Below are 71,005 nucleotides of genomic sequence, written 5' to 3' on the forward strand. Positions count from 1 at the left end.
TGATATGACATTCATCTATTGGATGTTATGAAACATATCAAAATTGTTACATCCAATAAATAAGTGTTGTCTCATCTACCGTGCACACCTATGTGATCATGGATGAGGTGTCCCTCACCCATTGGATGTGATGAAATATAGAAAAATTATGTATCCAATAGGTGAGCGACACCTCATCGGTGCTCACATAAGTATGCACGGTAGGTGTGCAGNATACAATAAAAAAATTCCATTTGTATAGTTTAATAAAGAAAACCAACCGTTGACGGATCTTTCGTTTTCATGGCCGAAAGACGGAGCATAATCATGTAAATTGCACGTACCTTTTTCTTTAATTTTGTCCATGATTTTTGCAAGCATCAAGAAAAGTATTTGTTTTCTCACGTACACTTCGATATCTTTTTTTTTTTTTTTTTTTTTTTTTTTTACCTTTTCCAATTAACGGTCGTCACATGCATAGTACATCTGAATTAAATATTTAATAAAAAATTGGAATATTTAAATATTACAGGTTTATTATTGCACAAGATCGAATATTTTTTAGAAAATAAATTATATTCAGAATATTTTCATGGATAACATATATTCATATCAATTATCCATTTCTTGTGCAATACCAAAACAGTATGTTGAGATGCCATAAATGTCTATGTTAGATAGAGTGATCGAACCATGACGTTTCAGCTACTGTGTGATTTAAAAAATTTTAGTTATACCATTACCATCAGCTATAAGTTTTGGTAATTAAAGCAAGAAATACTCTATCATACAAAGTAGAGATTAAATATGGACCAACACCTAATACGCAAATGAAGGAAATTTTGATTTGCAAAGTTTTTGATATAAGCAAACCAAATAATTCAAATTTGACTTTAACTAATTAACCATAATTTAACTATTTAATTCGAGAACACCATCATGCAGTAATGCAAGGTGCCATTATATATATATATATATACCACTAAATCATGCATCGACCTACTATTTATATAATATAAATAAAAGGTAGTCCAATATAATAATTGCTCAAAAATCAGCCCATTTATCAAAATCTTGACCTTTTGACTTTAAGATAAAGTAATTAGAGCATTACCATATACCAATAATGTCGGCTCATTTATAAAAATCTTGATCTTTTGACTTTAAGATAAAGTAATTAGAGCATTACAACATACAAATCCTAAGAAAATATATTATAGAAAGGGGAAAAAGAAAGAAACGCTTACACATACACACTAACTTGCTCTTGTGTTAACAGAAGAACTCTTACAAAACGGTCTTATTAATTAATTTTGTGAGATGGTTTTCAACCTGACTCAACTAATGAAAAAATATTATTTTTATGTTCAAAGTATTATTTTTTATTACAATTATGGATCAAATAAACTCGTCTAACAGATATAGATCTATGAGTCTTACATGATACATATTATGTTAACAGTATTCAAGAGTGAATCGAACCAAATTCAAAGATAATCAATGATTAAACACAAAAACACCCGTGAGACAGTCTCACATATCAATTTTATAAAACTCGGCCCGATTCATTGAAAAATATAATTTTTCATGCTAAAAATATTATCTTTAATTTTAAGTATGAATCGAGTTGACCCGTTTCACGGAATAGATCAATGATTATTTCACAATATTAAATAGCTAAATGCCACCTATTCCAATAATAAATAAATAAATACTTTTTTTTTTTTAAAAAAAATGTAAATTATTTCGTGTTGCCAAAATGAAAATATTATTCAACCGGGTTCCTGATAATGAATGATTTTCAAGAAATGGGCCACAAGTTTTGCACTATTTGTTTGGTATTAACGATTTCTAAGACAGATGGGCCTTAATTAAATTATTATTATCTAAAAAATCGACCTTTTGTTACCCGAAAACTTCGATATCGACTCATTATATCACGTTCTAAGATTCTTGCTTCTACGGATTTGTTGCAAAAGAACTACTTTTTTGATGGCCCTAACCATTAATAATTTTTTTCATTGATTTTTTTATTTTTATTTTTATCTTTTAGCTTAATTCCTCCAGCAAAATCTTGAATTCAAGCATTACGTATTGGTTCGATTGATGTATTTGATCTAATATGTTTACTGGACTCATGGTTTAATTTAATTTGAAGAGATTTATTCGTAATGAATCAAGATAATAGTTACATTGAAGTCCATACCCAAAGACTTGATTATGGATTTTGATTTATTTATTATTGATTGAATGCAAGAAAAGGGCAAACAAACACGAGCTTGCTTAGCATCTGATGCCCCTAAGAGCCAGGGTCATCATCGGATTCGGGCAGATTAAGAGATTGGGAGTCTCAGGGGTTACCGAGCCGGGAGGAAAAATCAGCCCAAGTAAAAAAATTGCTCTTATATAAACCATCATTGGGTATACAACAATTAGAGAAACTGAATAGTTAAGCACATAATCATAGAAGGTTGGGCTCGCAGTCTAGCCCAGACTGTGTAGGAGGTTATGATAATCAATCAAAGACCCTGTCGATCATGAATACTGTCTGAGCATCTCGAGACATGCATGGACTTTGGGCCAACAAGTATGGATTGTCATGTCTCAAAATCATTAGTATATCAATCAACGCACAAGAGAGCGATGTGACAAGACTAAAAATAGCATGAATTGTTAGTTGATAGTGTTAGAGGACAATTGTCTGATCAAGAGGATTAGCCGACACTAAAAACAAAGTCATCATTACTAAATACGCAGGTTTACTATATCACTTGGGACATTCACTTAATTTATCCAGATTCCACGTTTACACTGCTTTCCAGAATTTTCAAGAAATAGACAACGAAACAAGAAAAAAAAAATCACAGGATTAAATCCCCCAAAGTATTCGTAAATCCATACAAGTTCTCACATATACACAATCGAGCTCTCCTATTTTTTTTAAAAAAACTGTCAAACTAATAAAAAACTCAACATTAATTAACATTATACCTAACACAAGTCAAGCACACGCAACTCGCAAGCCAAAAACATGTATTTTTTTAGACAAAACCCAAACTCAAATATTCTTTTTTTTAAAAAAAATTCCCACTAATTAGTTCCAAAAAAGAAAATATAGGAAAAAACCATTATCAGGACAAGCAATGCATGATCAGATTCAGAAGTAAAGATTGACAGAGAATATGGAAGGAAGATAGAGTGCTTACCTGAATTGACAAATGAAATGACCACTCGAACAGGTGATGACTCATCCCAAACAGGGAATATTGTTACCCTTTAATTTCCTGTGCTAAAAGGACGATGCATACAAACGTGAATAGGGTTTTCATTTCTTCACAACTTTAAGGTACCATTTAATTTCTTTGTACCTTTGGAAATTCAACCATTCTTCGATCTTAACCAACTTATATATTTGCTTCTATCCCTCGACAAATCTATTGACCACTCTATCAAGATTTATTCGACTCTACCATAGATTTATTCAATGACCATAAAAGAGCTAGCACGTCTGTTTTTTTTTTTTACATGAATTAACGTACTGCATCATATTTAAAAATGACGATCATCGGATCAAGATTCATAATTTCTTCATTTCATTTTCGATTCGTAAAAATTAAAAAAAAAATCCAGAACAAAGCTGTAATATAATATTCAATCTTGAGGTTTTGTAGTACTTACAGATAACTTGATTTATATGGTTATACTATTTAATTATGTAAATGAAATTTGACCCCTATACTTATTCATATTTCAATAATTTTTTTAAAAATATTCTTAATATATATTTTGTAGTATCAATTATTAACTTTGGTTTGTTTGATTATTTCAATTCAGCATACATAAGAGCATGTATGTGATCGTAAATTATCTTAAAAATTGAAATTGTATATTTCAGCATAAAAAGGTTCTATATTTATACAGTGTGCCAAAGATATATTCCTTTTCTTTTTTTCTTTTTCTTTTTAAATAATGTTTCAAAATTTGTCTTCCAATTTTCCCTTTTTAACTTAAAGGGATGTGAAATAGAAATCTCCTGAGCTCCCAAATTTCTGTAAAATATTCTATTGTTTCATGTGGCGCATGCAGTAGAACCAGCCAAAAACTTAGCTGCTCCATGTTGACTAGGCTGTTGCCTACTCGTCCAAATGAGACATATAAAATTAATTGTGTTGACCGCTGGCTGACGCAGAAAACAGTTGCTTAGGTTTCACAAAACCATCAAGAATTTGACCAAACTTTATTTTTAGCCAATGCAAAGATTAAAATATATATTCAGTACGTAGAAACANTAAAATCGATAAAATTATATTTTTGATACGGTAACTTAACCGTTCTCTTAGTTTTAATCATGTTATCAAAAAATTGATAAGAGTTTAATTCAGACTCTTAGGTTGGATGAAAAATTTTGATTTGGAGAGAAAGATTTGATTTGGAAATATATTTAAAGGGTGATTTGAAATGACACCCATCACCATTGCATTCACATAATTTAAGAGAGAGGTGGATTTGAAATATATATTCAAATATAAATTCATCTAAGTAGTCAAATAAATATTAAAATTATGAATTTGAAATTCATATATTCAAATATCCTTCCATACAAGAACAACTTAGTCTATTAACTTGCATTTTTTTTCCTTTATGGTTCTTTTTTACCGGAGTGTTATCTCGCATATATAGATCTGGCCATAGGCCAGGTCTAGATTGGACCCACCGTTTTCCCGACCCTTAATAGTAATCATCTAGAACAGCTAATGTCCGAGTTGTGAACCCGGCGTTCGGGTTCGAGCATAGGCTCGGTTAACCACCGTGTCCAAGTTCGATTCAGTCCTTTAATTTTTTTACAAAAAATTATTATTTGTTAATAAACATTTAATGAATAACAAAAAATATAAAAATAAAATAAAAAGAGCTCGCACTTATATAATTATAACTATATACAATAACTATATAAGTTGCATGTGTACCATATTTTGATGTAGAGAAATCAAAACATGTTGTTCTCTTACCTTTACATATTTACTTTTTTTAAAAATTATTTGCTTATAAAAGTTGAGCATTAGTAAGTTTTGAAATGATATTATTAGTGACATTAGATTGTGCTTCATGTAGAACAATTTGTCCACCATATTTGATGTTATATTAATTATTAATATCATACAAATGAGTTCTAATATTAAACAAAATCAATAAAATAGATGAAACTGATTTCGTAATATGATCTAAAGAATCATAGTATAATATTAGTATTTTTTTTATAAATCATTTAATTTAAATCTAAGATCTAAAACAAATATACATAAAAAAATATTTCAAGAATTTCAAAAAAAATATTTTTCTAATTTTGTTTTCATCACATTGAGCTAAAACATCGTCACTAAATCTGTTGATCGTGGCCATACATTAAAAAAATATTGCAAACCCCTCGGGTTCGACCCATTCCTTGGCCAAGTTTATACATACGTCAACAATATGTGACCGCATCATCAATATTTCGAAGTTATGTCAATACTCCGATGAGAAAAGACTAAATTAAAACCGAAAAAATATAAGTTAGTGGATTAAGATAGTAAATTGACCGACAATATGACTAAAAGTAAAAAAAAACATGTCTACAAATTAAAGTTCGATACAAAAAAAGAAATTCTCCCGGTTAAACTGAAATGATTTCAAAGAAGAAAAGCTTTTTACTGAGTCTTCTACCATTTATAAATCATGAACGAACCCTCTTCATGTCTCTGGAAATTAAAGAAATTTGCTTAATTATGAATTATAATTATTATGTCTTTTACTACTCAACAAAAACAAAGAAACTAAATCAAAAATATCGTACTTGCACTCTTGCACTTGCAAAGACCCTTCACGTGAACTAGGGTTTAGACCAATGAATAATCAGTTCCCAACCCCACCATTGTGGGTATCAACCTCCGTACTAATTATGGAATACTATGATTTCAGGCTAAACATCATAGAACTTTATCTCTTTATGGTGAGCCTTACAGCTGTTTGATTGGATGGATAATAAGCCGAGCGTACGAAGTTTTTAAGACCTGTCCAATTCTTTTTCAGAGGTGAAAGAAATCTTCAATACTCCTTCAACAGATATGAAATAAGTACTATATATGAACGTATCTTTCACAGTATTTCGATGTCTCTGCAGTCTGTTCTAAATCCATCTCCCAGCCCACTTTAGATTTTCATGTCTCCTGATATATATTTTTTAAATTCTCTTCACGACCCATTTATAAATCCACCACATTCATCCTTGTTCTTCATTCACTCCTCTAGCTACTTCAACCTCATAGAAAAAGGCTTTGTTTGTTGAATCCCACAAGGGTTTCTTTTCTTGTTGTTTTTATCTGAATGAAGTGTACATATTTTTTTAGGGTTTGTGGAAGAATTAAGGAGCTTCCTTCAGTCCAGTCTGAGGCAATTTAGAGCTGAAAACTCAGCTGCTGACTCGTTGGTTCACGAACTCATCAGAATAATTAAGCGAGATCGGGTGTGTTCTTGATCCAACGATACGGGAGCTGTGTTCGGTTTTTGTTGTCGTAGCTTGGACTGAAGGGAGCTCCCTGTCAGTCCAATATTCCTTATAAGTTTTATCCATGTAGCTAATACTTTCGAAACCCTTTTTCTTGATTAGTTAGCAGGTTACTAGTATGTTTCAAAATTTGATTATTATGTATGTTTTATGTAAGAAGATTAGAATTTAACATCTGATAGAACAATTAATCTTACATATTAAACCCTTCCCAGTGATTCTCTAACAAAATTTATTTTGTTTTGAGTAGCTGCCGCAGGTTGTGGCTAGCTGGCCGATGATTTCAAAGAGAAATCCCATTGCACGGACCCTAGAAAAAGGACCCAACGAAGTACAACTAAATACGTGTAGTGAATATTTAATTTAAAGTTACATGTTAATCCAGTTGCTTCGTTGATTAAATCTTTTGCAGACTTGAAAAGAAATTTATCAGACGACTACATAAGCTTCCAGTTGTGTACATATATGGTTCGGTTCTTAGATTCTTCCGACAAATCGAATTAATTGTATCTTAAAATTCTTGTAAGAACTAATTAAGAACCCTTCCACGTTACTTGCAATAATTTAATTAGGAATCATTTTTACCCCGTTTATATTTTTTGCATTGTATTTTTTGCCAATCAACTTTGAAATTTATGAGTGTACATATTTTTAATCATATTTACATGAGATTTGATAAAAACGTTTCATAAAAGTATTTTTAAAATTTTTTATATAAAATATTTTAATAGTTGTTTTGAGTATAAATTTGTGTTTGAATAATTATTTTATAGTTAAAAATGTGTTTGGATAACTAATTTATAGAAAAATAATTTTAAGTTTTTTTTTTCATTTTTTCTTGTTTGTGATTGAAAAGTTTTTTATTATTTTTTTCTTTTTTTTTATGTTTGTGATTGATTTTATTTTTCTTACTTATTGCACAATTAAATTAATATAATTTAAAACATACAATTATCATTTAAAACGTTGAAACAAAAAAAAGCATAATTTATAAGTGCATTAAAATGTACAAAATTTAAAGTATAAAAATCTTATTTCAAATGTTGAAAGCGAAAGAACATAATTTGTAATGATAATTTCTTAACGACTTGATTGTGATGCATTCCGTATTTGTTTTGACGATGCATTGATATATAATGTCTCTATGTATGTCAAAAAGGCGTCTAAAGGTGTCCAAATTTTTCCGAAATTCGAGCATAATGCTCTATTCATACAACCATGTATCAACGTCAATATCCAAATTTAAATAAAAGTCGACGAAATAGAAGCAATATAACATATATGTCCAAATTTAAATAAAAAACCTACAAAGACTAACATCTTAAATTTACATGTCTCACAACACAAACAAGATAGTAACATCATGAGCTACAATAAAATCTAAAGACTCGAAATCCAAACTAATTTATGTCTTCGAGCCATCTTCATAAAAAGGAGTCGTCATGTTGGGTCAAGGAATGGCTTAATTAGTTGCACAATAAGGGCAAAACCAGGGTCCTTTAGCCAACGCAACAAGAAAAGGTCTGAGACAGAAGATATGAAATCCACGTAGCTGAACTGAACCTTGAAACGAACTATGAGATCAGATCCCCTAGCTTTGCAAGCTGCAACATATATAAAAAAAATTTATCATAAGCACCCAAAAACAAAATGTTGAGCCTGCTATTGTTCAAGTTACAGGAAATGTATCGTCAAAGCAGTCTTGTAATCATAATATGTGTACAAAAAAATTGTTATCTATGACAAATATTATCAAGACAAAATTGTAATTTTAGTATTGTGAGTTGGCTTAATTTTTGGTTTAGTATTTTAACTTGTCAAATTTTGGTTTTCATTCAGTAACTTGGATTTTTTTTGTTTTTGTCTGTTTTTGTCAGAATCACTAAATCCACCGGATATTACTTATTTAACATTGATACTCTCTTATGTGGTTAATTTGACAAGAATAGAGCTTATATTACATACATTAAATATACATAAACAAAAAATGGGAAACTATGAACTTTTTTCTATTTATTTTGAAGTATTTAAGTCGTTTTGCTTTATTTTTCTTTTCTCTTTTGAGGGATGAATTTTAATTTGAGTGAATTCTCGTAACATGTGTGTTAAGATTGGAACTTGAACCTAACTCAACCCCAAAAACTAGCTCAAGGAGGAAGATTGTCCAAGCCCATATATGCAACTCCCAGATATTTTATCCAACCGATGTGAAACAACTAACACATCCCCCTCACAACTAACAATGTGTTACGTAGAGAAAATCAATGTGATCAAATAAATTATATTCTATATATGTAGTGGTAAAGTTATTGTATAATAACCAAACTTTGATAAGTTACATTATTAAAACTCAAAATATACCAAATTACTAGACTAATATTATAATTTTTACTTGAATATTGGAATTTAAAATATCTAAACAGTCAAAATAATTATCTATTCATGACAAAATGTTGATACTCAGAATATTATATTTAAAATATGGTCACACACAATTATCAAAATCTGCATGATGTCAGCTTGAAAGGATTAATTAACTCAACTGACTTAGATTAAAACATAAGAGTATATATGAAATATACAACTAATTTAAAAGATCAACCCCGAGAGTGAAATCAAGAACAACCTCAAATATTTTATTTTATTTTTTTTTAAAAAAGGGAGGGCCATATTTTCTTCGTACTTAGCTCAGATGAACAGCAGACAAAACTCCTCAACTAAGTTCCATAAAATTCAACACTAGTTGAAAATGGCACACTCAATGCTATTAGTCCAATCACGCCTAACGCAAAGCTTGGCTTCGTCTCCATCAAATACGATTGCAAGAATCTCATCGCATCGCATATGATCATGTCATAGCTCGGGTAAATATCTTTCTGCCACCCCATCCATCCCATAGGAGCCTCATATCGTCCCTCTCGATCATCTCCATCTCGCGAATTCTCTTTCGGAGACCGATAATATTTTCGTCCACGATATTATTCCTTCCTCCGACCTTCTCTTCGCCAATGTTGTCGTGAGATTAGCATGTTTCCTTCTTCGATTCACTTCGACCATTCAGGGCAGAAGTTGATGCCATTTCGAATAATCTTGGGAAGTTTTAGATTTGAAGTATGGTAATACGATTAGAATGAAACTAAGGAAATATAATGTTGAAAGGGAATGTGGTGGTCACCTGAGGGGCATTGACTTTTTTTTTTGGGTAAATAAATGATTCCTGTTTATTTCCGACAGCGGAGTACTAATTAATAACTTAATAATATTATTTTTTGTTTCCGTGTAACTCACGAATACACGAATATATTCGAATATTTCCAACAAAAAAATATTAAAATTTTCAAATTTTGAACCGAATTCGAACTTGAATATATCTAATTCAAATCTTAAAATTTTCTTTTATGCGATTCGATTAAGTTCGTTTATACCCGACACATGAATCTTAATTATGATCAATTTTATAAATAAAAACTTAACTGATTATTAAGATTAGGAATAGGCCTAAATTGAGAATATGGTATGATTATTTCAATATTCCAATCGAATGAGTGCTTAATTTTTTTGAAAATACACATGGAAGAAATCTGAATACGCTGAAACTGCTACAAAACGCCGGCAAACACATTTCTCGGGGTAACGCAAAAATCAAACTACAGGGAAAACGTACATATAAACCACTATATATTTTAAAAAAACGAGAAAAAAGGGGAACACAACACAAAGTTCAAAAATTCAAAATAAAATGTCGACAAATTATATAAGAACAATAAGTTAAATAGAAGAAACTCGATCTAACTTTTACTTATTTACACCATAATTATATTAATAAATTTTAAATGACTTCAATATTAAGGACTTGAAATCTATTGTAATTTGTATAATTATAGTATGAACAAGTAGAGAGTTGAATTTGAATTTATTTTGTGAAAAATCATCAAAACAATAAAAAAAAAAATTAAAATCCATTGATTTCAAATCTTTCTATACGTACACAACCAAAACGACACCACTACTAGACCAAAATTGAGATTGGGATAGTTGAAGATTAGGAGAGTAGAACCATTTAGGTAATTATAAGACACCGATTCTTTGCATCTTGTCTACTTTAAAATTCAATTATAAGATAATTATTTAGTTCGTACTCGTGTTAAACAAATAACACATTTCAAATTAAAGTAATACACATGGCCTAGATAGAAATAACCAAACATTTACATTTTTCAAACATGCTGCAGACAAGTGCTACAAGAAAAATACCTTCAGTGTAGCTTTGTGTTTGAACTTGAAGGCAAGCAGGGGTGCAGTGTCTCACTAGTCAGACATAATTATATGCAAGAAAGTGAGATGCACATAGGCCAGATGACGCATAATCTAATCTGCCTGATGCTAATCAGACACAATTATATGCAAGAAAGTGAGATCCACATAGACCAGACGACGCATAATCTAATCTGCCTAATACCAGAATTCCTAAAACAATCGGAGTAAGGCGTATAAGTGGTGTCTGTTAAGTAAATAATATCTCAAACAGCTCCAGTAACAGGTTTTCTGGGAAACAAAAGCTGAAAAAAAAAACACTACGCAATGTACTGGGTGGTTTTAATGCTTCAAGTTCATGGCAAGCCATCCAAGATGGAAGATTTTTCAGAGTACAAAATCATCAGTGCCATCATTTTCAATATCATCAAGTTCTCTAATAATAGTTCATTAGCTCTGTAAAATGGAAGATGCCTCCTTTATTGCACAGGCATCTCCTTCATGTTGGGACCTGTATGAGATCAATAATAGCAAGTGGCACGTCTCGTATTAAGATCATCATCTTCCCAAGTAATTACCAACCGTCTAGCTCAAACATATTAAGTGGTTCAGAGGGAAGAGATTCAAGTGGCTGGTTCGATTTACCTTGGCCAAAAACAGGAGATTGGGGTGGCTGGGATGAATCCTCGGAGTCACTTTCTCGATGCTTGAGTTTTGTTGGTCGTTGGATTTGATCGAGAGTTGGAGGCTCAAGTCGCTGGTACTTAGGCTTGTTTTTCTCCAGGAGGAGGTAAGTTGTGTAGTACCAAAATAATAGTATTCTACTTTGAGCTATCACTGTGTCTTTGATCCGACTGCCTCCAAAGGAGAGCCGTTCAAGTGCCTGCAAACGTAACAGTGGAAACATCAAATATTGACTAAGCTAGGAACATATATTGATAGAGATAACAGTACAGAAAACTTTATAAGAAATGCTTAATGGTTATTCAATTGCTTGTGTTGAAAACACCAGAAGGCATATCTTATCAGGTTTACATGAGCTGATAGCAGAATAGGATTTATCAAGATATCATATTACATTACACATTTAAAATGAATAAAAAATGGAAGTTACAAGCTAGAACATCCCTTTGCATCAAGTGGTTTAAATGTTGAATTTTGGGTTACAATATATGGGTTTGACCATTTGAGGGCAATTCTCATATTCAGTGGGTTGTTGGCTCGAGGAATGGTGGACAATACAAATGCCCTTGATCGTGGACCGCGGTCTGAACTTTCGTCCAACCATAAGGTGGTTGTAGAAGCTTGAATATAAGAACGATATAGACTAACTGTGATAGACACAATTTCCACACCAAGCTCTTTAAAGTGCTTATCTAACATCCGACTACGCTATTGGTGGAGTACGTAAGTCGACAGCTCCATGTATATGTTCTATGGAGCTAAAACCAATCAATAGAAGGACTCTTATTGTAGTGTATGCCTTGAAAATACCCGAAGTTGAGCAATCTAAGTCACCCAGCAGATAAAGTACATTACATAGTCCAGGGATTGGCCTCACCCATTTAGTGACTTTGGCACTGGACGAAGAATGATATAGACCAACTGTGATAGACTACCAGTAGAAAGGATAAGCAAACAAATGAATGTGAAGCACCACAAGGAAATCAGGTCCACTCAGCACGCTATTGTTACACGTGCCAATGAAAGTACCAGCTCAAGAATGAGTGGAAATATTGATGGATGCACGAACAGTATAGATTGTAATCAAATCGATGGTGGAAATTAACAATTTCTAAGAGATTAATATCTAGCATTGTTCACCGAATTAAAACAAGACTAAAATTTTCATAATCTAACTCACTTGTTCACCAGACTGAATGTCAATCGAGTGCTGATGATCAAACTGGAGACCGCTAAATTCATTAATGCAAAGCCCTTGAAATGCCCTGGATGTGTAAACAAGCACAATAACCACCGTGGGGTTCAGTTTGGGGGAAACTTCCCTCATAAGCTAAAAATAAAATGAAAAACTAAATAACAAAAATAGGTACCATCTGATGAGAGAAACGCGAGGAATCCAGCGAAAGATGATTGGTGTGTTTTCTGCATTGACATAATAGCCTCCAAAAACGATGAAAACTGTCATAGCCGATGGTCCTAAGGCCAAAGCAGCTTCAGTGGTTGGAACCATCGCACCAACAGTTAGCCCCATGGCAGATGCAGCAAAAGACTCAATGGTGACCACACCACAGAACTTCCCAAATCTAGAAAGAAATACTTCTTAGGTCATAAAAATCCTACTTTTCTTATCTGGCGAATTAAGTCCACAATCATGCCTACAAGGTAACTGAATTATCAAGTAAAATCCTCTCTTTTAAAAATGTTAACCTAGAAAGATACCACAGCGGAGCTTAGGTTGTGTAAAAATTAATCTAATGCAAAACAACATTGTTTGTGTTCTAGCAACACTGACATCTTTGACCAGTGCCTACACAAGAATCGCACATAGAAAAAAGAATGATCAACCTTTCTGCAGTGAACTCCCATTCTAATGTCATGAAAATAAAAAGTAACAGGATAATTACACAATGTTCATGAAGAAGAATTAATGATAGCCTATTATTTTCATATATCAGCTGATAAAATCATAATATATAAGGTGATGCACTTGCTTGATTACCTGCAATGCTAGGCAATGCGCTCGTAAATAAATCCCATGAAACTAGATGACAGGTAAAATTTGACTCTTCTTACTTAAAATTAACAATATAATGGTGCTTTTTTTTGTGAATGTCAACTACATAAACAACTATAACTGCAATCTCATTGTTTATCTCCTTCGATGATCAAGAAACCAAGCGGATGTATCAGGTGAGCTAACACATTGAGTTTCAAACAGATTGGGCTTCTTTTCTTCCAATCAATAAAATCAGATTAAAAAGCTTTAAGAGGTGTCGGATCTTTACCAGCATATTACTAATATGCTCACTAATTTTCAACCATTCATTACCTAAATGTGTGGTCATCTTATATTAGGATAGAGATATGATATTAAATAGACTTCATGCCTCAATTTGGTAGCCAAATGAACTAATGCGCTGTTTTTACAATTACCAAAAACCCACCTTGACATTGCAGGATGAAGGCGAGTCATGGGGTACAAAATGGTACCAAAAAGTAAGGGGAATGCAGCTCCAACAGGAATCTCAGCCAACAATTTTGAGAGTAAATATGGACCAAGTAAATAGGACCCTTTGGCTCTCTCTCTGTCAACTATTGCACGTTCCTTAGGAAAGACACCCACAGTCTTTGTGAGTGCAGCCATTGCAGTGTTTATAGCAGTAACCTGAACAAGACAGTGACGGAGAAAAGGCAAAACATGAGAGACACATCAAACAAATCAAGCATTCTTTATCATGGCATACTTGTATGGCTTCTATTTTAACAATCTATTCTATAAAAAAAAATACAACACAACAATGCAAGTACAATCAAAATAGTAAAGAAGAGATTTAGTAAGAGCGTACCGATAGCAAGATTTACGAAAATATAGTTAATATTTTATGAAAGATTTTACGCTCGAGCATAACCATAAAGACCAAGGTATCAATAGGTAGACTTATTTCTCTAATGACGGTGAAACTTATTTCTCTAATGATGGTGAAAACGTATTCAAATAAAATGTTAATCGTCGCAACATTTCTGAAAAGAAAGACGACTGGATCTCCAACAAGTCAAAGTAGCTGCAAACCTGAAGCAATCCCATTCTATCTTGTATTGATGTCTGCGACCTTCCCATCCTCCAGAAGACAGAACCAAATATAATAGCAGAAGCAATGGACATCCTTGCACGAATTTTGTTTGTTGGGCCATCACGACAAGCCTGTTTGTCCATTGACGGTAGTAATCAATTGGTCAAAGAGAAAAATCATCTCAAGTACATAACAAGTTATTGAATATGCTAAATCTGTAAATCATCAATTGAGAATAAACTCCAAGGCTCGGAAGATGAGCAACTTTGATCATTTCGAAAAAATTTATTTGCAAGCGAGGGAAATTTGAAGACCATAACTCAACAACCATCTCATTCAAGAAAAATATTAAGGGGAAAAACCAACTATCACACACAAGCTAGGTGGAGTGTGCAACAAAGAAATGGAGTGGAGCGTACAAGTTCATGGATTGCAACACCCAACCTCTGAAGTAATGAATTTTCAATACAAGTTCATTGGAAATTAATCTCTTGTTCACCCCACAGCCGATCAGTTGTACAAAACATAACACCACAGTTTATCAAATGGACTCTAAAAATACATGATTATTTTAAACTGCAATTTTAAGCAGCAAGGCAATACCATATACCTGCAGCCATGCCCGTTTAAGGAGCAACCGAAACTGCCTCCACCAACCACCTTTACTTTTATTGGTAACAATTTTTCCCCTCAGCTTTAAGTTCTTAGGATCTGGCCAGGTAAGAGGAGTTGCATAGAGAGTTGATGATGTCAGTTCCGCAAATGACTCGACTAGACCATCTATTCTTTTCTGAGAAGCATACACACTCTCAACAGAGCTATAGTCCACTGAAATTAGATCAGCCAAAAATTCTGCCGGGTTCACATGATCTGGACAAACATACCTGAATTTTATTTACCAATTCACTGATCAATAAATTAACGGCATGCAGTATCACTTAAATCATAAAGCAAACAGCATACTTGATAACATACAGATCATCCACAAACCACCCTGTTGTTGATGAAAGGATGGTGTTTTGGTATGGTGAAACATATCAATATTTTGTCTTCAGAAATAATTGTTTAGCAGGTGCTTCGGTTGTCGACATCTTGCGATAAATTCTAGAGCAGGATTGTATCCATGCATGAAAAAATATGACAATTCTAAAAAATAATCGCTTTCCAAAACATGTAGATGCATATAACGAGACTTCTTGAAGATCCAGACATAACATTTTAGCATATGGTAAGAAATCATTCTGTCTTCTCATGTCATCCTGTACTATGAGCCAAATGAATGCTTAAATTCACAATTTATTGGTTCTACAGTGAGAATGAGGTTAAAACATAAGCATTTAATGCGCAACAAGCATCAGTTCATCAGCAAATTTCGATGATAATAGACAAAAATTAAACTGCAAACATTCTTCCATATCTGGTTAAAAAAAGAAATTGAGAATCCCATAGGAGAAATGTTGTCTTCACGTGATACATATAATTTAAACAATTCCTACATTATGAATCCAGTAGGCCATCTTAAAAGTTCACATAAAAATTTAATATGACAGGAAATCCCAATAGCAAGAGAGCCAAAAGAGAGTCAAAAGTTTGCGTAAAAATATAATCACAAGAGTCATAAAAACATCCTTTTGACATCATGTTGGATCAACACACAAAGATAGGCTGCCGAATGTCTTGCATGCAGACACTAACAATTTCAAAGTCAAACAGTTGGAAGGTATCGGATGGCATACCCAAATTTTGAGAAATAACTGAGTGATTCATCCTGTGCAGGACCAGCATAAACAAGTGAACCTTCAGTTAATAACACAATGTCGTCAAATTTTGCATATACTGAACCTCTAGGCTGGTGAATGGAGCAAATGACAGTATGCCCATCCTGCGCAAGTTTTCGGAGTGTTTCCATAACTTTCTCAGCCTGGAAGGCATCAAGTCCTGAAGGTGACATTTCAAGCAGTTAACACCGAAACAGAATTATGCTCTATACCTCAACAATGATCACTGCAGAATAAGGTAAAAGACTAAATGAAAAGGCTGGGCAAGAAAGTAGGAAACAGATGCAACATGGTGGAACAGTTACAAGTTGAATATCTTATCCAGATGTTTAAATTCATGAAGTTTTATCTTAATTTTTATCCTGTAAGTTTTGTGCATATTTTGTATTTCTTGAACATTTGCAGTACAAATTTCCCATCACTCCTCCAAAAGAAAGAGAAAAGGCACTTAAAATTTGAGGTACATTCTTGATACGAAAACTATTTCAAGTTTATATTCATGTTTGGATGTTGCCCAATATTCTGTTAGCCGTTTCCTAAGAGTTTCATTTATTGATCTCCAGCCACAAAAAGAGCATTTATTCTACTATAATTTGTTACATGGTACATCTCAAGGGTTCTAAATAATTATTTTAGCAGAAAGCCCTTTTGGTCATTGGTAGACCCGTCTCTACAGTGGAACAATTAGTCTCATCAATCAGAAAAGTTTTTCAGCAATTCGTGCTTCCATAGTGGAGCTGATTTAAATTTGAAAGAAAGATCTTTGGCTGCTTTGGTACTAGAACCTAAACTAACCAGTCAGTTGCATGGATGACCAGGGTTACGAAGAACAAAATGATTTCATCGGAATAGTTATTATCAGCACCAAGCTATTTTTTGTTGGGTGAAAAGGATCGATAGAGAAAAAACCAACTCAAGCAACACTCTATTGCTTTGCTAAGCCGCGTGGATAAAGAGTAGAAAGGCCGAAAGATGCTTCATACTCAAGCCTTTAAGTCGACACTCATTTATCAACATAACTATCTTCGTCACCAAGTGGTACCACTTGATTCGTTCGTCATACCCGCTGAAGACAACACTACACCACTATTGTCAATTTTAGACACGGCACTAAAAGAAAATTATAAGAAAATGAAAACTATGCTCTGATATCTCCAAAACTAAATAGGCCTAAACATGGCTGGAGAGTCATGTTGAGCAGATAAACCTTATTACAGAGAAGCAACAGGGATCAGACTTCTTCCTGCCAAATTTTTCATCTGATCTTTACCTCCTTCAAGCCGAAACATTAAGAAAGATAACTAATGGACAGGGTCTCCTAAAAGTTCAAATAATACAGAGCCCTCGGGAAACAAGGACAACTTGATACATAGAAAATTCTTCCACTCCGCTATCAGATAAACATTTATTTTGCCTACTTTTCCCTCTCCTGACCAGCTGGAATCCCTCTATTTCTTAAATTGCTAATTCAAATTCTGGGTACTATTAAAAGATTGACAGAGAATTAGCCATCTTCTTCTAGATATCAAGGAAATTAGCAAAAATAGTTATCCAACAGAACTCCTAAATTATCAAAACAAATTGAAAGCGGATATGATCGTGCCTGTAGTTGGCTCGTCAGCAAAAATGACAGATGGACTGGCAATTAGCTCACATGCCAGTGACAATCTTTTCTTCTCACCACCACTAATTCCACGCACTTTTGCATCCCCGACACGTGAATCAGCACAATTGACCTTTTTAGAAACAGCATAAAATGCACCACAGGGATATGAAATTAGATTTTAACATACATCAGCAATATTATAATTGAACTGAACTAAAATTAATTCAACTTGCACATATAATCATTGCCATAATATGTAAAGTTATAAATTTAAATAATAAGCAAGCATTTAAGTATGTATACATTTATCACTGTAAAGACAAGGTTAATCAACCAGTGTGTAGAAAAGTTGCTGGTTAGAACAATAAACTGAAGAAAAAAAAGAGCATGTTAAACCACAAATAATGGTCATGTCAAGTCTATTAAATTCCTAAATTTAAACTCAAGTATCCCACATAGAAACATTTGACGTAAAAAAGTAGCATTAGAAACATTTGAACATAAAAAAGATAGTCTTACCAGGCCAAGTTTGAACAGGAGGCCATCCACATATTCATCTCTCTCTTGTACAGAAGATATATCCTGCAGCTGGAGTTCAGCAGCAAGAGAGAGTGTTTCTCGAACAGTCAACTGTGAGAAAAAAAGATCCTCCTGCCTAACAAAGGCAAACCTGCAACATCACGAAATACATCAATTAACTAACTGAAATTATTTTATACATGAACAAACACAAATTCTGGTATGAAAGGGCCAAATGTACTTGTATGCTTTATTGGAAAATGGCCGTCCATTAACCTCCAAAAGGCCAGACAAGTGTAATCTGGGTGATGCTACTATCTGACCAGCCAAAACATTGAGCAGAGTAGTCTTCCCTGATCCAGATGGACCCATTATTGCGAGCAATCTACCAGGTTTTGCCTCTCCACTAACATTTTTTAGCAAAAATCTCACCTAAAAAGATAATGGCAAGTCTTTCAGTCGGCTCCTTAAAACAGTCACTTATATTGATATTAAAAATAGAACAGTCACTTATATTGATATTAAAAATAGAACTAACTTTCATGACAAAAACAAATTGCTAGCTAAACAGGCATTTATATAGCAGCATTCTTCTGAATTCAGATGTCGAAGTTATAAATTGATGGAGAATACTTAGATAAATTGTATTTACAATCTTATGGTATAGTCCTATTTGAGAAAATTTGATCCAAAGTGCATTCAGCTCAACCATTTACTATATATTTTTATAAATCAGTAGTCAGTAACGGCATATGTCACCAAATAATCAACTTAGAGCATGTTTGTTTAAATTCTAAGCTGTTTAAAGCTTCTTATAAAATGTTCTGGAACTTGGCAAAACTTTTTAAAAAAAACTTATGATATCAAAATGAACTACTTCAATTACATATAAAAAACAAAAATAAAATTAAAGTAATAAGATAGATTAGCTTTGTTCAAAATAACCTTAATACGCAATATACCTCAAATTATTCTCACATCCTTTTTTTTTCTCTTCCACTCACGTAATTTGTTTTTTCCCATGTCTATCGTTTCTACAGTAACTTATTTATCTAAGCGCCTATAACATACTAAAACAAGTTATGAAGCTTTAGAAGGTTACAAAATATTTAAAGTAAGCTTAATCAAACAGACTTCTAACTATTCATAGTCTGGTAGCATACAGTTCTTACAACTGCTTAAATTTTCAATATAGCTTCCTATTTCTCTCGAACAAATCAGCTATCCACAAATTCTGATTCCATAAATATGACGAGTTTTGCACTTTAACCAGAACAATTGTGATATCCAAAAGACACGATAAATCCATACTACCCCGATAGCAATACTTGATGCTAAACAAATGCTTCACGCAGCAGCGCATTTACTTGGTATAAAGTGCATCAACTCACCGATTTAGAGGATTTATCAGAGAGAGAGCAGTTGATGTGGCTCCACTTGATAGTGACCGGCGTAACTTCCCCTTTCGCAGGGGCTTCTCCTTCCTTCTCTTCATCCGTCTCCTCCGGCTCCAGGAGCGCTGGTCCCGGGGAGGAAACCAGGCGGAGTAGCAGCGCCGCCGCAACCGCTGCCAGGAGTTGGCCTAGTCCTCCACCACCGCCTTTCCCGCCAATTCTGAGCATTTTTTCTCCGGTGTTTTCTTCTATCCTATCTTGGGTTCATTTCACTCCCACACTGAGGAAATGTCATAGGACTCGCATTTGTAGACCATTTGTTCCTACTTGTACGACACCGTTTTATCGATTACGGAAAACGACGTAGTTTTCATAACAATGTGGAGAATTCTGATCGTTTTTCATAAATCCGCCCTGTGTGAGTGACACGTGTCCCAACAGAAAGATAAGACGTTGAATTGGATATATTTATAATAATTATAATAAAAATAAATAACAATTACAAGTCCGGGTCTAGTCTTCGGAGCCATCCACTTGCGACTTTTGAAGCTAAAAATTATTTACTTGCGACTTTTGAAGCTACAAATTATTTATTTATATTTTTAATTTTGTGAGTTTGAACTTTGAATGAGGTTTTGTCTCCATTTGATTTGAATGTATTTATTTATTTATTTGAGTTTCATGTAAGCCTTGACCGCCTCATCCATGACGTTATTACTCAACATTTTACATAAAATTTTGGCGTCCAACATCTAATGTAAGCAATTATTTTGTACGAATAACAAGATTTAACTTTTTTTCAAGGCAAAAACTTGTGGGAGACGGTCTCGCGGGTCGTATTTTATGAAACGGATCTCTTATTTAGGTCATTCATGAAAAGTATTACTTTTTATTTTGAATATCGGTATGATTAACATGTTTCACAAATTAAAGATTCGTAAAACCGTCCCACAAGAGACCTACTATTTTTTCAATATCAATTTATGTTTTGTTCCAGTTTTATAATAAGAGTAGTATCTTGTAGACGGTCTCACGAATCTATCGAAATTCACGATAAAAAGTAACACTCTTAGCATAAAAAAAAATTTTTTATGGATGACCCAAATAAGATATCTTTCTCACAAAATACGACATGTGAGACCGTCTCATACAAGTTTTTTTCTTATAATAATTTTAATCAAAACTAGTTGCACTATTTTTATCTTTTAATTTATATCTCTTGACAAATGATTCAATTTATATTTTGTTCGATTTTTATAATAATTCGAGTCAAAACTAGTTGTATTATTTTTATCTTTTAATTTATATCTCATGACAAATGATTCTATATATAAAAATGAGTTTTTTGTTTTATCTTCCTTATATATTATGTATTATCTTTATTTTCAACAAAGGGAAAGCAAGATAAGGTATTTTGATTTTTAAAAATTATTTAAAATTTGAACTTTATCTATATATCATGCATAAATGGTCCTATGATGCTATTAATTTAAACTTTGATAAATATTTTTATTATTATTTATGTATGTTAAGATCTTTAAAATTTAAAATATATTGTTTATTATAATATATATAATATAACGTTTTTTCGGTCCAAATGTCTAGTTGAACAATCTGATCGATTGAATCGTTTTTATAAAATATATCGGTTCAATCATTGGTACGATTATGAAAACAATGCTTTCATCGCATTATTTCCAGGGTTTTTCCCTCTATTTTTAATTTGGAAATTAAAACTCGATGGCACTTTATTAGTATGTATATCATACTTATTAGGCAAAAACTTGTGTGAGACGGTCTCACGGGTCGTATTTTGTGAGACAGGTCTCTTGNATTGGAACTTGAACCTAACTCAACCCCAAAAACTAGCTCAAGGAGGAAGATTGTCCAAGCCCATATATGCAACTCCCAGATATTTTATCCAACCGATGTGAAACAACTAACACATCCCCCTCACAACTAACAATGTGTTACGTAGAGAAAATCAATGTGATCAAATAAATTATATTCTATATATGTAGTGGTAAAGTTATTGTATAATAACCAAACTTTGATAAGTTACATTATTAAAACTCAAAATATACCAAATTACTAGACTAATATTATAATTTTTACTTGAATATTGGAATTTAAAATATCTAAACAGTCAAAATAATTATCTATTCATGACAAAATGTTGATACTCAGAATATTATATTTAAAATATGGTCACACACAATTATCAAAATCTGCATGATGTCAGCTTGAAAGGATTAATTAACTCAACTGACTTAGATTAAAACATAAGAGTATATATGAAATATACAACTAATTTAAAAGATCAACCCCGAGAGTGAAATCAAGAACAACCTCAAATATTTTATTTTATTTTTTTTTAAAAAAGGGAGGGCCATATTTTCTTCGTACTTAGCTCAGATGAACAGCAGACAAAACTCCTCAACTAAGTTCCATAAAATTCAACACTAGTTGAAAATGGCACACTCAATGCTATTAGTCCAATCACGCCTAACGCAAAGCTTGGCTTCGTCTCCATCAAATACGATTGCAAGAATCTCATCGCATCGCATATGATCATGTCATAGCTCGGGTAAATATCTTTCTGCCACCCCATCCATCCCATAGGAGCCTCATATCGTCCCTCTCGATCATCTCCATCTCGCGAATTCTCTTTCGGAGACCGATAATATTTTCGTCCACGATATTATTCCTTCCTCCGACCTTCTCTTCGCCAATGTTGTCGTGAGATTAGCATGTTTCCTTCTTCGATTCACTTCGACCATTCAGGGCAGAAGTTGATGCCATTTCGAATAATCTTGGGAAGTTTTAGATTTGAAGTATGGTAATACGATTAGAATGAAACTAAGGAAATATAATGTTGAAAGGGAATGTGGTGGTCACCTGAGGGGCATTGACTTTTTTTTTTGGGTAAATAAATGATTCCTGTTTATTTCCGACAGCGGAGTACTAATTAATAACTTAATAATATTATTTTTTGTTTCCGTGTAACTCACGAATACACGAATATATTCGAATATTTCCAACAAAAAAATATTAAAATTTTCAAATTTTGAACCGAATTCGAACTTGAATATATCTAATTCAAATCTTAAAATTTTCTTTTATGCGATTCGATTAAGTTCGTTTATACCCGACACATGAATCTTAATTATGATCAATTTTATAAATAAAAACTTAACTGATTATTAAGATTAGGAATAGGCCTAAATTGAGAATATGGTATGATTATTTCAATATTCCAATCGAATGAGTGCTTAATTTTTTTGAAAATACACATGGAAGAAATCTGAATACGCTGAAACTGCTACAAAACGCCGGCAAACACATTTCTCGGGGTAACGCAAAAATCAAACTACAGGGAAAACGTACATATAAACCACTATATATTTTAAAAAAACGAGAAAAAAGGGGAACACAACACAAAGTTCAAAAATTCAAAATAAAATGTCGACAAATTATATAAGAACAATAAGTTAAATAGAAGAAACTCGATCTAACTTTTACTTATTTACACCATAATTATATTAATAAATTTTAAATGACTTCAATATTAAGGACTTGAAATCTATTGTAATTTGTATAATTATAGTATGAACAAGTAGAGAGTTGAATTTGAATTTATTTTGTGAAAAATCATCAAAACAATAAAAAAAAAAATTAAAATCCATTGATTTCAAATCTTTCTATACGTACACAACCAAAACGACACCACTACTAGACCAAAATTGAGATTGGGATAGTTGAAGATTAGGAGAGTAGAACCATTTAGGTAATTATAAGACACCGATTCTTTGCATCTTGTCTACTTTAAAATTCAATTATAAGATAATTATTTAGTTCGTACTCGTGTTAAACAAATAACACATTTCAAATTAAAGTAATACACATGGCCTAGATAGAAATAACCAAACATTTACATTTTTCAAACATGCTGCAGACAAGTGCTACAAGAAAAATACCTTCAGTGTAGCTTTGTGTTTGAACTTGAAGGCAAGCAGGGGTGCAGTGTCTCACTAGTCAGACATAATTATATGCAAGAAAGTGAGATGCACATAGGCCAGATGACGCATAATCTAATCTGCCTGATGCTAATCAGACACAATTATATGCAAGAAAGTGAGATCCACATAGACCAGACGACGCATAATCTAATCTGCCTAATACCAGAATTCCTAAAACAATCGGAGTAAGGCGTATAAGTGGTGTCTGTTAAGTAAATAATATCTCAAACAGCTCCAGTAACAGGTTTTCTGGGAAACAAAAGCTGAAAAAAAAAACACTACGCAATGTACTGGGTGGTTTTAATGCTTCAAGTTCATGGCAAGCCATCCAAGATGGAAGATTTTTCAGAGTACAAAATCATCAGTGCCATCATTTTCAATATCATCAAGTTCTCTAATAATAGTTCATTAGCTCTGTAAAATGGAAGATGCCTCCTTTATTGCACAGGCATCTCCTTCATGTTGGGACCTGTATGAGATCAATAATAGCAAGTGGCACGTCTCGTATTAAGATCATCATCTTCCCAAGTAATTACCAACCGTCTAGCTCAAACATATTAAGTGGTTCAGAGGGAAGAGATTCAAGTGGCTGGTTCGATTTACCTTGGCCAAAAACAGGAGATTGGGGTGGCTGGGATGAATCCTCGGAGTCACTTTCTCGATGCTTGAGTTTTGTTGGTCGTTGGATTTGATCGAGAGTTGGAGGCTCAAGTCGCTGGTACTTAGGCTTGTTTTTCTCCAGGAGGAGGTAAGTTGTGTAGTACCAAAATAATAGTATTCTACTTTGAGCTATCACTGTGTCTTTGATCCGACTGCCTCCAAAGGAGAGCCGTTCAAGTGCCTGCAAACGTAACAGTGGAAACATCAAATATTGACTAAGCTAGGAACATATATTGATAGAGATAACAGTACAGAAAACTTTATAAGAAATGCTTAATGGTTATTCAATTGCTTGTGTTGAAAACACCAGAAGGCATATCTTATCAGGTTTACATGAGCTGATAGCAGAATAGGATTTATCAAGATATCATATTACATTACACATTTAAAATGAATAAAAAATGGAAGTTACAAGCTAGAACATCCCTTTGCATCAAGTGGTTTAAATGTTGAATTTTGGGTTACAATATATGGGTTTGACCATTTGAGGGCAATTCTCATATTCAGTGGGTTGTTGGCTCGAGGAATGGTGGACAATACAAATGCCCTTGATCGTGGACCGCGGTCTGAACTTTCGTCCAACCATAAGGTGGTTGTAGAAGCTTGAATATAAGAACGATATAGACTAACTGTGATAGACACAATTTCCACACCAAGCTCTTTAAAGTGCTTATCTAACATCCGACTACGCTATTGGTGGAGTACGTAAGTCGACAGCTCCATGTATATGTTCTATGGAGCTAAAACCAATCAATAGAAGGACTCTTATTGTAGTGTATGCCTTGAAAATACCCGAAGTTGAGCAATCTAAGTCACCCAGCAGATAAAGTACATTACATAGTCCAGGGATTGGCCTCACCCATTTAGTGACTTTGGCACTGGACGAAGAATGATATAGACCAACTGTGATAGACTACCAGTAGAAAGGATAAGCAAACAAATGAATGTGAAGCACCACAAGGAAATCAGGTCCACTCAGCACGCTATTGTTACACGTGCCAATGAAAGTACCAGCTCAAGAATGAGTGGAAATATTGATGGATGCACGAACAGTATAGATTGTAATCAAATCGATGGTGGAAATTAACAATTTCTAAGAGATTAATATCTAGCATTGTTCACCGAATTAAAACAAGACTAAAATTTTCATAATCTAACTCACTTGTTCACCAGACTGAATGTCAATCGAGTGCTGATGATCAAACTGGAGACCGCTAAATTCATTAATGCAAAGCCCTTGAAATGCCCTGGATGTGTAAACAAGCACAATAACCACCGTGGGGTTCAGTTTGGGGGAAACTTCCCTCATAAGCTAAAAATAAAATGAAAAACTAAATAACAAAAATAGGTACCATCTGATGAGAGAAACGCGAGGAATCCAGCGAAAGATGATTGGTGTGTTTTCTGCATTGACATAATAGCCTCCAAAAACGATGAAAACTGTCATAGCCGATGGTCCTAAGGCCAAAGCAGCTTCAGTGGTTGGAACCATCGCACCAACAGTTAGCCCCATGGCAGATGCAGCAAAAGACTCAATGGTGACCACACCACAGAACTTCCCAAATCTAGAAAGAAATACTTCTTAGGTCATAAAAATCCTACTTTTCTTATCTGGCGAATTAAGTCCACAATCATGCCTACAAGGTAACTGAATTATCAAGTAAAATCCTCTCTTTTAAAAATGTTAACCTAGAAAGATACCACAGCGGAGCTTAGGTTGTGTAAAAATTAATCTAATGCAAAACAACATTGTTTGTGTTCTAGCAACACTGACATCTTTGACCAGTGCCTACACAAGAATCGCACATAGAAAAAAGAATGATCAACCTTTCTGCAGTGAACTCCCATTCTAATGTCATGAAAATAAAAAGTAACAGGATAATTACACAATGTTCATGAAGAAGAATTAATGATAGCCTATTATTTTCATATATCAGCTGATAAAATCATAATATATAAGGTGATGCACTTGCTTGATTACCTGCAATGCTAGGCAATGCGCTCGTAAATAAATCCCATGAAACTAGATGACAGGTAAAATTTGACTCTTCTTACTTAAAATTAACAATATAATGGTGCTTTTTTTTGTGAATGTCAACTACATAAACAACTATAACTGCAATCTCATTGTTTATCTCCTTCGATGATCAAGAAACCAAGCGGATGTATCAGGTGAGCTAACACATTGAGTTTCAAACAGATTGGGCTTCTTTTCTTCCAATCAATAAAATCAGATTAAAAAGCTTTAAGAGGTGTCGGATCTTTACCAGCATATTACTAATATGCTCACTAATTTTCAACCATTCATTACCTAAATGTGTGGTCATCTTATATTAGGATAGAGATATGATATTAAATAGACTTCATGCCTCAATTTGGTAGCCAAATGAACTAATGCGCTGTTTTTACAATTACCAAAAACCCACCTTGACATTGCAGGATGAAGGCGAGTCATGGGGTACAAAATGGTACCAAAAAGTAAGGGGAATGCAGCTCCAACAGGAATCTCAGCCAACAATTTTGAGAGTAAATATGGACCAAGTAAATAGGACCCTTTGGCTCTCTCTCTGTCAACTATTGCACGTTCCTTAGGAAAGACACCCACAGTCTTTGTGAGTGCAGCCATTGCAGTGTTTATAGCAGTAACCTGAACAAGACAGTGACGGAGAAAAGGCAAAACATGAGAGACACATCAAACAAATCAAGCATTCTTTATCATGGCATACTTGTATGGCTTCTATTTTAACAATCTATTCTATAAAAAAAAATACAACACAACAATGCAAGTACAATCAAAATAGTAAAGAAGAGATTTAGTAAGAGCGTACCGATAGCAAGATTTACGAAAATATAGTTAATATTTTATGAAAGATTTTACGCTCGAGCATAACCATAAAGACCAAGGTATCAATAGGTAGACTTATTTCTCTAATGACGGTGAAACTTATTTCTCTAATGATGGTGAAAACGTATTCAAATAAAATGTTAATCGTCGCAACATTTCTGAAAAGAAAGACGACTGGATCTCCAACAAGTCAAAGTAGCTGCAAACCTGAAGCAATCCCATTCTATCTTGTATTGATGTCTGCGACCTTCCCATCCTCCAGAAGACAGAACCAAATATAATAGCAGAAGCAATGGACATCCTTGCACGAATTTTGTTTGTTGGGCCATCACGACAAGCCTGTTTGTCCATTGACGGTAGTAATCAATTGGTCAAAGAGAAAAATCATCTCAAGTACATAACAAGTTATTGAATATGCTAAATCTGTAAATCATCAATTGAGAATAAACTCCAAGGCTCGGAAGATGAGCAACTTTGATCATTTCGAAAAAATTTATTTGCAAGCGAGGGAAATTTGAAGACCATAACTCAACAACCATCTCATTCAAGAAAAATATTAAGGGGAAAAACCAACTATCACACACAAGCTAGGTGGAGTGTGCAACAAAGAAATGGAGTGGAGCGTACAAGTTCATGGATTGCAACACCCAACCTCTGAAGTAATGAATTTTCAATACAAGTTCATTGGAAATTAATCTCTTGTTCACCCCACAGCCGATCAGTTGTACAAAACATAACACCACAGTTTATCAAATGGACTCTAAAAATACATGATTATTTTAAACTGCAATTTTAAGCAGCAAGGCAATACCATATACCTGCAGCCATGCCCGTTTAAGGAGCAACCGAAACTGCCTCCACCAACCACCTTTACTTTTATTGGTAACAATTTTTCCCCTCAGCTTTAAGTTCTTAGGATCTGGCCAGGTAAGAGGAGTTGCATAGAGAGTTGATGATGTCAGTTCCGCAAATGACTCGACTAGACCATCTATTCTTTTCTGAGAAGCATACACACTCTCAACAGAGCTATAGTCCACTGAAATTAGATCAGCCAAAAATTCTGCCGGGTTCACATGATCTGGACAAACATACCTGAATTTTATTTACCAATTCACTGATCAATAAATTAACGGCATGCAGTATCACTTAAATCATAAAGCAAACAGCATACTTGATAACATACAGATCATCCACAAACCACCCTGTTGTTGATGAAAGGATGGTGTTTTGGTATGGTGAAACATATCAATATTTTGTCTTCAGAAATAATTGTTTAGCAGGTGCTTCGGTTGTCGACATCTTGCGATAAATTCTAGAGCAGGATTGTATCCATGCATGAAAAAATATGACAATTCTAAAAAATAATCGCTTTCCAAAACATGTAGATGCATATAACGAGACTTCTTGAAGATCCAGACATAACATTTTAGCATATGGTAAGAAATCATTCTGTCTTCTCATGTCATCCTGTACTATGAGCCAAATGAATGCTTAAATTCACAATTTATTGGTTCTACAGTGAGAATGAGGTTAAAACATAAGCATTTAATGCGCAACAAGCATCAGTTCATCAGCAAATTTCGATGATAATAGACAAAAATTAAACTGCAAACATTCTTCCATATCTGGTTAAAAAAAGAAATTGAGAATCCCATAGGAGAAATGTTGTCTTCACGTGATACATATAATTTAAACAATTCCTACATTATGAATCCAGTAGGCCATCTTAAAAGTTCACATAAAAATTTAATATGACAGGAAATCCCAATAGCAAGAGAGCCAAAAGAGAGTCAAAAGTTTGCGTAAAAATATAATCACAAGAGTCATAAAAACATCCTTTTGACATCATGTTGGATCAACACACAAAGATAGGCTGCCGAATGTCTTGCATGCAGACACTAACAATTTCAAAGTCAAACAGTTGGAAGGTATCGGATGGCATACCCAAATTTTGAGAAATAACTGAGTGATTCATCCTGTGCAGGACCAGCATAAACAAGTGAACCTTCAGTTAATAACACAATGTCGTCAAATTTTGCATATACTGAACCTCTAGGCTGGTGAATGGAGCAAATGACAGTATGCCCATCCTGCGCAAGTTTTCGGAGTGTTTCCATAACTTTCTCAGCCTGGAAGGCATCAAGTCCTGAAGGTGACATTTCAAGCAGTTAACACCGAAACAGAATTATGCTCTATACCTCAACAATGATCACTGCAGAATAAGGTAAAAGACTAAATGAAAAGGCTGGGCAAGAAAGTAGGAAACAGATGCAACATGGTGGAACAGTTACAAGTTGAATATCTTATCCAGATGTTTAAATTCATGAAGTTTTATCTTAATTTTTATCCTGTAAGTTTTGTGCATATTTTGTATTTCTTGAACATTTGCAGTACAAATTTCCCATCACTCCTCCAAAAGAAAGAGAAAAGGCACTTAAAATTTGAGGTACATTCTTGATACGAAAACTATTTCAAGTTTATATTCATGTTTGGATGTTGCCCAATATTCTGTTAGCCGTTTCCTAAGAGTTTCATTTATTGATCTCCAGCCACAAAAAGAGCATTTATTCTACTATAATTTGTTACATGGTACATCTCAAGGGTTCTAAATAATTATTTTAGCAGAAAGCCCTTTTGGTCATTGGTAGACCCGTCTCTACAGTGGAACAATTAGTCTCATCAATCAGAAAAGTTTTTCAGCAATTCGTGCTTCCATAGTGGAGCTGATTTAAATTTGAAAGAAAGATCTTTGGCTGCTTTGGTACTAGAACCTAAACTAACCAGTCAGTTGCATGGATGACCAGGGTTACGAAGAACAAAATGATTTCATCGGAATAGTTATTATCAGCACCAAGCTATTTTTTGTTGGGTGAAAAGGATCGATAGAGAAAAAACCAACTCAAGCAACACTCTATTGCTTTGCTAAGCCGCGTGGATAAAGAGTAGAAAGGCCGAAAGATGCTTCATACTCAAGCCTTTAAGTCGACACTCATTTATCAACATAACTATCTTCGTCACCAAGTGGTACCACTTGATTCGTTCGTCATACCCGCTGAAGACAACACTACACCACTATTGTCAATTTTAGACACGGCACTAAAAGAAAATTATAAGAAAATGAAAACTATGCTCTGATATCTCCAAAACTAAATAGGCCTAAACATGGCTGGAGAGTCATGTTGAGCAGATAAACCTTATTACAGAGAAGCAACAGGGATCAGACTTCTTCCTGCCAAATTTTTCATCTGATCTTTACCTCCTTCAAGCCGAAACATTAAGAAAGATAACTAATGGACAGGGTCTCCTAAAAGTTCAAATAATACAGAGCCCTCGGGAAACAAGGACAACTTGATACATAGAAAATTCTTCCACTCCGCTATCAGATAAACATTTATTTTGCCTACTTTTCCCTCTCCTGACCAGCTGGAATCCCTCTATTTCTTAAATTGCTAATTCAAATTCTGGGTACTATTAAAAGATTGACAGAGAATTAGCCATCTTCTTCTAGATATCAAGGAAATTAGCAAAAATAGTTATCCAACAGAACTCCTAAATTATCAAAACAAATTGAAAGCGGATATGATCGTGCCTGTAGTTGGCTCGTCAGCAAAAATGACAGATGGACTGGCAATTAGCTCACATGCCAGTGACAATCTTTTCTTCTCACCACCACTAATTCCACGCACTTTTGCATCCCCGACACGTGAATCAGCACAATTGACCTTTTTAGAAACAGCATAAAATGCACCACAGGGATATGAAATTAGATTTTAACATACATCAGCAATATTATAATTGAACTGAACTAAAATTAATTCAACTTGCACATATAATCATTGCCATAATATGTAAAGTTATAAATTTAAATAATAAGCAAGCATTTAAGTATGTATACATTTATCACTGTAAAGACAAGGTTAATCAACCAGTGTGTAGAAAAGTTGCTGGTTAGAACAATAAACTGAAGAAAAAAAAGAGCATGTTAAACCACAAATAATGGTCATGTCAAGTCTATTAAATTCCTAAATTTAAACTCAAGTATCCCACATAGAAACATTTGACGTAAAAAAGTAGCATTAGAAACATTTGAACATAAAAAAGATAGTCTTACCAGGCCAAGTTTGAACAGGAGGCCATCCACATATTCATCTCTCTCTTGTACAGAAGATATATCCTGCAGCTGGAGTTCAGCAGCAAGAGAGAGTGTTTCTCGAACAGTCAACTGTGAGAAAAAAAGATCCTCCTGCCTAACAAAGGCAAACCTGCAACATCACGAAATACATCAATTAACTAACTGAAATTATTTTATACATGAACAAACACAAATTCTGGTATGAAAGGGCCAAATGTACTTGTATGCTTTATTGGAAAATGGCCGTCCATTAACCTCCAAAAGGCCAGACAAGTGTAATCTGGGTGATGCTACTATCTGACCAGCCAAAACATTGAGCAGAGTAGTCTTCCCTGATCCAGATGGACCCATTATTGCGAGCAATCTACCAGGTTTTGCCTCTCCACTAACATTTTTTAGCAAAAATCTCACCTAAAAAGATAATGGCAAGTCTTTCAGTCGGCTCCTTAAAACAGTCACTTATATTGATATTAAAAATAGAACAGTCACTTATATTGATATTAAAAATAGAACTAACTTTCATGACAAAAACAAATTGCTAGCTAAACAGGCATTTATATAGCAGCATTCTTCTGAATTCAGATGTCGAAGTTATAAATTGATGGAGAATACTTAGATAAATTGTATTTACAATCTTATGGTATAGTCCTATTTGAGAAAATTTGATCCAAAGTGCATTCAGCTCAACCATTTACTATATATTTTTATAAATCAGTAGTCAGTAACGGCATATGTCACCAAATAATCAACTTAGAGCATGTTTGTTTAAATTCTAAGCTGTTTAAAGCTTCTTATAAAATGTTCTGGAACTTGGCAAAACTTTTTAAAAAAAACTTATGATATCAAAATGAACTACTTCAATTACATATAAAAAACAAAAATAAAATTAAAGTAATAAGATAGATTAGCTTTGTTCAAAATAACCTTAATACGCAATATACCTCAAATTATTCTCACATCCTTTTTTTTTCTCTTCCACTCACGTAATTTGTTTTTTCCCATGTCTATCGTTTCTACAGTAACTTATTTATCTAAGCGCCTATAACATACTAAAACAAGTTATGAAGCTTTAGAAGGTTACAAAATATTTAAAGTAAGCTTAATCAAACAGACTTCTAACTATTCATAGTCTGGTAGCATACAGTTCTTACAACTGCTTAAATTTTCAATATAGCTTCCTATTTCTCTCGAACAAATCAGCTATCCACAAATTCTGATTCCATAAATATGACGAGTTTTGCACTTTAACCAGAACAATTGTGATATCCAAAAGACACGATAAATCCATACTACCCCGATAGCAATACTTGATGCTAAACAAATGCTTCACGCAGCAGCGCATTTACTTGGTATAAAGTGCATCAACTCACCGATTTAGAGGATTTATCAGAGAGAGAGCAGTTGATGTGGCTCCACTTGATAGTGACCGGCGTAACTTCCCCTTTCGCAGGGGCTTCTCCTTCCTTCTCTTCATCCGTCTCCTCCGGCTCCAGGAGCGCTGGTCCCGGGGAGGAAACCAGGCGGAGTAGCAGCGCCGCCGCAACCGCTGCCAGGAGTTGGCCTAGTCCTCCACCACCGCCTTTCCCGCCAATTCTGAGCATTTTTTCTCCGGTGTTTTCTTCTATCCTATCTTGGGTTCATTTCACTCCCACACTGAGGAAATGTCATAGGACTCGCATTTGTAGACCATTTGTTCCTACTTGTACGACACCGTTTTATCGATTACGGAAAACGACGTAGTTTTCATAACAATGTGGAGAATTCTGATCGTTTTTCATAAATCCGCCCTGTGTGAGTGACACGTGTCCCAACAGAAAGATAAGACGTTGAATTGGATATATTTATAATAATTATAATAAAAATAAATAACAATTACAAGTCCGGGTCTAGTCTTCGGAGCCATCCACTTGCGACTTTTGAAGCTAAAAATTATTTACTTGCGACTTTTGAAGCTACAAATTATTTATTTATATTTTTAATTTTGTGAGTTTGAACTTTGAATGAGGTTTTGTCTCCATTTGATTTGAATGTATTTATTTATTTATTTGAGTTTCATGTAAGCCTTGACCGCCTCATCCATGACGTTATTACTCAACATTTTACATAAAATTTTGGCGTCCAACATCTAATGTAAGCAATTATTTTGTACGAATAACAAGATTTAACTTTTTTTCAAGGCAAAAACTTGTGGGAGACGGTCTCGCGGGTCGTATTTTATGAAACGGATCTCTTATTTAGGTCATTCATGAAAAGTATTACTTTTTATTTTGAATATCGGTATGATTAACATGTTTCACAAATTAAAGATTCGTAAAACCGTCCCACAAGAGACCTACTATTTTTTCAATATCAATTTATGTTTTGTTCCAGTTTTATAATAAGAGTAGTATCTTGTAGACGGTCTCACGAATCTATCGAAATTCACGATAAAAAGTAACACTCTTAGCATAAAAAAAAATTTTTTATGGATGACCCAAATAAGATATCTTTCTCACAAAATACGACATGTGAGACCGTCTCATACAAGTTTTTTTCTTATAATAATTTTAATCAAAACTAGTTGCACTATTTTTATCTTTTAATTTATATCTCTTGACAAATGATTCAATTTATATTTTGTTCGATTTTTATAATAATTCGAGTCAAAACTAGTTGTATTATTTTTATCTTTTAATTTATATCTCATGACAAATGATTCTATATATAAAAATGAGTTTTTTGTTTTATCTTCCTTATATATTATGTATTATCTTTATTTTCAACAAAGGGAAAGCAAGATAAGGTATTTTGATTTTTAAAAATTATTTAAAATTTGAACTTTATCTATATATCATGCATAAATGGTCCTATGATGCTATTAATTTAAACTTTGATAAATATTTTTATTATTATTTATGTATGTTAAGATCTTTAAAATTTAAAATATATTGTTTATTATAATATATATAATATAACGTTTTTTCGGTCCAAATGTCTAGTTGAACAATCTGATCGATTGAATCGTTTTTATAAAATATATCGGTTCAATCATTGGTACGATTATGAAAACAATGCTTTCATCGCATTATTTCCAGGGTTTTTCCCTCTATTTTTAATTTGGAAATTAAAACTCGATGGCACTTTATTAGTATGTATATCATACTTATTAGGCAAAAACTTGTGTGAGACGGTCTCACGGGTCGTATTTTGTGAGACAGGTCTCTTGTTTGGGTCATCCATGAAAAATTATTACTTTTATGCTAAGAGTATTACTTTTTATTGTGAATATCGGTAGGGTTGACCCGTCTCACATATAAAGATTCGTGAGACCGTCTCACAAGAGACATACTCTACTTATTATATAATTGAGATCTTTATGTTGACTAATTTTTAATTGAATCGGTGAAGTCGTATTTAAAATGATAATTTACTTTTGTTATATAATTTTATTGATGAATTTTTTTTCATTCGCTCAAAATACTATTTTTTTTAAAATATCTTTAGTCCTATTTTTAATAATGTTTTTTAATCCAATCTTATTTTTATCTATCAGGGACAAAGTTTCAGTGGGCCAAATGTGGATTTTTAAAGCCCAAAATAAGCAGGCCCGTAGGCCATGAGAAAATGCACTTAATGAAACAGTGCGACTGAGGAAAAAAGAAACCTCCGTCCGACTGCCTTTGCATTCGCCGACGTCCGGCGACGCCTGCACCTTCGTGCCTTAGTTTGAGGTATGTGGATTTTATATGGTAATTGACTAATGTATCTCATTATTTTTTAAATATTTTTCTTATCTTTATTTTTTGTTTATTTCATTAGAAAATCAATATATCTATAATGCACATTTTTTTATAAAAAAAATTAGAACAAAAAGAACGAAACATTGTAGATGCGGAGATATTAGAGTTATATTTAATATTTTTTTGTTCTATTAATTATAATATATCATTGTCTACACTGAACTAAAATCATACCTATAAATACTTTTAAAAAAATTTAATATTATACGAGTGAAAATTTTAAATTACGTGTTTGGAGAAGATTTTTGTAAAAATTATTTGAAAATGTTTTTAAAAAATAAGTTATCCAAACTTTTAAAATATTTTAACTATAAAAAACATTTTTACATAGCAGTTGTCCAAACACATATTTATTCTCAAAACAACTTTGCAAAAATTTTATAATTATTGCAAAAAAATACTTTTATAAGTACTTATTCAAACGGAACTTATTTGACAATACCTTCTCTAGACGATTTATCCAACTATTTTAAGGTAAAAAAATCAAAATATTTTATAGTTTGAGGAATTAACTAATTAAATAAACTACAGGTCGAAGATCTCTCTCACATAATTAATTTTTCAAACGGTTTCATGTAAAATTAAAGGCCTTGGATTGAGCAAAATTGCAGTTGACCTATAATTCAACAAAAAAATAACATATTTGGTATTTTATATTATATATCCCATTTCATAAAATATTGCCAATTGGATATGCCAAGATTGAATTGAATGTTGGATTATTAAATCATAATTTGATAGAATAATAATAAATTGAATAATATAATATCAAGGGACAAAAATCCTTTGGTCACACAACCCCAAATTAAAATTAAATGGGATTCTATGTCAGCACATGCAATCAACATCAAATCCACTCATATTTAATTCTTAACAATTAATCATAAAATGAGGCTATTTCATAAATATTCCTTTTAGTCTAGAGTCTCTAAAATTAGCTCATCGCAAAAGATAAGCGGTCTAACACATATTTATTCATGAGATGTGTCAATCCTACGTATATTTACAATAAAAATTAATATTTTTTTACGTGTGACTCAAATAAAATATTCGTCTAACAAAATTGATTTGTGATATCGTCTTACATGAATTTTTGTATAAATAACAAAGGTTAACATTAGTGTGATATCTACATTGCATTTAAATCGATGGATTTAGATTTAATATTTTTAAATCCATAATAACAAATAATCATTGTTTGATTGTGTCTTGAAATCTATGGATTTTAAATTGATTTTTGTAATTTAAATTGTATTTATATTTCAATTTATTATCAATATGTTATATAATATTTGTTATTCAATATCAGGAGACTGAACTGTGAGAAAAAATATATATAAAAATTATAGAAATGAATATATGATCATTAGAGTTCCCACCCCCGCTTCATGTTTTTCTATTTCTACCTCCAATAATCTATAAACTAGCACACGCACATGCACACGCACACGCGCTACAGTGACGCGTAGATAGTTCGTCAATATTTTTTTCTAAAAAAAAAATCCACTTTGAAACATTTTTTATGAGATAGCAAGTTATAGAAAATTGATAGAAGGATAAATGAAATTATTAATTAATTATATCAACTTTCTATAACTTTTTATCTCAAAAAAATGTTTCAAAATCGTTTTTTTTTTTAAAAAAAAAAACATATGGACGAACTAACTTCGCGTCACATATATATAATTTCATTACAGTATATATATATCAGTTAAATATATTTCGGCTAAATATATCATAATAATTTTTCTTGAAGCCTATTAAATACATGTAATAAATTAGCAAAAAAATTTATTGGGAAAAATATAAATTATAAAACTACAGAATTTGGAAACAATATATTGGATGCAAATCGTCGATTAGAGCAATCGAAATGTGATGTTTGAACTGTTGTACGATTAAAAGATTTGAGTTTCACCGTTATCACCAGCTATAACTTTTGGTAAAGCGCTCTATAATTTATATCAAAACCAATTTTACGTGTTCGATTTTCATTTATTGCAAGAAGTGTAATTATTGAGAGATAAATTGTTGAGTACAATAATTGTATTTGCTAAGTATAACAAGAGAAATTGATTATTCTAAACCATTTCAAAGTCATAATTTTAAAAATTACATTCTTTACTAAACATTTTACATTATGTCTTGTATAATTAAAATATTTTATATTACCTTTTTTATTCCAAATTATTTGTTTCAATTGTTTAGTGCCTAGTTATCAGGAATAAATAAATAAATAAAAAGGTAGATTTATGTCAATTGCCATAAACATCATTCCATTTATCCGTCATTGCTCTACATTTCTGTTCATTATTTCAAGTAAGTTACTTTACAATCATTGTTCAATATCTGTTTACAATTTTTATGCACTTTTAAACATGCGTAATTCAATATTTGATAACTAATTGAAATCTAATCTTAAGAATATTTAATTCAACATAGGAGGTTCCATCGGAGACGGTTCGAGTCCACCATAACTATGTGACATTCTATCAATTCCCAATAATTAGATCCTAGAACCCGGGTTTATGCGATGAGTTTGTATAAATTCAGCAAAGAATTATTTCAACAATCAACAAGAACACATAAATATACACGTTTTAATACATACAAATAAAAAAATTCAAACGTATTTCAACTTCAAAATATTCTTGTTGGAGTCAACATATCGCGAATCTTCCACTCATTAATACATACAAATAAAAGAATTCACACATATTTCAACTTCAAAAAATTCACACATATTTCAATTGCAGTAAGCAAATCATCCATTTATTTCAACTTAAATATTCTTAATTTAAAAAATTTAAATTTATGGAAAATCATGGCAATAATCAAGTCAAATTTTAAAAAAAATTAAAATCAAAATTAGAAAATTTTGTTAGAGTTAATATATTCAACAATTTGACAGAAACAATAATGTTTTGTCATATATCTATGCATATATATTATTATAAACAAAAAATCAATCATTATTTGTGTAAAAAAAATTAGGTCGACAAAAAAATGAAATTCATTAATATTTGAAGAACTAGAATAGATGTGCTTCAAAGCTCATAACGCATGAAATTAATGAGAGAAGAAAAGAGATTGAAAGAGAAATTGATGATGAGTAAGGTTTGAAGGACAAGTTTGTAGTTTGATATAATAAAAAGATTATTTTGATAAATTAATTTAATTGAATACTAAAATTAATTATAGTAATTTGGTGGAGGTTATTTAAAAAAATCTCTAGTAAAACAATTAAAACGTGGTATGTGAACTATTTTACGATTCTAAAAATTTGAGTTACAATATTATACAATTATATTTTATTGTAAAATAGTAAACGACGAGTCTTATATAACTATAAAATAAAATAAATAAGTTTCATTTTATTTTTCTATTTTGATGAAAACACAAGCGAAGGTACAACCAGACCCCCACATGGTCTAAGTGGCGCGTGGGTAAACCCTACAAACGACAGAGGAGCAACAGTCAAAACTCCAACCTTAAAATATATACACACACACACACACATATATATATATATATATATAATATAATAATAATAAAATAAAATATTAAAATTATTAATTTTATACCGAAATTTGCTCGTAAAGGTTAAGTCTGGAATTCGTCTCGAGATTTTGGTTCAAGATATAACCCTAATCTCAAAATTATGGTATCGAGATCGATTGTCGGAATAATTTGATGTAAGAATGAAATACAGAATTGTCCAAACGAAATTCAAGAAGACGTTCTAATATCGAGATTCAATCGTCGGACATATATTGAGAATAATAATTTGATGTAAAAAATGAAACGCAAAACCGTCTAATTTTAGAAATATAAGATAATGATCATATTAGATTTTGCAACATCATATTTAGAAGGAGCAGTGATTCTAATTGGAGTAAAAATACTTTTTTTTTTTTTTACAAATTATTTCAAAAATTTTAAACAAATGTATATATTTCGAAGTTCCAGAAATGACACCAAATCGCTAATCATTCATTCAATCTAATTCATTGTTCTCTTCCACGGTTCCACCTAAATCTAACTACCTCCACCTTCAAACCCTAACACCGAAGAAATTTTTCCCAGAAGGAATTTTCAAACGAGAATTAAAACCCACGAAGAAATTTGGAAAATAAAGAACTATTTACGTTCTGATCCAATCGAGTGATTGTGGATACTGTCTCGTTTGTTTTTTGCACTATATTGAGCTTATCGAAGCAATGATTGTTATTCTGGTGTGATTTTAGATCGTATTATTTGAGTTTTTTTGGGATAAAATTTCTTCCACGCTTGTAAATCAATATTAATTCCATGCTACAAAAGCCATATAAAGATTACAGATGGGAGCTGAGAGGAAATGGCTTTTCTCCCTGTTTTCTGCTGCTTTCGTCTCATTTCTCATGTTCTTATCGTTTATTTCGGGATTCAGCTCCACGAATTATAATGACTTTTCATCCCACAAGCCGTTTGATTCGGCGGTTCTTCGCGGGCCAGGCCACCCCCCGGCTTTTGCCTATTACATTTTCGGTGGACGAGGGGACGGCGAGAGGATTTTCCGTTTGTTGTTAGCGGTGTACCATCCCAGGAATAGGTATTTATTGCATATTTCGGCGGATGGAGGTGATGAGGAGAGAGCGAGGCTGGCGGCATTGGTGAAGTCAGTGCCAGCAGTTCGGGCCTTTGAGAACGTGGATGTATTCGGGAAGCCCGATCCAAATACTTTAATGGGTTCCACTAATATTGCTGCTATTTTGAGGGCTGCAGCTGTTTTGTTGAAGATGGACGAAGGGTGGGATTGGTTTTTAACTCTTAGTGCTATGGATTATCCGTTGGTTACCCAAGATGGTATGATATTGCTATCTAGCTTCATGTTTAGAGTTGGTGTGTTGCCTTTTTATTTTCACTGGAGTAGTTTGTGGTTTGATAAGGATTCCTGTTTTGTTTTCATCTTGGCGCAACGTTTGTGGAGCAGCATTTTGTGTTTCAATCACACATGCTTCTTTTTGTTTGTAGTTATGGGATGGTTGAATCTTGATCTTGGTTGCTCTTCGCAGAACTAGTACTTTAATTGTTAATGGAATGTTCTAATCTTTTCGTGCCATGAGCTTAGGCTGATGCTCCGTTTGCAATTGTTACTGTCTATATGTCAAGTATCGGAAATTTTAATTGCATGATGTGTCGATACAATTGGGTTTCGAAGTTTTACCTTTGGTTTGTGTGTTGTTTCGATGTTTGTGGATTGGGATATTTTAACTGTTAACCAATTTTGACTGCTCACTAACCAATTTCAGAGTCTTTCCTGTATCTTGATGAATTAAATCATACTTTGATGAAATATATCTGAATATACTGAAAATTATGTTAAGGTAAATACTCTCCACCATGCATGCTAGTAGAACCAGCTGCATTTGTAAATTTTGTATGTTTTGGTTAAATTTTGTATTTGCAAATCCTTGGTAAATCAGCATTCTAGATCAGAGAAACTAATGCATACGTTGTATTTTCAGCATTCGACTATCTATAGATACGCTACTCTTTCACCAAATTTTTGTCATCTGAGAAAATGTTGCACATGTCAAAATTTTTATTACCTGAATATATATATGTCAGTCCTGTTTATGCTACTGAAGGTCCCTATAAGAATCTGATTAGTTTATACTGGCTGCTTGTCAAATTGGTTATTTGTTAGAAATCCTGACCCCATAACATTCTCTTAAGAAATGGAACTGCCTTGAGTTACTGAATGCATTTACATTGAAGTTTTTCTTTTACTGCCGGAGGTAGAACTTCCCTTTAGGTCTTAACTTTGGGTTTTGGTTTGATGCTGAACTTTATTGAATTGCACTGCTGACGAATTTTTCACACTCACTGGGTTTCATGGGTGGAGGGGAAATTGGAACTTAGAGTTGTGATATTACATATGATGCATTTGTTCAAAAATTACTCAGTTGAAGGGCTATCATGCCATCAATATTATTGTGTTATTTGATTTATATCGCACATCAGGCTCGCTAATTCTGCAAAGTTTCCCGTTTTTCTTTCAGACTTGTCCCATGTGTTCTCATCGGTTAAGAGAGACCTGAACTTTATCGATCACACTAGTGACTTGGGTTGGAAAGAGTATGCAAATTCTTACTGCTTAACTGTCATCATTATGCATTAATTTCACCTATTGTTTACTGATTCTCTGTACTAATTGTCATTTCAGGGGTCAAAGAATAGAACCCATTGTAGTCGACCCAGGAATTTACTTGGCTAGAAGGACTCAAATTTTTCACGCAACTGAGAAGCGTCCAATGCCTGATGCTTTCAAGGTTTTCACGGGTAAGTACATGTATAGTTCAGCATGGTCAGGTTTCTAACATTATCTGAATCTATCTGGTTAATTGCTCGCAACAAACCATTATTTAATACTTTCCAGGTTCTCCATGGGTTGTCTTGAGTCGATCCTTCCTCAAATTTTGTGTTTTCGGTTGGGATAATCTTCCGCGAACCATTCTAATGTATGTTAATAATATGGTCTTGTCCCACGAGGTCTATTTCCATTCTGTTATATGCAATACTCCCGAGTTCAAAAATACGACCGTTAATGCCGACTTGAGGTATTTTGTTTGGGACGATCCTCCTAAGATGGAACCCCATTACCTCAACACGTCGGATTATGATGAAATGGCTAAAAGTGGGGCTGCTTTTGCCAGACAGTTTGAAAAAGATCAGCCAGTGCTAGATATGATTGATAGAAAAATCCTCATGCGTGGGCGTAACCGAGTGACGCCTGGTGCTTGGTGCAAAGGTCGACAGAGCTGGTTGATGGATCCATGTTCGCAATGGGGTAATGTGAATGTCGTGAAACCGGGACCTCAGGTCAAGATTTTTGAAGAGTCCATAAACAAACTTATCAGTGATTGGAACTCAGAGTTAGGTACCTGCACCTGATACTTGATATGTGGAGAGAACAGGTTACATTCGAAAAGTTTACGTTCGTATGGAAAATCATTTCATGCTATTCTTTCGGGGGGAATTTTCTTTTCTCGACTCTCGAGTTTCTTGATTGTTAATATCGACCGTTGGAGTTACACGTCTCGAGACGAATCATTGGAGATTCCCTCGGTAATCTTCACACTCGCAAATCCTACCAGTCATTTTCTTGTTCTAAGGCGTTAATATAATCGTTTTCATTTGCACGCTCACAAGGGTACGGGACCAGTTGGAGGGTCTCCACATAGAAAGCAAATGCATCAACACATTAGTCACATTGTTGTAAAGTAAGAACAATTTTTGTCTGATAGAGGTTCCACGATTATTTTGCTCGTTGAACCACAAACGTTTGTTGGTAATATTTTGAGTTAGTTCTGTTTCTATTCATTCACAGAACTCCGGTGGTTTCATGGAGACTTCTTTCTAAGCGTTTTAACGAGCCATTAAATTTGAATTCGAGTTCACTGTTTGATCAATAAGCCACTATTGAACAACACAATATAACAATATTAACAAAATTCCTTTGTCCCCAATACAACGGATGACAAGTCTACAATAATCTAATCTAGGTGATCTTTGGAGGTGGACAAGCGCAACATCAATGGATCATTTTGTATAAAAATACACAACATCGTATATTTAGAAAATCTACAACGCAGAACAGATAATTAAATATATAGAAATTCTAATAAATTTCTTCTTTAAAAATTAAAATTTTTTTTGGAAAAAAAAATCATACAAGAATTAAATAACAATTGAGTTTCAAACTCGATACTCGTTCAAAACATGGGCACAAACACAAGGGTTTAAAGTGTAATTTCTTTGTGAACCTCCGACATTTAGTATTTACGTGGTCGCCCCCGTGTATTCTCTAATTTGAACGAAGCGGACCCAAATTTCTCCGATCATTACTCGTTCCCTTCCAATGGCGTCTCTCTTTCAGAAATTTCAAGAGGTAATTTCTGGCTGCCGCTTCATTTTAACTCCGGTTTTGGTTTAGAACTGTTAAATGTAATCAACATCCAGAATAATCATATTTATTGCTTAATAGGCAGTGAAGGTGCTTGCGAGAAGTCCAACATTACCTAAGAATGGACGGCAACTCCAGTTTCAAGCTGATATCAATCGCCTTTTTCTTTATACTTGGTAACTGTTGTTTCGGTTTTTTACTTGTTGTGCTAATTTTTTTGATTTTGTTCGTTAATTGTCTTTGGATGATAGAACGAGTGTTTTGCATTTGCAGCAAGCATACTATTAAAGTATCTGAATTTAGATTTTGTGGTGAAAATTGTTTTCCAGCAACCATTTACTGTTGTCGAGTTTCAAAATCGTTATTATTTTTGTTTCTATCAATACAACATTATATTGGAGCATAAATTAAATACGTTATGGTGAGATCGAGAAATGAGTCAAACTCATTGAATCAATGTGCTGACAATCACTGGTCATGGAATTTGGGACCTCATGATCTGTACGATCACAAATTCACAATGGTTTGAGGCTATTCGAAGATTCTTTTATTACCTTACTGAGGCGAGGAAACAGAGGGCTTTCATACTTTTTCCCTCTCAATCAAAAGTGGTTCTTTATGATAATCTGGTTGCTAAGTTTTATTACTGGTTTAAACCTCTTCTAGATAGTAATGACTAATTTGTGGTGGTTTTGTCCAATCATCAACATATGCATAGATCTGCGAAAGTGTTTGCCTTTATAGTTCAATCAATATATTTGAATTGTGAACGCAATCAGAACTGTATCCTATGTAAATCTAGCGTTCTCATGTGTCCCATGAGTATCACAATGTTGTTGCAAATATCCTACAATTCAATTCTTCTATTAGATAACATGTGTCTCATCCTTTGCTTATCATAGAGTATATTTCGCATTTTATTTAACTTTTATTCTTTGTGATATTTTGGTCATTTTTCTTATGTAAATACTCCATATGTAGCTATAATCGTTTAGGAAAGAATGCCGGTGAAGCAGATGCCGAAGAAATAATTGACATGTCCAGCAAGGCATCTCTTTCTGAACAAGAGAAACAAGTTCATGAAAATATTCATGAACAAGTCGGTACTTTTTGCAAATGTATGGATGACATTCTTCTTCCTGATTCAAAACTGGATGATGACACGCTTAACTTACCTTCAGGAAGAAGTACTGCTCCTCGGCACAGTGGTCTTAGACTTGCTGTTGGTAGTAGCACTCCATCACCTAATTATCCTTGTAAGTAACATTAGTGCTTTGTATAATTTATGGTTAAATTTAGCAACGCTGAAAATGTGTTGTGCGGCATCTTGCTCGTCCATTTGGTGAGTCAGCCTCATCCCCTCCCCCTTGAACCTAATGTGTTAAGGTACTTTCTAGGTGATATTATTGTTTCATCACATATGCGTGATGTGTTCGTGGAGGCTGGTTGTTGGACCCTTCCGAAGATATGTGGCAGATAGTAAAAATGAGAGTTTGTTATTCCGACTCTCAAAGAATTTCTGGTTTTACATCCTTTGATTGCAAAGTGATATTTAGTGCCCTTGATAATATGCAAAGAAGATAGCAATGATGATTAATCATCCATAAAACTCAAATGTCTGATTTCCTCACTCTTGAGTTTCCAATATAAATCAACCCTGTGCTTTAGTGCTGCTGTGCTCATACCTAAGCAAACACAAGCTATTCTGGAGAGATTGGATCTCCCCTTCCTATCTTTATCCCCTGTTGCCATGGGGAAAAACAACCGTTTAGCTACAATGGAAGGAAGTGGAGAACTCAACAGAAGAATGTGTGATAGTGATACACTTTTATCCATTTTAGCATTTCTTTTGAGAAACATCATAATAAGATTGGGTTGAATTCTCGCTACCTGACCATCAGGGTAGATCTAGTTACCGATATTGACCCTATTTTATTTTATTTTATTTTTTCATGTGGGGTCAGGTATGATCGCACATAATCATTGGATATGCATGCTCGCATGTAGCATCTCATTAACCTAACCATACATAAAGTTTGGTTCTAGGTGATATAGTGACAATTTATTGTACAGCAGTCCCGACAGAATTTGAGATACAGAGTTTGTGGTTTTAAAAGGGCCTTCTGTTTGTGGTATTCATACATGGCAACACCAAACCAACTTGTAACAACCTTTTTCGATGATTTACATGGGTGTAATATTTGTCCATATCTTCCTGTCTGCCTTTGCACACAATTTCTTGATTATCCTACTGAATTGCTTTTAACACAGCTGTTCCTGCAACAAAGCCATTGAGGCTGTACGAAGTGTCAGAAAAACTGAAGGATCTCATTGGATACACTCTTGCAGTCAAGCCATCTCAAATTCAACATAAGGATGCCGGCCAAGGTTTATTCGTGGATGGTGAAGCTGATGTAGGTGCTGTAATTGCTTTTTACCCTGGCGTGGCCTTCTCACCTGCATATTACCGTTATATTCCTGGATATCCTAGAGTTGATTTACAAAACCCATATTTGATCACGAGGTATGATGGAACTGTCATTAATGCTCAGCCTTGGGGTGCTGGTGGTGAAACTCGTGAGATATGGGATCACGCAAGTGTTTCAGTACCTAAATTAGATTCTGATGGTGGTGTGACTGGTTCAGATCGAGTGTGGAAACTTCTCAGTAAACCTCTAGACGGGACGCGGGCAGGGGGTAAAGGAGAAGTTTTGGAGAGGAGAAATCCTCTAGCCTTTGCTCAATTTGCCAACCATCCAGCCAAGGACATGACCCCCAATGCTATGGTTTGCTCCTATGATTTTCCGCTAACTGAGAAGAACATGAGAACGTACATACCAAACGTGTCATTTGGAAATGGGGATGAAGTGAGAATGAAGAAATTCAGCACCTTTTGGTTCAAATCCTGGAAATCAAGCAACATCATATCGAATATTCCTATTCTGAAAAGTCTCGTTCTTGTGGCGACGAGGGGAATTTCAAACGAGGAAGTGCTACTGAATTATCGGTTGAGCAACTTGAAGAATCGACCTTCATGGTACACTCCAGTTGACGAGGACGAGGATAGGAGAAGATGGAGCTAAAACGTGCTTTACTTTAAAAATGCTGCCATATAGATCTCTTGATTTTGAAGCTTGTATGATGAGGCTCGACATAGGTTGGACGTTTGAGAATCTCACTTTTTTTGTTGGCAATTTTGGCTTGGTCCGTGTTGCTAGACGGTAATTTTGCTGTTCAGATGTATGTCTACTCACAAACTCATTTGTGCATGTCTCACGATTTTTTTATGGAATTTCTTGGGATTTTAGAGCTTGCAATGGGAATAATGTTTGACATTATATTATTGTAAAGTTTTGTTGAATAAAAAAATCATATAAAATGGTGGGTTACAGGTTGTTTCTTGATCTGAAGTGAATCCAGAGGAGGTTTATAATATCATGATATATTTTTGTTTGCATGATCAAATAAACATGCAGGTGATTTTACAGTTAAAAAATTGAGGAATAAAAGCCACAATTCCAGCAACGCAAACAATCTAATGGAGAATGCGTGAGATGTTCGTTCTTCGTTCTTCGAGCCCTGTATGATCATAATTGATCGAGTGATCATAATTTATCCACAAAGCATGTGTGTCATGTATTGAAATGAATAAAGACACTATCCATGTAACTAGCATGAACAAAACTTTCTTTATACTACCATGCGAGCTTTAAAATCTAATTAAAGTGATATTATACCAAATATTAGCGTAAATGAACTAAAGCAGCACAAAGAATAATGCTACGTGATCATAAAACGCCCAAAATAAATCCATTACAGTTAATTAGTTTGGGTAATATATCATTTCATTTTTTAAAAATTCAAACACAAAAAAAAAACTCAACCACGATTATCCCATTTGCAACAAGTTTTCAAGCTGATTTTTAAATGCAATTAATTTACACAGTGTTGAAACAATTTGTCCATATGTCCTTCAAGAAAGTTAAGATATCTAAATATAATTCTTATTTTAGGATCCCAGTGCTGTTAAATCAATATTTTGACGTGTTAAAAAAAATGGAAAAATTATAATTTAACATATTATTAATTTCGCATAAATTGTATAAAATATTGTTTAATTGCTACACAACAAAACGTGCTTCGTGTATGAGATCTTCCTCTTGAATCTATTAAACAAAATGGCAAATTAACATCTTCTCATGTTAGTTTTATCATAAGTTGGAACAATTATACGATAAATAAATAGTAGATTCTCTAAAATTTTAAATCATAAGCCATTAAATTTTAAAATTAATATTTCACTTCAAAATATATTACAATTATTGCCTCTAAAAAAAATATTAAAATTATGATTTATTAAAATAATGAAAAAAAAAATCGAGTCCCAAACTTATCCGACACCCGTAGATGGTTTTTTTTTTTTTTTTTGTGTGTAGAATCACCGTATATATTTTTATTATCAGACATGTGGCATGGCAATTTATATGACAAACTAGAATATCATAATTATTTTGTAAGATAAACATCTATATTAATCTTATTTAAATAAGATTATTAAATTTTATATATTTTGATCAACGTGTTATTATTATATTTTTTTTACACTACCGCTGGATGTTCTTTAGTTTCGTGTCTGGTCGACGTACCCACAGTGCTGTCCTAAATCATAAGGGTAAAACAATTAAATTACTCGGCCCGTATTTATCTCTAATATGTGTGCGTGTGTGTGTGAGTATGTTTATATATATATACACTTTTGTGTCACAGTTTCATTAATCAATTTTTCGAGACAGATTTTTTATTTGAATCACTCGTAAAAAATTACTTATTATTATAAATATAAACAAAATTTACATATCTCACGAATTAAATCTTACAAAATATCTACTCATATATAGTCCATCACTAGATATTATTTTAGAATTTTCAAATGGTGAAGTGTACCTCACAGTACAACGTGTCAGCCTAAAAATGAGTGGCAAGGGGTGGGGAAAAAGATTATTTGTATTTGTCTTGCTGTCCAAGATCTTAATTAATTAATTTATTTATTATATTTAAACGCATTACTTACGTGTATGTTTATGGAATTTGATTAAATATAACGCATTTATTTCCTTAGTATTTGAGTCATATTACATTGGAAAATGTCACTCGCAGATATTTTGAGAGTAACATTTCATATACAACTCGTAAATTATAAAATAGTGTCGGGTTTGTTTATGTACAAACTTCGAAAAATGTCGACTCGAGGACCAACTTCTCTTTTACTTTGTGTTTGAACCACTAAATAATAATATGGAATTTATTTAAAATGTTTTTTTATTAAAAAAATTATAAGTGTATAACCACCCCAAACACAATAAAACTTTTGTTGGATTAACAGTGTAAGAATGAGATAAGTATTGACATGAATGACCTCCTGAAGAGCTCTCGTACATCAAATTTATCGAGTCTATGTTGTAGGATATGGTTGGCTGAGTCAGAGTGAATCAAAAAATAGAGACAATATATTTTAATGGGTATTGATCACTGTTTCAGACAACGGTCAGTAACAAAAAATGATAAAACTTATTTTTAAACTGATATGAAACATCATCAATAATAACACGAGTCTTACTCAAACTCACGATCTTTAACACCTCGACTCATCGACAACCAAGCTGATACAAGTCGTTTCCACATGTTACGCATCGTTATAATTATTATATGATTTGATTGTTAGAAATTGTAGTCAGAAATATGTCGCAATTTGCCACCATTATTATTTCTTACACAAATAATGCAACCAAAATGGGCTCCATATCATTAATAAATAGTTTCAGATTTCCATATTTTTGAATTTCTCAAATTACTTATATATAAATTATCACATAGTCTTAATCATGTCACAACATTATATATAAATTATCATCACATTACTAATTAAAATAAAAATAGGTCGACTTGACGTGGAAACTTAACAAGACCTATTAAACTTTGCGAATTATTCTCAATTTGGCTTAATTTAAAAATATTGTTTAAGTAGCATGCAACCCCATAATTAAATTATTTCGAATTTTTGAATATATAATATTAATTAAATTTGAATAAACAAATATTAATGAACAATCTTATTTAAAAATTCATTAATTATACGGCAAGTAAAGCAATTCCTTGATTAATTATCTGGGCAAATAATTAGGTGACACAAATGACGTCGTCTGTCTTCCTGTCATCTTAATATGTTACTATAAGTAGTAATTAATTATTTTACAAAGTAAAATAAATAAATGAATGAATATTAAATAATATACCAAATCCAATAAATAGGTGAATGTCTTACGTGTTTGAGTCTATAAATAGAGGGTTACACACAGCTAAAGAAAAGCATCTGCCCCACCCCCCCCCCCCACCCACCCCTTCCTCTCTCCCAAGGCCCAAACCCCTTAATTCAAACGAAGGGGAAAAAAAAGAAGGAAAACTCAACAAAATATACAGAAAGAATGGGTTTTCTTGATCATATTTCGGATGTATTTGAAGTTACGAGCACAAGAAAAAGCAAGCGCAAGCCAATGAGGGTAATATACATATATCTATATATATAGATAGATATTTATATATACACTTTTAATATGTTTTTCATCGCTCGCAAATAAGTTGGTACTCCTCTATTGGATGTGATGAAATATATCCAAATTGTAAATGAAATAAATAAGTGTCGCTTCATTGATAAGGACGATGGGTGTACAACGTATCAAAACTGTTTATATATATACGCAGACGGTTGAAATAAAGGTGAAAATGGACTGTGAAGGATGCGAAAGGCGGATTAGAAATGCAGTTTCTTCCATGAAAGGTAGCTTCCCATAATCTATAAATATTATTCTTCTACTATAAAGTATCTAATTTCATTAATAAATATGGTATCAAAATTGAAAATTTATAATTTAAAACTTTTAACTAATGTATAGTTCGATATTAAATGATATTCATGGCATGGGTTTTCAGTTTTCTTGGTCATGTTTTTCCCCATATTTTGCTTTTGGATATATTAAAATATGTATATAAAAAAATATTATATGTCGATTTCCACGCGTTGAGAGTTATTTTCTCGGATACTTAATAGTGATATATGTAATTGCATTGGAATGATGTTCGTTTTTCACTTAAATATTTAGTAAAAAATTCTAAAAAATCTTCCATAAATACAGATGGCATATCTCATAAATCTTTACTGCTTTTTTTAAAAAATAAATAAATAGTATATATTTTAAAATTTTATTATTACATACTGAATTTTATTATCACCAATTAGTTCTTAAAAAATGATTACTAGCTATATATGATGTCTTTATCATTCTATATGGTTCAATTTAGACCACTGATTACTATTCTTTTAGTGATCAAGCCTTCTAGAACGTGAAGATATCGTTTTATCAAAAATTATAAACAAAATAGTTTAAACCGTATATGATCTCGACATGGATCACCGTGTTTTTGTCGATCGCTCTACCAAGGCTAAATATGTTGGGTTGTATTTGATCAGGTGCAAAATCAGTGGACGTAAATAGGAAAGAAAGTCGAGTGACGGTGAATGGAAACGTGGATCCGAAGAAGGTGTTGAGCAAAGTGAGGAGCACGGGGAAGGCGGCGGAGATGTGGCCGTACGTAAAGTACGACCTGACATATTACCCTTATGCACCTCAAGTATACGACAAGAAGGCGCCGCCGGGCTATGTAAGAAACGTTGTTCAAGCTTTCCCAAGCCCAAATGCCCATGAAGAGAAGTATGCTGCCCTTTTCAGTGATGAAAATGTCCATTCCTGCTCCATTATGTAACATTACATACTAAGTTTAATATATCTAATTTTCTGAAATGATGTGTTTCGCGATACAACTTGTTTGCATTATGGAAACATGAAAAATAGGACATAAACATACAGAATATCTATGTGAGAATGAAACCAAAGTCTCGGATTGAAAATAAATGGAAAAAATCATATATTTAAAAGTCTGGAAGATATCTTCGTTGACGAAGTTTATGTTTAAAATGAACAATATCATACTAATAAATTACCACTTATATTTAGATATGGATCTAGTACAAGTAGCTAGAGCCCAGGGTCCATGACAAAAATGTTCAATCAATCGTCTAGTTTGATCCACATTAAAAAAAAAAAGGTTTTAAATTAAAATTTTAATTGTTTTTATTTTTATTTCTATTTAAAAATAAAAACAAAAATATTTTACTATACTTTTTCAAACAAAAAAAACCACTTTTTTTAAACTAAAGTTTTTGTATTCAATATTTCAAGTTTTGATGAATTATTAGGTTTGATTTCCTTTCCTAAGCTTGATATTGTTCATCAGCCTCCATTAAAATTTGAAAAATAAAAGTTTCAATTTCTGCTAATATATGGCTTTGATTAGAAATAGTGTACGGGTACCAAATCTCCTCAAATTGTATGAAACCCCGGGTTGCTGGAAACAGAGGCTGCTTTTTCTTCTTGAATGATGAGTTTTAAGTTCTCTCAATTGGCTTTCTGCGAAAAGCCCCAAACTTCCACCTTTATTCACGCACGAAACACACCGAGAATCGCCTGTGGTTTGAGAAATGGGCCACGGAAACCCCTGTGGAGGAAACGGGTGATCTCCACTGAGGCCATTCAAGCAGTTCAGTGCCTGAAATTGGCCCAAAACTCTTCTAAATTGGAGCATGTTTTCAGCACAAAAGTCAGCCGGCTTTTGAAGGATGATTTGTTGGCTACGTTGGCTGAATTGCAGAGGCAAAATGAATTGGATCTAGCCCTCGAGGTATTGTTCATCAATTTGAAGTTTTTTCCGCGTCTCTTGAATTCTTGATGGTCTCGTTTCTTGATTTTCACGGTCAAGCCCTGTGGAGATTTGTTGATTTTGCTGCTTGATTTGTCTTATAAAAGCATTTGTATATCCTTGTTAACATACGTGGTACTGCCGTTTATGCAAACTTTCTAAGTTATTGCACTGGATTTATGGTGATCCTCAACAGTTAAATAATGCAAAAAGGTTAATTGCTTTATATTAGGATTAGTGATGTTGAAGTGTTTCTCCAGGTTTTGGGATTTGATTTAATATTTTGTCGTGATATTACTCAACCGGTGAATCCGTAGTTTATTCGATCTGTTTTTGACATTTGAGGTGTGATGTAGTGTTAAATTTTCTTGATTTGCAAATTCGAGATCACATTATTCACTGAGCGTGCACTTGTGTTCTTATGGCCCCTAATGGGGGTTTTTAGTTTCTTAAATGTGGGTTATCTGAAATTTACAGACGGTTCAGGTCTTTGACTTTGTGAGGAAGGAGGTGTGGTATGCACCGGATTTATCTCTGTTCAACCAAATGATAATGATGTTGGGTAAGAACAAAATGATTGAGATGGCTGAACAGCTCTTTGTGGAGCTGAGGAACGAAGGCTTAGAACCTGACACGAGGACCTTCACCGAGATGATTGGAGCATATTTCAAAGTAGGAAAGGTAAACAAAGCAATGAATGCTTATGAGCTGATGAAGGCTTCAGGTTGCGATCCAGATAAGTTAGCCTTGACCATTTTAATAAGGAATCTTGAAAAGGCTGGTGAGGGAACTCTTTCGGCAGCAATAAAGAAAGAATGTGCTAAGTATTTCGATTACCCTGAGAAATTCATTGAAGAGGTTGAAAGGACATATGTAAGCATCGCAATCTTCTCATCAAGCCCAACTTTTGTCGGGTGTTTTCTTTTTTTAATTCGGACCTACTTGATGTTATAATAGATCAAGTTGGCCTTTTGCTTATCGTGAAAAGTTCAACTGTATGTATCGTCATTTGCGTATCTAGTGTGGTGATGTTTAGAAGACATTGTTCAGATAATCATTTCCTTGTGACGAACATTTGCTCCAATATGGGGTGGGTTTGTGTTCTTTGTTTTTAAAAAATTGAGGGTACCTACCTAACTGCCTAAGGATTAACCAATGCACCAATCCATGCTCCTTGTGTATTGGATACTACTACTGAATCAATTGGGTGTTGAAGAGATCTCATGTAGGTCACATAATCCAGCAGTGATCAATGGGTTTGGTGTTACATTACCTAGAATAACCAGTTTCTAACTACAAATGTAGGCGTATGTAAAGCTGAAATATTTTGGGAATGATTAATAGTTCTGATGCCTTATCTTTCTTCTTTTATTACAGCCAAAGCGAAAGTCAATTATCCTTCTGTGAAGATTTCACAGCTTCCAAGGTTTGCATGCTGTACATGGAGCTTTATTCACACAAGCAGGCCACACCAATTACAGGCTTGATTTACCACATTTCTTGATGCCATACAGTCTTACTAGCCAATAAAACGTATGCATTGAGCGCCGATTCAATGCCCGTGATGTGTACTTCTGTTTGCTGGCTTGCGGCCTTTGCAAGTAAAAATGCTGGTGGATGCTCTCTTCCAAGTTCTTGTCCCCGTCATCTTTTTCCATCTTTAAACTTGTGACATTGCTAAATGTTTGTTTTCTGGTTCTGTATCGATAGTTTGGGCGAAAACGAGATCAAACCATCTAGCATTTGTCATGCCTTGCGACAGTGCAAGTTGAATTTATTTGTAGAAACGAGATCATATCATCTAGATTTATTTAGGCAAAAACTTGTGTGAGACGGTCTCACGAGTCGTATTTGTGAGACGGATCTCTTATTTGGGTCATCCATGAAAAACTATTACTTTTTATATTAAGAGTATTACTTTTTATTGTGAATATCGGTAGTGTTGACCTGTCTCACAGATAAAGATTCTTGAGACCGTCTCACAAGAGACCTATTCATTTTTTTATGCATATAATTTGTTTTTTTATTAAAAAATTATTAAAGCTATTTTTTTTAATGAAATCTATTTTTTAAAAATATAGTAATTTGATTTTTAAATTATTAATTCATTAGTGAGTTGTGAAATAGTATTTTACTTGATGTAATTTATCCTTGGTATATTATAGATTGTTAAATTGTATCGACTTTTATATATTAATATAATATTTGTACTTAAGTTGTAGATAATAATGCCCGTTGAATATTTTATTAGACCTATTTTGATTTTATTAAGTAACAACCAGCAATCTGAAATCTGTCGATTGTTTAATGATCAAATACACCAAATAAAATATTATAGAATAAAATATCTTATAAGTTATAAATTTATATTTTACCAGATGTTTGGATATTTTCAAAATTTTGGAAATATCATGCAACACTTTCAATTTATTATAGAAAATTGAAAAAATTGAGATGATTTTGAAATTTGAAAAGATGGAACTGGTGACTGAAGTTAATATTAAAAATAAGGGCCGAACAGTAGTTTCAGTGGTCGTCACTAGGTATGATAATTTTTCCACGAGTTTGGGACCCCGCGGGAAAAACTTGAAACGGAGACGGGGATACTCGATTTTTTCGAGTTCAGGTTCGGTGATTTTTTAAAATCGCTAAAAATCTCCGAAGTAGTTCGGAACAAATATGATATTACTATCCCTATCCTCGAACCCGTCCGAAAAGCAATATCAATAATAAAATAATATTATTATTACTATTAATAATATAATATTATTATTTTTTAAAAAAACAATAATATTATTATTATTCATATTGATATTAATATTAATATTAATATTAATATTATCACTAATAATAATAGATAATAATAAGTTTTGGTTTGAGAAAATTTCCGAACACGTCATCGTCTTGTCACATTAATATTTTTGAAATGGGGATGAGACGGAGATGTGAAATTGACCCTCGCGAATCTCCGAACCCGTAAAAGCGGGGATCGAGTGGAGATGGAATTCGAGGATGGAGATGACAAACCCGCTCCATTGTCATCCCTAGCCTTCACTCACAATCAACATTAGCAGTGTGATCTCATCGTAACCTAAAGTTTGGTCTAAAGTTTTCGGTTAAATTTCGAACAAAAGTTCCTGTAATATAGTCTTATATTTCAATTTTATGAGATAAATATTTTTTGTGGATCATTTATGAAAATTTATTAATTTTTATATTAAAAGTATTATTTTTTTTATTGTAAGTAGAATCGAACTCGATTGATACAATAAGTATATCGGGTGGATTAGAAATGAAATTTGAATAAGTTTCACGTAAAATCACAACAATTTAAAGATAATTAATTATTTAATCTATTTAATCATAGAAGTATATTGGGTAATTTTGAGATGTTTTAAGTTGGTCCATATTGATAAAATGGCTGGGCTATTTTGTTTAGGCCCAATTTGATAATATTGTGAAGCCCAACTACGATGACTTTGTTTGGTTCGGGTATTCCCCAATATATATCTCAACAGTGGAATTTTATTTCATTGGGGTCCATTTGAGAGGATTTTGTTTCTTATTTCTTTCTTCTGTTTATTGAAAAACACAATAACTTTTATGATACGGTGTTACAGATTAATTTTGTGATACAAATATTCTATTTGAGTCATATATGAAAAAATATTACTTTTTATTGTAATATAGACATGGTTGATCTGTTTCACAAATAAAGATATGTGAGACTGTAACTAATTTTTTTGAGAAAAAAAATAAATAAGTAATTAATTGGAAGTTAAAAAGTATTTTTGATGAAAAGCCCAAACATACATGTTTATGGAAATAATGGACTAAAAATAGTTTGAATATTAATGAATATATCTTATTTGAGTAGGTCTCTTGTGAGACGGTCTCACGAATATTTATCTGTGAGACGGGTCAACCCTACTAATATTCACAATAAAAAGTAATATTCTTAGCATAAAAAGTAATACTTTTTCATGAATGACCCAAATAAGATATTCGTCTCACGAAATACGACCCATGAGATCGTCTCACACAAGTTTTTACCATCTTATTTTATATATGTATGCTAATTCTAACATCAATAAAAAATATAAGATCTTTAGTAACCAAAAAGATGAGAGCTATAATCATATATATTAAATTAGAAATGTATAAAATATGTTGATTATTATAGATCATTAAAACAAGAAAAATAAATGTAAGATAAATCACTTATGTGAACATGTTCAACCTTAAATGCGATGCCATATTTAATAGTATTATTATCCCTCAATTATATTTTTCCTATTTACACATCCATCGTATCATTTAAACTCAATTTTCATCAATTTAATATATATAATTATACAACCCAAAGCATAATATTTTTAATTTTTTGTTATTATTCACTCTAAAAAAATTCATTTTTTTTAGGGTTTAGAGGTGTTTTTGAATTATGGGTATTAATTGAAGAATAACGTACGTAAAATATGTTGCCACTAAGTTAATTTGTCAACTAATTAGACTAATAAAAAAAGATTTAGAAACTCGATTTGCCTTTGTCCCTTTCAAGAAAAGTCGTGGTTGGAAGCTCATTCCATGACTATGTCAAGGGACTATTTCTCCTCAATCAACGGCCGTTCAAGGACTTTGATTACTTGAACTATGTACAAAATACCATTTATTAAGTAAATATTGACCTATATGAAACACAACACATACGAATTTTCAATCCGACTCATGAAATGAATCACACAATAATTTTGTAAAACGAATTTCTGACCTGACATCACTCATAAAAAAACATCATTTTTTATGTTAAAAGTATTATTTTCATGATAATTATAGATCAAATCAACTTATCTCACGAATAAAAATTACGACCGTCTGGATCATAATCTATAATAATAATGATGATGATCTTTTTACCTTCTCCTACATTAAAAAATTTGGTCACATGGGATTCAATTATTAGAAATTCCAAAAGATTTCATTGAAATTAGTTGTGTAGAAAAGAGCTGGCACCTCAACCTGCAACACAAATTCAATGACCATTTTTATGTGACAAATTAATAATTGATCATCCACAGCTCATAGTATTTATTTTTTTAAACGAAAGTCGATTTAATTGAATGGTTAATAATCACCACCACCAATATTCGACTAAATTCAAACGAGGAGCTCCATCAATATGTTATTATATATATTTTTTATAAATAAATTGTTTGAATACAAATTTTAAAACAAAAAAATTTACATAAATATAGAGTTATCGTCCCTGTTCGATTTTTTTTCTTTTAAATATTCAATTTTGTTCCATAAATTTTGATATTATCTTGTATTGAATATTGACGAATGGTTCATGCCTTGTTGGAAAATATGTTTTACTTACCAAAACTGATTCCAAATTGGACTATAAAAATCTGCATAAAAATATATAATCAATGAAGATGTCTCTTGTGAGACGATTTCACGAATCTTTATATGTGAGACGGGTCAATCATACCGATATTTACAATAAAAAATAATACTCTTAGCATAAAAAGTAATATTTTTTCATGGATGACCCAAATAAGAGATCCGTCTTACAAAATACGACCCGTGAAACCGTCTCACACAAGTTTTTGTAATAATCAATAATATAATATTACGAATATATTACTAACATTTATCGAATTTAACCGAATGAAAGGTAGATAATTAATATACAATCAAAACAGTGTTATCATTGTCGTCATTCTGGACATGTAGTAACATAAATCTCTCTCAGCAAATAAAAAATATGAGTTCGAATGCTCGTTAAAACAAATATGTAGTAACATATTTATGATTTTAAAATAATTTTATCTAGATTTAATTATAAATGTTCAATTATGTTAAAGCTTAGGAAGGATTCAATTCCTCGTAATACTTTGGAATTTTATACTATGAAAACTAATTTTTTTAATCTCATTATTTAATACACCAAGAAGTGTTAAAAAAAACTAATCAGATTCTTGATTCATTTGTCCATTAACACGTTTTGGTATTTTATTATTTCCATTATTGACTTTGCGATTCCATCGTATCAAATATATATTTATATATAAAGAAAAAAAATTAGCTATTTAATTATTTATTGGAAAATTGAAAAATAGAAATATGGTATGTGACAGCGAAGGGTATCCCAGCAACCAATGCAAAGCATTAGCAATATTCTCTACCCAACGGTTTCCTTTTTATTCGTTTTTCATACTCTCTCCACTGTCATAATGCTCTTTGAGTTGGCCTAGTCTCAATCGAAAACATTTTAAGTTCAGAGTTGATTGGATCCTTACACGACTTTATATTCGTGAGATAGATCAATCTGATTCATATTTATTATGAAAAATAATACTTTTGAGATAAAAAATAAACTAATATTTTTGAGATAAAAAATAATAGTTTTTATCAGTTGAGCAAGGTGGAAGATCTGTCTCACAAATTGACTCGTGAGACGTTCTCACGAGAATATTTGTNTTGATTAGATGGTTTTACGATTTTACATACACCAATTTTGTCATGAAAAGTAATAATTTGACATAAAAAAATAATTTTTCATGAGTAGAGTTAAGTCGAAAATCTATCTCACAAAATTGACCAGTGAGACGTTCTCACAAGAATTTTTTTGTTATGTATATTGTGAATTTCCTCGTATATTATCGCCTACTACTAAAATATTTGGAGTCATATTATTTCTCAATATTTGGTTATCGTGAATCATATCTTTTTTTTTTTTTAAATGTATCAAAATCACATGCATTTCCTTAGTTTATTTACTAGCAAGTTGTCAGCCCCGATTTGGCCTAGTGAAATATATTCGTGTTGGATTCTAGTGCGTACATAAAAATCCCTTCATGTTGTGTTTGAACGAAAACGTGAATTCAAAATCAAATCTATGCATATTATTCGATCCAAATACAATTATAGAGAAAAAGATATCATCATCGATTACAAATTTTGTCATGAGAAAAAATATAATTTAACGTATAAGTGTCACTTTAACTTCAAAATCCGAGGATTGTAAAAATTTGGTATATCAAAGTTTAATATGTGATCGACCATCATATTCCATACGATAGTTTAGGGTATTTGCTGGTAAGTTGTAAGTAACAAAAAAGATACATTTACTTGCATTGAGAGAAATGGACAATCCACGTCTGTCTATGTACGCACAATTACTCAAAGAGACCAACAACCAAAAAAAAACTGAAAAAACACCCAAAATCGACCCTTTACCCCGATTTGAAAAAGGGATATTAGCCTATTACTTGTAATTCATATGATTAAAGTGCTAAATTTGAGATGAAATTTTGAGGCTGAGACCCAACTTCTTTCCATGTATTTGGGGAAAAAAAGATAATAGATTAAGACTTGTATTTCATATGATATTAATGTCCAAGTTTGAGACGAGATATCGGGTTTGTTACTTAATTGTAAGTTATAACCAATATTTTCATTATCGAACCGTTGATCGAATCGGTTTATCTTACATGAACCGACGGTCGGACGGAAAAAGCGTTGTGTTATATAAAATATTAATATAATATAAGAAGTAATTTCTTTAAAATTGGCCAGATATTTTTCCTATTATTATTATTATTACTATTATTATTAATTGTAAAAATTTATAAACAATGTCAACTTTGTACATATTATTTAATATAATGTTCAAATATATTTCAAAAAAAGAAAATAAAAAAGATGCCAACTAATGCTTAACCCGAAACTCATAAGCACACAACTGGTTGTCCCCAATTTACCATGATGTTGGCTTCAGTCTTCTTGTAGCAAACACCTCACCACTATTTCCTCCTCTCAGAATGGCCGACGGGGACACCGCGGCGGCAGATGGCGGACCCACAACCACGCCTCTCCGTCTAGTGCGGGACATCGTTCGGATCTCAGCTGCTGGTTTCTCCGGGTTTTTTAAGAAAGACTGCACCGACCTGGCTCGAAGAGTCTCACTGTTGGCCCATTTTCTTGAAGAAATCGGGGATTCCAGCAAGAAAGTTGAAGGAAATGCTGAATTGGGCTTCTCTGATCTAACCGTAGCCCTTCAGGCTGCGAGAAATCTCGTTTCTGCTGCTAACAACTTCGACAATTCCAACATTTCTTCGGTAATTTTTACGAGTTAATGGTGTACATTTTGGCCCTTTCTTCTTAGGGTTATTGTTGCTTTAGTTGATGCGATGAATCAATGTGGATTTTTTCATGTTTCGCGAGTTTGATTGATTTGAATTTGCTGATTTGTTTTCTTGTTGGCTTTTACCACATATATTGGTTGGCTATGTGGTGAAGGTCGTTGATTAATTGCTATGTGGAGTGAAATTTTTTCAAGATTTTGCGTACTTCTATTAAAGATGCGAGTTTTGCTTCGAAAGTGCATTAAGTCACGATAAGGTTAGATATGGATCCAGTATCCACCCCATTGACAATGGCTCATTCTATGATCTGATCTGAACTTTTGAAACTGTTGACTGTTTAATCAGAACATACAATGTGGCAGTTAGAGGGGGTACTGGACCTTTTGATTTCTCACAAATAATTTGTTTGCAAAAATTAGCCAATTGAATATAAAATTGCATTTTTTTCTTCTTATTTGATTCGAGGTGTTTCTGTGCTCGGGAGATTATTATTTTTAAAATGAAACATTGTTTGAAGTGCATGCTTAAAAATAATATGGTTTTTGGGTATATGTAGTCTGAATTGATCTCTCTCTTTTTTTTAAAAAATAAATAAATAAACTGGTGTGTCTCAATGAGTAGATCAAAAGACAATCAATCATTTCCATTACTATCATTTGTATATGCTCATTTTTTTGGCTATACAATTGTTTGTTTGATTAATGATTAATATCTCATAGTTTCGAATGTGAGCTGATGGTTCTTGTATTTTTAAAACGTTAATGCTTGTCCTGAAATTTATTATGCTTTTGTTCAAGGATGGAGCAATGAAGAAAATCTCCTTTCAATTTCAATGTGTGACGTGGACATTAGAGAAAGGGCTGGCTAACTTACCGTATGGTGCTTTTGATATATCTGAAGAAGTATACGAACAGGTTGGTTTTGACTTTTGAGCAGATTTATGTGTTATCTGAATTGTTCGCTAATTTGACATAATCTACTTGCCAGATTGAACTAGTCAAGGCACAGTTGAGACGAGCCACAGAAAGATACGGTGGACCTCTTAACTCAAACTTATTATGCAGAGCCTTGTCTCATCCGTTGGACAAGGATATTGATCCTTTCCAGTCAGGTAACAGGCTTACTAGAAGTCTTCATATTGAAAATATCGGCATTATAAATCATGAAGTTGACCTGAACACGGAAGATCAAGTCGAAGGCAACTTGGAAGGTCACGATTTGGACGACAACGTTTACAACAAAGAAAGTTTGAGGATCTCATTGACATCATCTGAGGTTAATATCTTGAAGGATTCGGATAGTAGGACTGCCAAAAGGTCAACCTGCAAAAGTATAGAGGAGAACAAGAAACCAGATTCGCAGGTGATTCCTGAAGATTTCCTTTGCCCCATATCCCTCGAACTTATGAGGGATCCTGTAATTGTTGCAACCGGGCAGGTGAGATTCACATTCCTCTATGACACAATCAGTACAGTTGGTCTTTCTTACTGAGCAATTGAAAGAAAAACAAGAAGACACACCGTGGTATAGGGTGAGAATTCTAATCTGTAATGCTTTTAATCTAGTTACGTTTTGCTTTTGCAGACCTATGAGAGATCTTACATACAGAGATGGATTGATTGTGGCAACACCACGTGCCCGAAAACACAGCAGAAGCTCCAGAATCACACTCTAACTCCAAATTACGTTTTGAGAAGTCTTATATCCCAGTGGTGCTTGAAACATAATATAGAGCAGCCAACAGGACTAATAAATGGGAAAATAAGAAAGAGTGATGGATCTCTTCGTGATGTTGCTGGTGACTTTGCGGCAGTCGAAGCACTTGTTCGTAAGCTCTCTAGCAGATCGATAGAGGAACGTAGAGCTGCAGTAGCTGAAATCCGATCGCTATCCAAAAGAAGTACGGACAACAGAATCTTGCTCGCGGAAGCCGGGGCAATTCCAATTCTTGTTAGTATGTTGACATCTGAGGATAGTGAAATTCAAGAAAATGCGGTTACTTCTGTGCTCAATCTTTCCATATTTGACAATAATAAAGGACTCATCATGCTTGCCAATGCGATTCCTTCTATTGTTCTAGTTCTCAGAGCTGGGAGTATGGAAGCAAAAGAGAATGCGGCCGCAACCCTTTTCAGCTTGTCGCTTGCTGATGAAAACAAAATTATAATTGGTGCATCGGGGGCAATACAAGCTCTGGTGGATTTGCTTCAGAATGGAAGCTCGAGAGGGAAGAAAGATGCTGCAACGGCATTATTCAATCTGTGTATCTATCAAGGAAACAAGGGAAGGGCTGTAAGAGCTGGGATTATCACTGCGTTGTTAAAAATGCTCACAGATTCAAGCAATTTAATGGTTGATGAATCTTTAACAATTCTTTCAGTTCTAGCCAACCATCATGAGGCAAAAGTGGCCATCGTTAAAGCTAGCACCATACCCATCTTAATCGATCTTTTACGGACAGGTTTACCTCGTAATAAGGAAAATGCAGCTGCCATTTTACTTTCCTTGTGCAAAAGGGACAATGAAAATCTCGGTTGTTTAAGCAGACTAGGCGCTGTAATACCACTCACGGAGCTTGCCAAAAATGGCACAGAGAGGGCTAAAAGGAAGGCCATGTCTTTGTTGGAGCACCTTCGCAAATCACAACAGCTTTGACAGGTTCATTATCCCTACAGGACTCACTATTTGTTTGTTCCTTGGATGATCATCTGACATTTAATTTTACACGAGTTTTAGGGTGTGAAAAGATGACTTGTGAGAAATGAGAAATCAAGAGATTCTCATGTCAGCATATATTTTACCTTACTATCGAGTGTGGCAAGAATTTGTTTGACTGTTTTGTTTTGTAATTGTTTCATGGCTAAAAAGATTGATCATGCCGTTGATACTCTGTCAGATAACAGAGACTCTGTCAGATAACAGAGAATCAGGGATCTAAGGAGCTACAATGGTTTGAACATTTGATGTAATAAAATTTGATTCTTTTGTTTACGCAAACTGTTCGATGTTCAAGTCTTTATTATAAGCATGCATCATGGTTCTGATCACTAGACATTCAAGATCCTGCACGAGCTCGGCTGACTCAAGCGGGTGGGTGACTGGGTGAGGAGGTGTTGAGCCATTTTTGGTATGGAAAAACATGGAAAATGTAGTATTTCAATTTTTTTCTGAGACATGGTTATGAACACATAATTTCAAATTATTTTTTCTTCCAAATCTTTACTTCTATTAATTTTTTGCCTCTCTGTTATGGGTTATTTATCTATATTTTCATCCTTTTCTGTCTCGATGTTTATGTTTTGTAAGTAATCAGTGATTCAACTTTTTTCTTATTTTCTGCAGGAATATGTTAAATCTTCTATTTCAATAATTGCCTTCAAATGAAGTACTACATGCTTAATGTCACTTATTTCATCTATTCTTTATTTCAAGTACATCACTATCTAATTCATATCGCTACAAGGTGATTGGTTTAGACCCAATTATAAATTTACCCATGTTCCACATACTAATTAAAAAAATTGAAGAAAATAAACAAAAAATTAAGTTAAAAATAAATTATACAAGGGTGCACATGGACGCTAGTTATATATTAGAGTTGGTTTCTCGTGAGACTGTATCCGTGAGATATGTCTCTGCGATATATACCTATTATGAAAAGTAATATTTTTGACATAAAAAAATAATAATTATTCATGAATTGGGTTGAGTCAGAGATCTGTTTTATAAAGTTAGAATTGTGAAACGATCTCACAAAAATGTATATATTATAGATAGCAATGTTTCTTGGGTTGGCTTTTGAAATTATGACAAATTCAATGCAAATAATTAATGAAATAAATTTCTACAAGTATGCACGCGATGGAGAGAGGGATCATGTCCCCTTAGCAGTGGAATGTGGTATATTAATATTTCTTGGGTTGGGCTGTCAAAAGTTGATATTTTAACCCAATTGTGATGAAAATAGCGCATCAAGAAATAGGTTTACAAGAGACTGCCCCAACATTTATGTAGGAAGTATTGGATTAGGATACAACTCATCACTTTGGGTGGGTGATGAATGATGATATTATAATTTTTGAAAAAAAATTATACATAAAATTTCAAATTTTACCCATTTGAAAAGGAAGGGATTAACTGCCGTTTATTCCGGGTGAGCTCCATTTTCTTGGTTAGTGTAGGTCAACATGCCATGTATATATCATATATGTGAGTCATCTCTTGTTTTGATTTTAGAAAAATCAGTTTTGTTATTATCTGTTCGAGATTTCTTTTAAGTCGAGTAACTTTATATTAAATTTCGGAAATAACTCGACTTGATACAACAAATATTTAAGTTAAAACTGATAACAAAGTGTGAAAACATATTAAAGGTGTTTGTATCAGAACTGATTATATAAAACAGATAAATAAACAAACATTGTTTATTGTTTTTTTCCCCTGAAAGTTTGATGACAAATATCTCTATGTCTCTCATTTCCTCATTTTCGGAAGGTTCCGTTAGAAACTTTGGTTTATATAAGTCTATTGTACAAACTCACTCCAAATGAAATCACACTCTCAGTTATAACTTCTGGCATATTCGATGACTCAGAACAATAAGCCCTAATTGACCCACTACAAATCAATCCAGACGACAAGCACGGTGATCCAGTATCAATTAACCAGACGACAAGCTTGTTGATTCCCTCTTAAGATATACAATTGTTCTTAACTTTCTGAGTCGAACCGGTGTGAAAATTGAGTATGAATGCAAGCACATGATTTAAAACACTGAAATACTGAGTAGTCTTACCAATTTACGATACTGAATAGCTTAATTTACGTTTATGAGACCGAACAGTATTTACATGAAGTTTAACTACCATTGATCGAGATAGTCAGCTTTAATAATCACAACTCATTTGTTGTTCTTAAAATATGTTGCCAATACAATTACCATTTTATCGTCATCAAAAGAAATAGGAACGTGATTTAAACCCTCGAGATCGCAGAAAACCCTCCACCCTACCTCATGTATTAAAAGAAACACAAATACTTATGTGAGACGGTCTCATAAATTAATTTTATGATACATATATTTCATTTAGGTCACCTATGAAAAATATTACTTTTATGTTAAAATTATTATTTTTCACACTGTAAATATGAGTACGACTCATTTTCTAGGTTTGACCAATTATCATCAAAGGAAATATATTACTGTTATATGATAACTTAAACAAATTTTCAGGAATATGAACTTTTTATCTCTTATTCCAAGATTCGCACTAATGTCTCTTAATCGGTAGACATTTATCATATCAAATATACTTCTATTATTAAATGAAAATACTTTTAACTATTTTATATNNTTTGTGCGTAACCGACAAAATAAAATGTTATTTTCAGCTTTTTTTTCTAAATGCTAATCATACTCTCATGATCAAATTTATCATTTAAAAGAGGGCTAAAAGTCAAATGATGCAATCATGTAATTCACCTCCCAAATAGGTGGATTTATTTGTTTTTTTTATTACAACGATTAGAAAAATTAAAAAAAAAAACAAAATTTTTATTATAGACTAACATGTAAAATATATATATATATATATATATAAGCCCTGACATTTATTACGGGTCAGAATTGGAGTCCCTAAATCATCGCTCAATGATAAATGAGACTGGGGTGCAGAATCGAACCCCTCTGTTGTTGTCGGTCAGATAGTTCAATATCGAAATAATTTCAGAGATTTTTAATGGCATTGTCTGACCGCGTTAAAAATATCGGAACTGGTTTTTTTTTTTTTTAAAGAAATAATTTAATTTTTATCAGAATATTCCTTTTTTCAATATTTACATATAAAAGATAGAAACATTACTTTAATTTGAAACTTAATAAAACGTATTATTGGATATTATTGTAATCTTCCTTCCCCAACGAAGATACCAACCACGGAATGCAAAGTCGTATTTATTTTCTTGCCAACACCTAACTCTAACCTAACTTCGAACTATATATCCATCGATCCACGTACGGGTGCTTACAGGAGATTTGCACAAGTTACAATTGCAACATTTTATCAATAATTTGAAAAAAAAATTTACAATGTTTTTTGCGATTTTTATTCACTATCTTGACAAATTTCAATTTTAGTATAGTATATTTAAATTGTGAACATTTTTACTCATTTTTTATTTGGAGTATTGATTGAAAATTGTGGATTTGATTGTTTGAGTAAGTATTTTGTAAGATGATCTCAATGTGGATCTACATCCGTGATACAGGTCAACTCGATCCATAATTTGAGTAAAAAGTAATATTTTTTGCATAAAAATATTTTTTTCATGAGTTCAGTCTGATATGAGATATGTTTCATAAAATTAAACTATGATACGGTCTTATAAGAGGTTTATTTTTATTGATTTAGGAGTAAATATAATAAATAATCTGATTGACTTAATTATGATTAAATAATTAAGTATATAGGCAAGTCACCCCTATCACTCTTATAAGAAAACTGCTAAGCAGTTTGGTTGTATCAATTTCTGACAAAAATATCAAATGTTATTATTATTGTTGATATTATTATGTTTAGGATAGCTTGTCAACCAACTCAAAAACAAAAAAATTAAATCGAAAAAATATAATTTTTGAAATTTAGATGGAAAATTAATTTAAAAAAATGCATTCCTTGATTTACTACATGGATTTTTATGAGTTTATTTTTTTTATTTTATCGCATTAATTTTATTTCAAAATCCATCATAATGAATATAAATTGAATTATAATAATAAATTTCTGTCATGAGATTATTTTTAAGCATACCATGAAAATGAGATTGTTAAAAATAAAAATAAAAAAAAATTACTGCTTTACGTCACATAGGATAAGGAAATTGAAAATAAAAACTTTCTTCTTGTCAAACACCCATCAGCTAAAACGTAAGTAATCATCCCTTTCGAATATGGAGGCAAGTAACCATTTTATTTATTTAATTATTATTATTATTATTGCTGAATCGAAGTTCGTTGCAATCGGATTTCGAGCTTCAGATCTTATCTTAAATTTGAGACTTTACGGCTGTTGTTCGACGAGCTATAAGCCCTATTGATGGGCAATCTTGAGTCTAGTTGTAACCGGTTTGGAACCGGTTCCGGCATCGGTGAATCCGGAACTGATAAGCATGCCTAGTTTTAAGTTAAGCTACTTGATTTATAGTTTACTGGATCTGAGGAGATAAATATAATTTTTCCCGTGCACGATAAAGTCCTACTATCTAGACCCGAGTCACCCAAAATTGGTCTATGTGAAGCTAAAGTACAAAGATAAAGGGCTAACGTAACAGTTGTGTAAGAAATTTCAAAGGTTCATTAATGGAAAAAAAATAAAAATAAAATGAAATGAAAGAAAAACCGTGATCTCTGCTGGATTCTTGAGTTCCCATTTTGATCTCTTTATTTCTCTCTCACACAGAAACCCATTAATTACCAGTCTGCGACAGCAGCCATATATGATATATCTCCACTTCTTCTCCTCCACTTTGCAACTCAATATTTCGGACAAAGAATTAAGTTATTGCATATAAAAGTCCCACTGTACTTCATGGATCATCATTATATTATTTAAAAGAACCCTGGCTTTTGCTGTTTGAATTGATTTGTATATATATTCCCTTTTCTTTTGTGGATGGTGATCTTATCTTATCATCTCAGTTTCAATCATTTCGTCTCCAACATCTTGTTTTTTGAAGGGCGGCATATATAGATAGATTCTTGGAATATTGGGCTGGGTTTTTGTGTTTATATAGAATATCTCAATGCATGTGAGATCTGAAGGACTCAGAATCTTGATTCCTACTCTTTGAGTTTCTCCTCGAATTATTCTGTTTTGCGCCGATTCTTGAAACTTAGATTCGATGAATAATCATCAGCGACTGCAAGAACAACAGCAGTTCCAGCGAAATATGATGCAGGCGCAGCAGCAAACGGGCTCTGGATTAGCCCGGTATCGATCGGCTCCGAGTTCATATTTTGCCACCCTTTTGAGCAGAAACGATTCTTCCAACCATGGCAGATCGGAAACTGAGGATTTTGAGCAGATGTTCAACCTCCGGGCTTCTAGTCCTGAGACACACAGAATCTTCTCCAGATTCATGAATTCTTCGGACAATATTCAAGAACAGCAGTTACAGATACAGCCGCAATCTCAGTCGAACTCTCCGTTTCTGCCACCTAGGAAAGATTCAGAATCCAATCAGTTGCAGAGGCAGAAGAGCCATGATTATTCATCAGTTTCTCAGATGATGTATCAGAATCATAGTTCCGAAGCTGAAAATTCTGTCACGGACAATTCGTGTAACAGGTTACTAGGTTCCATTAGCTCGAACCGAGTCGCGCAGATCAAGATGGAAGACGGTGGCCGCATCAGCGGTCGCTTCGACGGCAGCTCAAATCTCACCCGACATAGCAGTTCACCAGCTGGACTATTTGCTAGCATAAATATCGAAAATGGTAATGTATTTCGTTTTACCTTTTAACCTGTCATATAAATTATATGACAGGTTTCTCAAGTGAAGTTTATTTAAAAAATATATACTCCAACAGGTTATTTGTCATTTTTCTCAAGTATCAAACAGGAAAAATCTCCTTCTGCTAATGTCTGAATCAGATTTTGTAGTTTCAATCTGATAAGCAGAAACATGTATAAATTGAGTTTTCGATACGGAGTAAACTCGATTCCAAACGAGTTCTAACGATTCACAGAGTTCTGGCCTCACAACGAGAGGAATGGGGAATCTTGGGCCTAATGCAGAAACATCACCACTTTTCTCTTCAATGCATCCTTTTTTTTCTTCAGGAATCATGACTCCAATATCTGAAATTTCGAGCAAAGACCTCGGAGATAACGGTCCAGGCGACACCCATTTTGACGATGATCATGCTGATTATAACGAATATATCCAAGGACGTTTCTCTGTTAACTCATGGGAGGACTCAGAGATTATGTCCGATAATTTCCTCAATTCAAACAAGAGCGTGAATACCTCAGATGACCAGGTTCTTGCATAGTGATCCTTCTTCTTTTTCAGATTATTTCAGTCTTATGATGTTTAAATCATGAGCTGTAATGAGCAGAACACCGAAATCGGAAACCACCCCACGTCTTTGTTATCTCATCACCTAAGTTTACCGAGAAGTTCCGCCGAATTATCCGCGATGGAGAAGCTGTTGCAAGATTCGGTACCATGTAGAACCAGAGCGAAAAGGGGCTGTGCCACCCACCCTCGAAGCATTGCTGAAAGAGTAACGATTTCTTAGATAAAAATGGAGTTTCCAAGTGTGAGAACTTTTTAGTTTTTCATAAAGCTTGATTAAATTATTTCAGGTTAGAAGAACCAAGATCAGTGAGCGCATGAGGAAATTGCAAGAACTTGTTCCCAACATGGAAAAGGTATAGCAAACTTTTCCCACATTAATATTTGCTAATCAAAACCGATGTTTCTTTACATTTCGATCGATTCGTGCAGCAAACAAATACATCAGATATGTTGGATTTAGCTGTTGATTACATTAAGGATCTTCAGACACAAGTAAAGGTAGACAGACATCTAGAGTTACTTCAAATTCAAGCACTTCATTTTTTTTTGTGTGACAAAATCCATGTGTTTTCACCGTTATCTTATTCGTTTTTTTCCGGATTTATGAACTTCACAGGCACTCTCGGATAATCGCACAAAATGTACGTGCTTTGCAAAGCAGAGACCATAGATCGAACGGCTCCAATATCAGGATCAAGAAATGCTTGTGAGGGAGAAATAAGTTGAGATATCAGTTCAACTGGAGTAGACGAAGCCTAACTTAGCATTATGGTGGAGCAAAGGAGGGTAGAATGGTCATTTAGTATGTCAACAAACAGAACTGGTTGTATGAAATATGAATATTTCTTTGTGGATTCTATTGTAAGATTATGGCATTACATATATTTGGAAATTTATATTCTAAATTCAAAGAAACACACTGATCACTACTTAAGATGCTAAAATTATGATCTATTTTAATAATTTGATTTTCTAATGCAGTCCCCATTAATCGCGACTTATTTTTTTTAAAAAAAATTCTTTGAGTTTTATTTTCTAGGCGTCGTCGTTCCCAATAAAAAAAAACATTTCGAACTAATTGTTGCTTATTTCTGATATATATATAAACAATTGATACAACCTAGAATATATTATATCTTCCCGACCCTCTCATTTCATCGTCCCCTCCCTATCACTAACTAGCCATCTCGAGTCCTTCCGCAAGTCGGCATCATCCGGTTAAAGCAGCAAACTCTTGATCTTAAAAACTATGCATAAGACAAGACATAACAGAGAAAAAGGGTTGTCCTGTATTTGAGATTTTGAATGAGTGGCAAGTGTTAGGTGCATATTTTGTACATACAACCGAATCTAAGAAAAAGGGGGAAGTGAGGCCCTTACGTGGATCGGACTAAATGTGGTCCAATTTTCACCATGGCGTGGCTTATTTTTCGCTGGAACATTTTGAATTGTATTGTGGACAAGCACAAAATGCTCGAGAAAATATGTGTGGGTTTGGTTCTGTGGACCCTCTAAAGTTCCACTTTACCCCTTATCTCCATCCCACTATACTCTATTTCGTTTCCAATTGCTTATTTTTTACTATTTCAAGTTAAGGATTCAGACATCGAATTTCTCCAATCCAGTAAAAATTAATAAAATAAAATAATGTAGTTCATCATATAAAAATGACATGTTAATGTTTATGGGTTATGAGCACACAAATAAGATAGAGAACGCCGAGAAAAATTTAAAATATCATCAAGAAT

At 33.1% G+C, this 71,005-nt stretch overlaps 8 protein-coding genes across 11 annotated transcripts; 6 read left to right on the forward strand and 2 right to left on the reverse strand.

Moving 5' to 3' along the window:
- Positions 1-11,005: 11,005 nt before the first annotated feature.
- Positions 11,006-20,127, reverse strand: LOC140980671 (ABC transporter G family member 7-like). Its single transcript, XM_073446643.1, has 11 exons — positions 19,827-20,127; positions 18,677-18,867; positions 18,436-18,586; positions 17,914-18,046; positions 16,269-16,470; positions 15,143-15,416; positions 14,532-14,663; positions 13,906-14,126; positions 12,832-13,044; positions 12,642-12,726; positions 11,006-11,660 (listed from the first exon to the last, which is right to left on the reverse strand). The coding sequence occupies exons 1-11, from the start codon at positions 20,055-20,057 to the stop codon at positions 11,352-11,354; spliced, it is 2,142 nt and encodes a 713-aa protein (XP_073302744.1). The 5' UTR covers positions 20,058-20,127; the 3' UTR covers positions 11,006-11,351.
- Positions 20,128-24,034: 3,907 nt separating this feature from the next.
- Positions 24,035-33,155, reverse strand: LOC140980687 (ABC transporter G family member 7-like). Its single transcript, XM_073446670.1, has 11 exons — positions 32,856-33,155; positions 31,706-31,896; positions 31,465-31,615; positions 30,943-31,075; positions 29,298-29,499; positions 28,172-28,445; positions 27,561-27,692; positions 26,935-27,155; positions 25,861-26,073; positions 25,671-25,755; positions 24,035-24,689 (listed from the first exon to the last, which is right to left on the reverse strand). Exons 1-11 carry the CDS (start codon positions 33,084-33,086, stop codon positions 24,381-24,383), a joined length of 2,142 nt encoding a protein of 713 aa, XP_073302771.1. The 5' UTR covers positions 33,087-33,155; the 3' UTR covers positions 24,035-24,380.
- A 6,058-nt stretch (positions 33,156-39,213) lies between these two features.
- On the forward strand, positions 39,214-42,700 carry LOC140981471 (beta-glucuronosyltransferase GlcAT14A-like). Of its 3 annotated transcripts, none has more exons than XM_073447886.1 (5): positions 39,214-40,109; positions 41,309-41,384; positions 41,473-41,588; positions 41,686-41,767; positions 41,963-42,700. In XM_073447886.1, exons 1-5 carry the CDS (start codon positions 39,605-39,607, stop codon positions 42,198-42,200), a joined length of 1,017 nt encoding a protein of 338 aa, XP_073303987.1. In that variant the 5' UTR covers positions 39,214-39,604; the 3' UTR covers positions 42,201-42,700. The 3 variants fall into 3 exon arrangements, 2 of the variants coding, with proteins under 2 accessions (XP_073303987.1, XP_073303986.1); XR_012176086.1 differs by having other exon boundaries at positions 39,215-40,109; positions 41,686-42,421; positions 42,478-42,700; XM_073447885.1 differs by having other exon boundaries at positions 39,215-40,109; positions 41,686-42,700.
- A 298-nt stretch (positions 42,701-42,998) lies between these two features.
- On the forward strand, positions 42,999-46,575 carry LOC140981382 (uncharacterized). The gene is made up of 4 exons (XM_073447770.1): positions 42,999-43,197; positions 43,294-43,388; positions 44,194-44,468; positions 45,484-46,575. Exons 1-4 carry the CDS (start codon positions 43,168-43,170, stop codon positions 46,293-46,295), a joined length of 1,212 nt encoding a protein of 403 aa, XP_073303871.1. The 5' UTR covers positions 42,999-43,167; the 3' UTR covers positions 46,296-46,575.
- A 3,029-nt stretch (positions 46,576-49,604) lies between these two features.
- On the forward strand, positions 49,605-51,131 carry LOC140981314 (heavy metal-associated isoprenylated plant protein 21-like). Its single transcript, XM_073447676.1, has 3 exons — positions 49,605-49,769; positions 49,972-50,047; positions 50,738-51,131. Exons 1-3 carry the CDS (start codon positions 49,695-49,697, stop codon positions 51,028-51,030), a joined length of 444 nt encoding a protein of 147 aa, XP_073303777.1. The 5' UTR covers positions 49,605-49,694; the 3' UTR covers positions 51,031-51,131.
- Positions 51,132-51,549: 418 nt separating this feature from the next.
- LOC140981765 (protein THYLAKOID ASSEMBLY 8-like, chloroplastic) lies at positions 51,550-53,823 on the forward strand. Its single transcript, XM_073448220.1, has 3 exons — positions 51,550-52,005; positions 52,510-52,896; positions 53,401-53,823. Exons 1-3 carry the CDS (start codon positions 51,703-51,705, stop codon positions 53,428-53,430), a joined length of 720 nt encoding a protein of 239 aa, XP_073304321.1. The 5' UTR covers positions 51,550-51,702; the 3' UTR covers positions 53,431-53,823.
- Positions 53,824-59,762: 5,939 nt separating this feature from the next.
- LOC140980957 (U-box domain-containing protein 11-like) lies at positions 59,763-63,167 on the forward strand. 2 transcript variants are annotated; one of them, XM_073447099.1, is made up of 5 exons: positions 59,763-60,149; positions 60,974-61,090; positions 61,164-61,613; positions 61,761-62,834; positions 63,092-63,167. In XM_073447099.1, exons 1-4 carry the CDS (start codon positions 59,853-59,855, stop codon positions 62,829-62,831), a joined length of 1,935 nt encoding a protein of 644 aa, XP_073303200.1. In that variant the 5' UTR covers positions 59,763-59,852; the 3' UTR covers positions 62,832-62,834; positions 63,092-63,167. The 2 variants fall into 2 exon arrangements, with proteins under 2 accessions (XP_073303200.1, XP_073303199.1); XM_073447098.1 differs by having other exon boundaries at positions 61,761-63,167.
- Positions 63,168-67,616: 4,449 nt separating this feature from the next.
- On the forward strand, positions 67,617-70,186 carry LOC140981402 (transcription factor bHLH130-like). The gene is made up of 6 exons (XM_073447792.1): positions 67,617-68,670; positions 69,017-69,216; positions 69,295-69,462; positions 69,545-69,610; positions 69,687-69,755; positions 69,874-70,186. Exons 1-6 carry the CDS (start codon positions 68,076-68,078, stop codon positions 69,925-69,927), a joined length of 1,152 nt encoding a protein of 383 aa, XP_073303893.1. The 5' UTR covers positions 67,617-68,075; the 3' UTR covers positions 69,928-70,186.
- The last annotated feature ends 819 nt before the right edge of the window (positions 70,187-71,005 follow it).

Source organism: Primulina huaijiensis, chromosome 7 (genome assembly GCF_012295235.1).
Source record: "Primulina huaijiensis isolate GDHJ02 chromosome 7, ASM1229523v2, whole genome shotgun sequence".
Lineage (NCBI taxonomy): Eukaryota > Viridiplantae > Streptophyta > Magnoliopsida > Lamiales > Gesneriaceae > Primulina > Primulina huaijiensis.

Excerpts from the sequence above, each read along its gene's own strand:
- LOC140981402 (XM_073447792.1), top strand. The coding sequence starts at position 68,076 with ATGAATAATCATCAGCGACTGCAAGAACAACAGCAGTTCCAGCGAAAT. Across the intron at positions 69,217-69,294 it reads TGAATACCTCAGATGACCAG|AACACCGAAATCGGAAACCA; the intron begins GTTCTTGCATAG and ends TGTAATGAGCAG. Across the intron at positions 69,611-69,686 it reads TTGTTCCCAACATGGAAAAG|CAAACAAATACATCAGATAT; the intron begins GTATAGCAAACT and ends CGATTCGTGCAG.
- LOC140981382 (XM_073447770.1), top strand. The coding sequence starts at position 43,168 with ATGGCGTCTCTCTTTCAGAAATTTCAAGAG. Across the intron at positions 43,198-43,293 it reads TCTTTCAGAAATTTCAAGAG|GCAGTGAAGGTGCTTGCGAG; the intron begins GTAATTTCTGGC and ends ATTGCTTAATAG. Across the intron at positions 43,389-44,193 it reads CGCCTTTTTCTTTATACTTG|CTATAATCGTTTAGGAAAGA; the intron begins GTAACTGTTGTT and ends CTCCATATGTAG.
- LOC140981314 (XM_073447676.1), top strand. The coding sequence starts at position 49,695 with ATGGGTTTTCTTGATCATATTTCGGATGTATTTGAAGTTACGAGCACA. Across the intron at positions 49,770-49,971 it reads GCAAGCGCAAGCCAATGAGG|ACGGTTGAAATAAAGGTGAA; the intron begins GTAATATACATA and ends ATATATACGCAG. Across the intron at positions 50,048-50,737 it reads TGCAGTTTCTTCCATGAAAG|GTGCAAAATCAGTGGACGTA; the intron begins GTAGCTTCCCAT and ends GTATTTGATCAG.
- LOC140981765 (XM_073448220.1), top strand. The coding sequence starts at position 51,703 with ATGATGAGTTTTAAGTTCTCTCAATTGGCTTTCTGCGAAAAGCCCCAA. Across the intron at positions 52,006-52,509 it reads AATTGGATCTAGCCCTCGAG|GTCTTTGACTTTGTGAGGAA; the intron begins GTATTGTTCATC and ends CAGACGGTTCAG. Across the intron at positions 52,897-53,400 it reads AAGAGGTTGAAAGGACATAT|CCAAAGCGAAAGTCAATTAT; the intron begins GTAAGCATCGCA and ends CTTTTATTACAG.
- LOC140980687 (XM_073446670.1), bottom strand. The coding sequence starts at position 33,086 with ATGCTCAGAATTGGCGGGAAAGGCGGTGGTGGAGGACTAGGCCAACTC. Across the intron at positions 31,616-31,705 it reads TTTTCCAATAAAGCATACAA|GTTTGCCTTTGTTAGGCAGG; the intron begins GTACATTTGGCC and ends GTGATGTTGCAG. Across the intron at positions 27,156-27,560 it reads ATAGAATGGGATTGCTTCAG|GTTACTGCTATAAACACTGC; the intron begins GTTTGCAGCTAC and ends TGTCTTGTTCAG.
- LOC140980957 (XM_073447098.1), top strand. The coding sequence starts at position 59,853 with ATGGCCGACGGGGACACCGCGGCGGCAGATGGCGGACCCACAACCACG. Across the intron at positions 60,150-60,973 it reads ACAATTCCAACATTTCTTCG|GATGGAGCAATGAAGAAAAT; the intron begins GTAATTTTTACG and ends CTTTTGTTCAAG. Across the intron at positions 61,091-61,163 it reads CTGAAGAAGTATACGAACAG|ATTGAACTAGTCAAGGCACA; the intron begins GTTGGTTTTGAC and ends TCTACTTGCCAG.
- LOC140981471 (XM_073447885.1), top strand. The coding sequence starts at position 39,605 with ATGGGAGCTGAGAGGAAATGGCTTTTCTCCCTGTTTTCTGCTGCTTTC. Across the intron at positions 41,385-41,472 it reads AGTGACTTGGGTTGGAAAGA|GGGTCAAAGAATAGAACCCA; the intron begins GTATGCAAATTC and ends TTGTCATTTCAG. Across the intron at positions 41,589-41,685 it reads TGCTTTCAAGGTTTTCACGG|GTTCTCCATGGGTTGTCTTG; the intron begins GTAAGTACATGT and ends AATACTTTCCAG.
- LOC140980671 (XM_073446643.1), bottom strand. The coding sequence starts at position 20,057 with ATGCTCAGAATTGGCGGGAAAGGCGGTGGTGGAGGACTAGGCCAACTC. Across the intron at positions 13,045-13,905 it reads CTTCATCCTGCAATGTCAAG|ATTTGGGAAGTTCTGTGGTG; the intron begins GTGGGTTTTTGG and ends ATTTCTTTCTAG. Across the intron at positions 12,727-12,831 it reads CGCGTTTCTCTCATCAGATG|GGCATTTCAAGGGCTTTGCA; the intron begins GTACCTATTTTT and ends TTACACATCCAG.